This window comes from Dendropsophus ebraccatus, chromosome 3, assembly GCF_027789765.1.
Source record: "Dendropsophus ebraccatus isolate aDenEbr1 chromosome 3, aDenEbr1.pat, whole genome shotgun sequence".
In the NCBI taxonomy this organism is placed as follows: domain Eukaryota; kingdom Metazoa; phylum Chordata; class Amphibia; order Anura; family Hylidae; genus Dendropsophus; species Dendropsophus ebraccatus.
The window spans coordinates 114,785,098-114,857,186 of record NC_091456.1 but is presented as its reverse complement, the minus strand read 5'-3'; the positions used below and the strand labels follow the sequence as shown (position 1 = coordinate 114,857,186).

The following is a 72,089-nucleotide window of genomic DNA, read 5'->3' as shown; positions in this document are numbered from 1 at the left end:
CAACAGCAGCTGCAGCAGCACCGCCCTATACGTCCATCAGTCAGAGCAGGAAGGGGCGGGGGCAGAAGGTGCTGCTGTGGCTCCACCTCTGTGACACTTCAGCTGGTAATGAAAAGGAATGATTATGAAGATTTACACAGGATTAAAGGTCCAGTCCCTAACCTGTACGCTGGAATCTACAGCTGTGTACCTGGTATAGACCTGACAGGTTCTCTTTAAGAGCATGTTCATACCTAATCCATTGCGCATTTGATGCTTCTGATTTAATCAGTTGAAATGAATGCATAAATATGCCACATCGAATCCACAGCAGATCATGTTATAGCATTATTTTTAAGTGCTGATGGTGGGCTTCACATGTTTAAGGGAGTAGTGGGGGACACGGCTAAATGAAGCAGAATTAGCTACAGGGTGTATTTTACCATGTTATCCATGTTGCATGTTATCCATGTTGTATGTATGTGGGCTGCTGGGGTTTGATTGCCAGGGCTGACTTTAAGTCCCAGTCCGGCCCTGGACGTTACAGGCTTGCAGTGGGGAGAAGAGGAGCTGTGCTGGGGCCAGCCAGGTCACTAGGTGAGTAAAGGAAATCTTTTATTTTTTATTTTTTCAGCAATCATGTAATTATACAACAATCATATAATGGAGGGGGAGTACCACCTACTGGGGTCTTACCTAATGTATGGATGCTTGGAGGGGGCCTAATTACCATGTGATTACACACAGGGTCCATTTACAATATATGGATTCTATAGTTGTTATATGGGGTAACAGAGGGGGCACTACATACAGTACTAATACTGTATGGGAGCACAGAAGGGCCTAATAACTATTGTGGATGCCTAGTTGGGGGCCTAACTAGTCTACTGGGACATATTGGGGACCCAGCTACTCTGTTGGGAGCACAGAGGGTCCTGATGTCTATATGGATGCACATAGAGCATGTAGCACAGAGGGGGCCCAACTACTAAATGGATGCACAGAGGGGGCCCAACTACTATATGGATGCACAGAGCGGGACTAACTACTATATGGGAGCACAAAGGATGTCTATACTGTATGAGCAAGAACCCTAAAATGTATGTCTCACAGATTCTGTGGTGACGAGTTGTGTCTGGGAAAAGATGGCCGTGCCATGTGGAGAAGAAAGCGAAAAGTGAGTGACTGCAATCAGAGAAGACGTGACCTGTGAGTCATTATTAACTGCACTGTAATCACTTAGATGGTGTGCAGACCCTGTATACCAGGGGTGGGGAACCTCCGGCCCGCGGGCCGCATCCGGCCCCTGAGACCTCCCGATGCGGCCCGCGGCTCCCCTGTGACACGCGCTGCTCTGGAGGAAGGAAGGAGCCGGCGCACACAGCATCCTCTGTGACAGCTGCCGTGCTGTCTGTGTCGGCTCCTTCCTCCTCCAAAGCGGCGCGTGTCTTCAGTCTCCTGCGGGCCGCGCGCGATGACGTCATTTCATCGCACGCCGCCTGCAGGAGAAGACCGGCACAGAGGACCTGGGAGAGAAGAGGACCTGGGCGGAGGTAAGGTGAGTGGGATGTTTATTTTTTTTTATTTGGGGGTTAAATAGGCTACCAGGGACATGACTGATGGGGGGGGGGATAACTAGGCTACCAGGGACATGACTGATGGGGGGGGATAACTAGGCTACCAGGGACATGACTGATGGGGGTTAACTAGTCCACCAGGGACATGAGTGATGGGGGGGGGGGATAACTAGGCTACTAGGGACATGACTGTTGGGGGTTAACTGGTCCACCAGGGACATGACTGTTGGGTGTTTACTGGTCCACCAGGCATATGACTGTTGGGGGTTAACTGGTCCACCAGGGACATGACTGTTGGGGGGGGGGGGGATAACTAGGCCACCAGGGACAAGACTGTTGGGGGTTAACTGGTCCACCAGGGACATGACTGTTAGGGGTTAACTGGTCCACCAGGGACATGACTGTTGGGTGTTTACTGGTCCACCAGGCATATGACTGTTGGGGGTTAACTGGTCCACCAGGGACATGACTGTTGGGGGTTAACTAGGCTACCAGGGACATGACTGTTGGGGGTTAACTAGGCTACCAGGGACATGACTGTTGGGGGTTAACTAGTCCACCAGGGACATGCCTGATGGGGGGGATAACTAGGCCACCAGGGACATGCCTGATGGGGGTTAACTAGGCTACCCGGGACATGACTGTTGGGGGTTAACTGGTCCACCAGGGACATGCCTGATGGGGGTTAACTAGGCTACCAGGGACATGACTGGGGGGGGTTAACTAGGCTACCAGGGACAGGCCTGATGGGGGTTAACTAGGCCACCAGGGACATGCCTGTTGGGGGTTAACTAGGCCACCAGGGACATGACTGTTGGGGGTTAACTAGGCCACCAGGGACATGACTAATGGGGGTTAACTAGGCCACCAGGGACAGGCCTGATGGGGGGTTAACTAGGCTACCAGGGACATGCCTGATGGGGGTTAACTAGGCTACCAGGGACATGACTGAGGGATTAACTAGGCTACCAGGGACATGACTGATGCGGGTTAACTAGGCTATCAGGGATATGCCTGATGGGGGTTAAATAGGCCACCAGGGACATGCCTGATGAGGGTTAACTAGGCTACCAGGGACATGACTGATGTGGGTTAACTAGGCTACCAGGGACATGCCTGATGGGGTTAACTGGTCCACCAGGGACAGGCCTGATGGGGGTTAGCTAGGCCACCAGGGACATGACTGTTGGGGGTTAACTAGGCCACCAGGGACATGACTAATGGGGGTTAACTAGGCTACCAGGGACAGGCCTGATGGGGGGTTAACTAGGCTACCAGGGACATGACTGATGTGGGTTAATTAGGCTACCAGGGACATGCCTGATGGGGGTTAACTAGGCTACCAGGGACATGCCTGATGGGGGTTAACTAGGCTACCAGGGACAGGCCTGATGGGGGTTAACTAGGCCACCAGGGACATGCCTGATGGGGGTTAACTAGGCTACCAGGGACATGCCTGATGGGGGGTAACTAGGCTACCAGGGACATGCCTGATGGGGGGTAACTAGGCTACCAGGGACAAGACTGATGGGGGTTAACTAGGCTACCAGGGACATGCCTGATGGGGGTTAACTAGGCTACCAGGGAAATGCCTGATGGGGGTTAACTAGTCCACCAGGGACAAGACTGATGCGGGTTAACTAGGCTACCAGGGACATGACTGATGGGGGTTAACTAGTCCACCAGGGACATGACTGATGGGGGTTAACTAGGCTACCAGGGGCATGACTGATGGGGGTTAACTAGGCTACCAGGGGCATGACTGATGGGGGTTAACTAGGCTACCAGGGACATGCCTGATGGGGGTTAACTAGGCTACCAGGGACATGCCTGATGGGGGTTAACTAGGCTACCAGGGACATGGCTGGGGGGGTTAACTAGGCTACCAGGGACATGGCTGGGGGTTAACTACAATAGCAGGGGCACTAGGCGAACAATACCTTGCCTTGCCCTGGGTGCTGCAAACCCACGCTACTAACTGCCGCGCACGGTATGCGGCCCTCGAATGATTTTATTAATGCCCGACCGGCCCTCGACATGGAAAAGGTTCCCCACCCCTGCTGTATACCATTCTTGTCTACCTCTAAATGGGTCAGTATAGGGCTGGGCGATATTGGCCAAAATCCATATCTCAGTTTATCGTACATGTAGTCGTGGTAACGATAACTGAACGATAATTATGACACACCCCATTTTGTAAACTACGCCCCATTTTGTAAGCCACACCCTCTTGGTTGTGCCACAATGGTAATGTTGCAGTCAATTTCTTTTATAGATTAATTTAATTAAAGGCAAGCTAGGATGCTGCTTCTAATAGACTACCTGCATAAATCTCTAATTTTAAGAAGAATTACACACAGACATTAAAGGAGAAGTCCGGCCAAAATTAATTTTTGATATGTTGTTACTTATGAAAAGTTATACAAATTTCTAATGTACATTAATTATGGGAAATGCACATATACTGCTATTTCCCTTAATTTAGTAGATCAGGAAGTGTTAGAAATATCTCTGAAGAAGTGACGTCACGACCCAGGGTGTAATTCCTATGGAGTGTCCAGCAGGGGGCGCTCTCTATATAGAAGTCTATGGGACTTTATTGTTTCTATGGGTTTCTATGTAATGTAATGTAATGTAATGTAGTGTACAGTGCTTTATTGAATGAATACACCTATGGAATACTTTGGGGAGCAAGTGTCCTTGCTCCCCAAAGTATTGCATAAATGTATTCATTCAATACATTCAATACACAGTAAGCCCGCCGATCCGCCGCATTTCCGCCGCATTCCCGCCGATCCGGACCATATACATTGAACTACAGCTCCCATCATCTGCTTCTAGTATGAACCGGTGATGGGAGCTGTAGTTGGGTAATGGATATGACATGCCGCCGGGCGCAGGGGGGAGCCGCTCAGTACACAGGAGCTCTCCCCCCTCCTCCTCCTCCTTCCGGGATAACTTCCGCCTATACCAATGCTGACTCCCTGCCTGGCCGCCGCTCTCCGCTCTCCCCCCCATACATACCGGCTCCCGATGCATCCTGGTGTCCGCGCTGATGCCGGGAGCCGGTATATGTGAGCGGAGAGGGGCGGCCAGGCAGGGAGTCAGCATTGGTATAGGCGGAAGTTATCCCGGAAGGAGGAGGAGGAGGGGGGAGAGCTGCTGTGTACTGCGCGGCTCCCCCCTGCGCCCGGCGGCATGTCATATCCATTACCCAACTACAGCTCCCATCACCTGTTCATACTAGAAGCAGATGATGGGAGCTGTAGTTCAATGTATATGGTCCGGATCGGCGGGAATGCGGCGGATCAGCGTGTGGCGGATCGGCGGAAATGCGGCGGATTGGCGGGCTTACTGTGTAGTGAATGTATTGAATGAATACATTTATGCAATACTTTGGGGAGCAAGGACACTTGCTCCCCAAAGTATTCCATAGATGTATTCATTCAATAAAGCACTGTACACTACATTACATTACATAGAAACCCATAGAAACAATAAAGTCCCATAGACTTCTATATAGAGAGCGCCCCCTGCTGGACACTCCATAGGAATTACACCCTGGGTCGTGACGTCACTTCTTCAGAGATATTTCTAACACTTCCTGATCTACTAAATTAAGGGAAATAGCAGTATATGTGCATTTCCCATAATTAATGTACATTAGAAATTTGTATAACTTTTCATAAGTAACAACATATCAAAAATTAATTTTGGCCGGACTTCTCCTTTAACTATTTCTTATTTATTCAATAAATAACAGAACAGACATCCAATTAAAAATAACATGATGTCATCAGACATCTCATACATCACCTTATATTCCTTGTAAACAAATTGTAAAGTGTATTTGTCCTTAACATTAAGGTTACAAACCCACTTGGCGGGTCTGCAGCGAGTCTCCATGCTGCGTTTTTGCAGCGAGACTCGCTGCAGATCCCGGCCCTATACTTTTAATGGCAGACAAACACGCAGCAGGGATGTACATCCCTGCTGCGAGTTTGTCTGCAGCCCACCCCATTAACCCCCCGGCCGCCGGAGCTGATACTTCACCTGATCCCGGCTCCGGCGGTTCCCGATGTCTTCAGCAAGCCGGAGCGGGGACCAGGTGAAGTATATGCTCCAGCCAGCCGCCCGCAGCCCCTGCCGCTCGATCGCCCCCCCCGCAGCCCCGGCCGCCCGATCGCCCCCCCGCAGCCCCGGCCGCCCGATCGCCCCCCCGCAGCCCCGGCCGCCCGATCGCCCCCCCCGCCCGATCGCCCCCCCCGCAGCACCGATCGCACGCCCCCCCACAGCACCGATCGCACGCCCCCCCGCAGCACCGATCGCACGCCCCCCCCGCAGCACCGATCGTACGCCCCCCCGATCGAGCGGCCGGGGCTGCAGGGGGGCGTGTAAGCGATCGGTGCTGCGGGGGGGGCGTGCGATCGTTGCTGCAGTGGGGCGTGCGATCGTGGCTGCGGTGGGGCGTGCGATCGGTGCTACGGGGGGGCGATCGGGCGGCCGGGGCTGCGGGGGGGGGGGGGGGGCGGCGATCGGGCGGCCGGGGCTGCGGGGGGGGGCGATCGGGGCGGCGGGCGGCTGGCTGGAGCATATACTTCACCTGGTCCCCGCTCCGGCTTGCTGAAGACATCGGGAACCGCCGGAGCCGGGATCAGGTGAAGTATCAGCTCCAGCGGCCGGGGGGTTAATGGGGTGGGCTGCAGACAAACTCGCAGCAGGGATGTACATCCCTGCTGCGTGTTTGTCTGCCATTAAAAGTATAGGGCCGGGATCTGCAGCGAGTCTCGCTGCAAAAACGCAGCATGGAGACTCGCTGCAGACCCGCCAAGTGGGTTTGTAACCTAAAGGAAAACAATCAGCATGATTGAGATGCTATGGTGCTCACCAGAATTACAGCGTAGCTACTGTGCAGCTGGCAGGGCAGACCAGCCGCGGCTGCAGTATTGGCCTTTAGTAAGAAGAAAGATGTTTAATCAAGCTGGGCAAGGCCGGGAAAGGGCGGCAACGACAACTAGTCATCTGGGTGAGGAGCTGCCTGTATTTGTCACCGAGGCTGGTATGCTGTGTGAGCTTCACAGTAGCTGTATAATGTGATTCGGGGAACCATCAGCACAATGGTGCTGATTGTATGACTATGACATGTCAAAAGGGAACTGGACATTCTAGAAAGAGAAGGGTCCTGCAACACCAGTACATGGGTATTTTCAAGTACATCATAGTGGGATGCACATTAGAGGTTCACAATCCCATTTAAGTAAACCAGATCAAGGAAATCCACACAACAGAAGTGAAATGGTTCTCAATTAGGGCCGGTTCACAATGAGCAAACACGGCACAATCCCGCTGTGCTCAGTGTCTTGCTGTTAAGTGAATGGAGAGGGCGTGCGCTCGTCCGCTGCCACCGCTCTCCGCTCGGAGAATGAACATGTTCATTCTTTGAGCGGAGAGGAGAGGGAGCGGACAGGCGTACGCTCTCCCATTCGCTCAAAGCAGGACACCGAGAGCTCCGCCGCGGAATTGCGCCGCGTTTGCTCAGTGTGAACCGGCCCTAATAGTAACTCAAGTGTTCACAAAAATGCAGTCTGAGAGAGTTTAACTACCATACGCTTACCTAGTGCATGTCAAACAAACTCATCAGAAGCCAATTAATCAGTTAGTGATCGCTTCTGAGGAAGTGATCTCAGGCAGGAACTACAGAAATGCAGACCAGTCACTGTACAGTATGTGATGTACTAGTCTGGTCTCACTGTCAGCAGCACTGGGAGATTGTTGTGGAAACTGAGACTACCTCCCTGCTGTGTGCTGTCAGCAGAGAGATAGTTTCATGCTCTGCACCACAGCTATAAGTTAACACTATCTTGTGATGGTACTTCCTTGGAGACAGAAAGCAGTTAGTGCCAGTGAGCAATGACAGAGTGGGAAGTCAGGGGGACTAACCAACACAAACTACAGAGTTGAACACAGTTGTAAACTTCCTAATGACCTTCCTGGCTTCTTTCCTTCAAATGAACACGTAAATGGGTCCATCTTTCTGTGGTACTTACTCTGTGGACTGTTGGGGCACACTATTATATACAGTGTGATGATGAGAGTGCAGTCACCTAACTACTTATGTCGAGCCCTTTTTGTGTCCAACTCTGTACTTTGTGTTGGTCAGTCCCTATGAAAACACTGCCTGGACTTGACACTCTGTATAAGGATTTCTGTGTCCTACAGACAGGTTTAAAATTTAGATCAGACTAGGTAGGCGGGTCTCAACAGTAGCACAGGTCTGAACAGTGTCTCTAAATATGTCTTTATGATGTCAAAAGTTAAAATTATTGACATGATGAAGTTATGCCACCACCATGTGCAAAATAAAACAGAACTAGACCTTTAAACAGGTTATCCAGTGCTACAAAAACATGGACACTTTCTTCCAAAGACATCACCACTCTTGTCTCCTGGTCAGGTGTGGTTTGTAATTAAGCTGCATTCGCTTCAAAGTAAATGAGTTTCAAAACCTGCACCCAAACTGGAGACAAGAGTGGGGCTGTCTCTGTAATAAAATGGCCATGTCGTTGTAGCTCTGGATGACCCATTTAAAAGGGAACCATATCAGCACAATCATGCTGACTGGTTTCCTTTAAGAGTAAGAAAAAGGGAATCTAATGGATTATCATCCTGAGTAGGAGATGGGCAAATTTCAGTAGGAATGAAGCAACGTGCTTGGTTAGGATCGGAAGTCAGCTTGTCAGTCTGCTGGCCTTGAAGTCCGTGCTGTTCCTCCCCGATGCCAGGAAAAGCTGGATCCAGTCCTGGGAAACTGTAAAGTTTCTCAGGACTGGATCCAGCTTTTCCTAGCACCCGGGGAGGAGCAACACAGACTTATAGGCCAGCAGACTGACAAGCTGATATCCGATCCTAACCAAGCACTTTTCTTAACCCTTTGAGGACCAGGCCCAAAATGACCCAGTGGACCGCGCAAATTTTGATCTTTGCGCTTTCTTTTTTCTCTCCTCCCCTTCTAAGAGCTCTAGCACTTTCAGTTTTCTATCTACAGGGCCATGTAAGGGCTTGTTTTTTACAGTAATAGTTGTACTTTGTAATGGCGTCTTTCATTTTACCATAACATGTATGATGGAATCCCAAATATATTATTTATGAAGATATAAATAGGTGAAATCGTAAAAAAAAGAATGCAATATGGTAACGTTTGGGGGGTTCCTGTGTCTACGTAATGCACTATATGGTAAAAACGACGTGATACTATTACTCTATAGGTCAGTCCGAACACAACCATATGCAGGTTTGCACAGATTCTCTAATGTTATATATATTTTTTTAATGAAATCCTTTTTTTTTTGGCAATTAAATATTAATAAAATGAGCCTATTGTGACGCTTATAACGGTTTTATTTTTTTACCTATGGGGCTGTGTGGGGTGTCATTTTTTCCGCCTTGATCTCTAGTTTTTATTTATACCATATTTGTGAAGATCGGACGTTTTGATCACTTTTTATTAATTTTTTGTATATATAATGTAACATAAAATCGGTAATCCGCGCACTTTTCCCCCTCTTTTCGTGTACGCCGTTCGCAATGACGCTTGTTATATTTTAATAGATCGGACAATTACGCTCGCTACGGTATATTATATGTTTATTTTTATATGTTTTATTTATATAATGGCAAATGGGGGTGATTTCAACTTTTATTGGGGAAGGGGTTTTGGAGTAGTGTGTTAGTGATTTTAACTTTTTTTTAAAATGCATTTTAAGTCCCTTTGGCACTACTTTCATTTTACACACTGATCATTGCTATGCCATAGTGTTATCGGCGCTCTGCTCATTGAGCCTGCCTGTGCAGGCTCAGTGACCAGAGCGACGATCGGACCGCACGGAGGCAGGTGAGAGACCTCCGGCGGTCCGTTTTAACGATCGGGACCCCTGCAGTCACACTGTGGGGGTCCCGATCGGTAAGTGACAGGGGACTCCCCCTGTCACTTACACTTAAATGCCGCTGCCGCAGCACAGCCGCACCACGATTGTGGTGTTTAAGGAGTTAATGTCACGCTGCAGCGTGTCATTAACGGTGAGATGCCGGCTGCTGATTGCAGCCGGCCCCCACCTGCTATGCAGTGCGCTCTGCTCTGCAGCGCACTTCATAGCTTAGGACGTACCTGTACGTCCAGGGTCGTCTGGGGACAGACCTTCCTAGGTCGTCTAGGGGTTAAAGGGGTTATCCAGTACTACAAAAACATGGCCACTTTCTTTCAGAGACAACATGACTCCAGCTCAGGTGCGGTCTGCAATTAAGCTCCATTCACTTCAAGGAACTGAGCAGCAAAACCCCGCCTAATGGTGCGTTTACACAGACAGATTTATCTGACAGATCTTTGAAGCCAAAACAAGGAGCAGACTATAAACAGGGATCAGGTGATAAAGGAAAGACTGGGATCTATCCTCTTTTTAAATCCATTCCTGGCTTTGGCTTCCAAAATCTGTCAGATAAATCTTTCTGTGTAAACGCACACTAAGCTGGAGACAAGAGTGGGGCAGTCTCTGGAAGAAAAAGTGGCCATGTTTTTGCAATGCTGGATAACCCCTTTAATACCTACTGAAAATTTGCTCATCCTAAATGATCATATTCTATTCTAGATTCTTGCTAAGGAACACTAGCATATTAACATTTTCTGGTTTTAGGTAGGATCCGAGGCATGTGACAATATTTCCTCCAGAGCTGAAAACATGCTCAGGAACTAGTGGCTGGTATACAAAGGTACTTTTTTGCCACTTTACTTAGCAGAGGAAAATTTACAGAATGCCTTCTCTACCATTCTAGAGGATTTTTCTCACTTTCCAGCACAGGAGACACTAAGTAGCTGCTCAGCTCTGCTTCTACTGTTTGGTGGAGTGGCACAGTGGTTGACGGTGGGGCTGCTTCACTTCCTTTAAAAAAAACTTCTAGACCTTCTAGGCTTTTTTTCCTTCAAATGAAGATGCAGATGGCTCCAAGCTCTCCCTGTTGGCTGTTGCGGCGGACTCCATCTCTGATTTCACTTTTTCCTGAATGACGGCAACATGTTTTTCAGAAATGTATGTCACTTTAAACCTAGGATCAACAAAACTAGCTGTTTCAAGTAGCTCCTCTGTTTTGGGGTCTGAAAACTTCAGGTTTAGGTATTGAAGGATCTTTGTTTTGATTGTTTTAGTCAGCTCCACGTCCTCCTCTGTCTCAGCCAGCACTCTTGTATTGAGTATATGTAAAATAGGCTTTACGAATGAATTGGTCACATATTCTTCTCCTGATATGGCATCTGTAAACTCCATCAGTGGGGAGAGAGCATTGTTGACCGCCTCTAGGACATCAAGGTCAGCCCAAGATGGAACAAGGTGTCTTGATTTTCTGTTTTCAGCAAGGACCTGTGTGATGGCTTTCTTTTGCTCAAGATCCCTCGCAGTCATCATCTGCATTGATCCCCATCTGGTAGCACATGCGGTTTTCAGCTTGTGTTGTGGCATGTTCATCTCCTCTTGTGCCTTTACTAATGCCTTTTTTTTTTCCAACTATAGGAAAAAGCACTCACTATATTCTTGCACACCCTAATCGCCTTTTCCACACGCTGATCTTTCAGTGCATTTTCTGAAACAGACATAAAAAACTAATCATTGGTGTGCTTGACACTGCCACATAAAGATTTAGCTAACCGAAAAGCAACAGCAAGAGGACCACTGCCTCCTAGTCTATCCTAATCTCCTATAATTTCAATATTAACCCTTAGAGGACCAGGCCAATTTCAATTTTTGCTTTTTCGTTTTTTCCTCCTTGTGCTTAAAAGGCCATAGCACTTGCATTTTTTCACCTAGAAACCCACATGAACCCTTATTTTTTGCACCACTAATTTTACTTTGCAATGACAGTCTGAATTTTTTCATAAAGTACACTGCGAAACCAGAAAAAAATTCAATGTGTGGTAAAAAAAAAAAGCATTTCTTGTATTTGGAGGGGTTTTTTTTACGTCATTTGCCCTGGGGTGAAACTGACTTGTTATATATGTTCCTCAAGTCGTTACGATTACAATGATATGTAACATGTATAACGTTTATATTATGTGATGGCCTGTAAAAAATTCAAACCATTGTTAACAAATATATGTTCCTTAAAATCGCTCCATTCCCAGGCTTATAACGCTTTTATCCTTTGGTCTATGGGGCTGTGGGAGGTGTCACTTTTTGCGCCATGATGTTTACTTTCTATCGGTACCTTGATTGCGCATATGCCAATTTTTGATCGCTTTTTACAATTTTTCTGGATTTGATGCAACCAAAAATGCGCAATTTTGCACTTTGGGATTTTTTTGCGCTTACGCAGTTTACCATGCGAGATCAGGAATGTGATAATAGTTCGGGCGATTACACAAGCGGCGATACCAAACATGTTTATTTATTTATTTTTATTTATAACATGAGAAAAGGGGGGTAATTCACACGTTTATTAGGGGAGGGGGCTTTTTACTAATAATAACACTTTTATACTAGAAGTCCCTGGGGGACTTCTAGTATATGCACACTGATGTCTCATTGCGATCTATGCTGCATAGATATACAGCATAGATCGATGAGATAGGCACTCGATTCCGGCCGGGACAAGACATGGGGATCGCTCCTCCGGGACAACTTCCCGGGGGCGCGATCTCCGCCACTAGACACCAGGGAACGGCTGCATCAGGTAATCGGTCCGGCGTTCGGACCAAGCCCGCTAATAGCCGCGGTCCCGGGCTACATGCAGCATCCTGGACCACGGCGGTTCAGAGCGCGGCCGCGCGGCCCCACTCTGAGCACCTGTGGGCGGCCCTGGACGTACGGGTAGGTCCAGGGTTGCCTAAGGGTTAATGGCCTTGGGGCAAAAATTTTTGTATTTTACACTTAGAGTTTTTATAGGCAAAAAAATTCTTATCCATTGGATAGGGGATAAGAAGTCTTTGCCCAGGCAACTACTTTAATAATCTTTTTCCCTCTTAGTATAAGATGAAATAAGAAGAAAAGTGCAAGTGACAAGTCTAATGGTGTGTTTACACAGAAAGATTTATCTGACCGATTTTTGAAGCCAAAGCCAGGAATGAACTATAAGCAGAGAACAGGTCCTAAAGGAAAGACTGTGATTTCTCCTCTTTTCAAATCCATTCCTGGCTTTGGCTTCCAAAATCTGTCAGATAAATCTCTGTGTAAGCGCACCATAAGATGCACTTACCAATTGCTAGGTGCAGTCTGTGTCCAAAACATTGCTGCCGTCTCCATCAATTGAGCTCTACAGCTTTGACAATATTGGCTCCATTGTCTGTCGTAATGGCCACCAGGTTCTCTTCTGTGAAGTTCCAAGCAGAAATCATATTTCTAATGCCCTGTGCAATCATCTCAGATGTGTGATTTACGGGAAAATATGCTGTTTCGAAGCATCTGTTTTGTAGCTTCCATTCATCAATGTAGTGCACAGTAAAGCTCAAGTAGGGTTCCATCTTCCTACTTGACCAGAGATCAGATGTTGCTGCAAAATAATGCACAGTTTTCAGTTCATCACATACTTTTTTACAAAATTTTTGATACATGTTGAATTGCAGTTGAGAAAAATATTTTCATGATGGCACAATGTATCTTCTATCTAAGGTTTTCATGAGGCGTTTAAATCCCTTGTGCTCCACCGTAGCTATGGGAGCCATGTCCTTTGCGATGTAATAAGAAATAGCTTCTGTTATTATCTTCTATCTTTTGCAATCTTTTTCATAATTTGTAATGTTGGTAAAAGCTTCTTTAAAGGATTGCTGCTTTGTGGGTTTACTTGTAGTTGGGCGCTGCTGCTGGTCACTGACAGTCTCTATTTTTCTGAGCCATGCACTGTTCATATTGGATAATGTGATTGTGTTTCAAGTGATGAAATAGATTGGAGGTGTTACCTCTGCTGGCAATAACTGGTTTTCTGCAGTCTTTACAAATGACAACTTTTTGTACAATGTCATCTTTACTATAGCCAAAATGTGTCCAAACGACTGACATAGAATTTTTCTTGGGTACAAGCAGCTCTTCCTCATTATCTCTGATAACGACAACTTCCTCAGCTGCCTTATTTTCTTCCATGTTCGCACTACTACCACTACCACTACCTTCCATGCTGTTTTGTCCTACTTCAGGCTTCACTAGAGAGCTCTACGTTCTGTGCCTACGAGTTTGAGGACAGACAGAGGACTGACATTAGTTATAGAACATTCTATATACAAGAGTCAATGTGGGAGATTTATCAAACTGGTGTAAAGTACAATTGTCTTAGTTGCCCCTAGCAACCAATCAGATTCCACCTTTCATTTTTATAAGAATCTGTTAGGAATAAAAGGTGGAATCTGATTGGTTGCTAGGGGCAACTGAGCCAGTTTCACTTTACACCAGTTTGATAAATCTCCCCCAATGCGTTTCAACTTTTCATGTGATGGTGATCTTATTAACCCCTTAAGGACAGGGCCAATTGTCACTTTTGCGTTTTCGTTTTTTCCTCCTTGCCTTCTAAGACCCATAACTCTTTCATTTTTCCACCTACAGGGCCATGTGAGGGCTTTTTTTTTCAGGAGCAGGTGTACTTTGTAATGGCATCTTTCAATCTGCCATAAAATGAATGACGTAACCCCCAAAATATCATTTATGGGGTGAACTTGGGTCAAAGAATGTGATTCCGCAAATTTTTGGGGGGCTCCATGTTTACGTAATGCACTTTACAGTAAAACTGCCATTTTTCTTTATTCTATACGTCGGTCTGAACACAGCGATATGCAGGTTTACTAGGTTTTCTAACGTTTTACTATTTTCATTAGCAGTAAAACATTTTTTTTTTGCAAATAGGCATATTTAAAACGGCCGTATTGTGACTCCTATAGCGCTTTTATTTTTTCACCTACCGGGTCGTATAGGGTGTCAATTTTTTGCGTCATGATCTCTAGTTTTTATTAATACATTTATTTCTAGATCAAATGTTTTGATCGCTTTTTATTAATTTTTTATCCAAAAATGGCATTAAAAAAGGCAATCTCTGCGGTTTTTTAGTTTGTTTTTTTTTTCACGTCATTCACCGTGCAGGAATAGTATTGTTTTATTTTAATAGATCGGACAATTATGCACGCTACGGTATATAATATGTTAATTAACTTTATTACTTTTATGTGTTTTATGTATGAAATAGGAAGAGGGGGTGGTTTACACTTTTATTGGGGGAGTGGTTTTGGGGCATTTTGTAAAACTTTTATTGATTTATTTTTTTACACTTTTATAGTTCCCTTAGGGAACTATCACTTACATATATTAGATCAGTAACAGTGTCAGTATCAGTGTTATCTGTGATCTTCTGATTCAGCCTGCCTGTGGCCAAGGACTGCATGGAGGAAGGTAAGAGACCTTTGGCAGTCAGGAAATGCGATCGGGACCCCCGCAGACACGCTGTGGGGGTCACGAACGCTAAGTTACCGGAGATGCTCCGGTCACTTATACTTTAATGCCGCTGTCATGGCGCAATTGCAGCATTTAAGGGGTTAATGCGATTGTGCGCTCGCCCGCCATTGAGGGTGAGGGCCTGGCTGCAGATAGCAGCCGGTCCTCACCCGCTATGGGGTGGGCTCAGCTCGTGAGCCCGCTCCATAGCCCGGGACCGCGCCAGGGCGTACATTTACTTCCTCTTGCGTTAAGGCCCAGGCAGTGAGGGCGTAAATGTTTGCCCTGTGTCGGTAAGGGGTTAATGGTCATCAATCATACTACTACACTACTAGAGTTATACCTTATGTCCCATTTAAAGGGGTAGTGTGATTACTTCAGTTTGAAGCATATAACAGCAGTTGCAAAGTGTTCATTTGCAGATCATGGGGTCAATAAGATAAGTGGTGTATAGCAGACAGACAGTAGGATTTTATTGCCACTTATTGAAACATGCCACCCCCTGGTGGCAGTGGGTACGGTAGTAATAAATTGGGGGGGGGGGGGGTAGCGTTAGCCATTCATTCTGTGGGGTAGCGCTAAGCCCTGGCTTAGTAATGGATGCCATGTATTAAATGTCTTCCACTACTAAGCTGAAAATAAGAAACCAAAAAACACAATACAATTTTAAAAATTGTGTCTTTATTGAAATAAAATGCCCCAGAGAACCCTCTTTGACCATTTTATTAATACCCCCCCTAATAAAGTCAGCAGGTTAAATGCTGTAGCTCCACCCCCTCCCCTCTGTTATAATACTTACCACTGCAACACAGGACAGGACAAGAGAGATGGAGTCCGCCGGGAGTGCCGGGAGTATGGGGGTAGCTGCTGCACTGAAGCAGTATTGTCAGCGTGCACCCAGGCCCCCTGTGTGGTGATAACAGCCTAGGGGTCCGTGGGTGCAGTAGCGTTTAGTGCCAGTGGTATGTGGGTTGGGGGGGGGGGGGGGGGCTGTGCAGGGCCGGCCGGCGCTGTACTGTACATTATCGATCTGGATGGAAGCTGCTGCTGCACTGTCAGCGTGCACCCAGGCTCCCTGTGTGGTGGTAACAGCCTGGGGGTGCAGCATTTTTGGTGCCAGTGGTATGTGGCTGGGGGGACCTGGGTGCACGCTAACAGTGCAGCAGCAGCTTCCATCTCGATAATGTATAGTACAGTGCCAGCCGGCCACGCCCCCTCACCTGCATACCACCAGCACCAATTGCTACTGCACCCATGGACCCCCAGGCTGTTATCACCACACAGGGGGCCTGGGTGCACTGCACGCCGACAATCTTCCATCCAGATCAAGGTTGTACAGTACAGCGCCGGCCGGCCCCGGATGATTACGCCGCTCCCACCCCCATACCAACGGCACCACACACCGCTTAACAACCCCTATACCACCCACACCAAACACCCCAACACGCCGCACCCACGGACCCCCAAGCAGTTACCACCACACAAGGGGCCTGGGTGCACGCTGACAATGCTGCTTCAGTGCATCAGCTGCCAGCTCAATGTTGCAAACAGACTGTCACTGCCACCCCCATACTCCCGGCACGCCGCATCTACGGACCTCCGACTGGTACCACCACAAGGAAGGGAATACATTCACAGCCAGGGCCTGAGTGAGCAGCGGCTGCCATCTTACCGCCTGTGATTCAGGTAAGTGCAGAGAGGACTTTGTGGCGCACATCCAACTGCCAGCCCGCGTGACCACACGCAGCCAATAAAAAGGAGGGCTGCCGACGCAGAGGCGGTACGTGGGTGACGCAATACGGGTGTAGGGGGGGATTGGCTGGCCAAGCACCTTATTCATTAGAGACTGCTTCCAGGTCGCCCCTCCCCCAGCAGTAGTGATGAGCGAACATGCTCGTCTGATACTCAAGAAAATCTCATCATCCGTTTCCTGTAAGTTTGGGCGCTATTTCTCAGCCAATAAACATGCAGGGGACTCTTTGGTACATCCTGCGATCACGTGGGACCCATACATGTCAATAGCAGCGATTGGTTGGCCAGACCTGATGACCCTGCCATATAAAAATCGCAGCCGGCAGTACTCGCTTCAGACGTATGCTGAAACAGATTAGGGACAGAGCTGCTGCTGGTCAGGGAGAACGTTAGGGAGGGAATTAGCGTTCCAGTAGGCAGGGAATACTAGCAAAACAACCAAACAGCCCTTGTAAGGGCTTCAAATTGTTTTAAAATTGTATTACTACAGACTGCTGGCTGGGACTTGCAGTGCATCTACCACGATTTTAGCAGCACACTGTCGTGATCGGCTGCTGGCAGAAAGGGGACATTAGGTGTTGCACACAGACCCCTAAGAAGTGGTCAGTACTATTTTATTCTATTCTATTTTACTCTACTATATTTTCTGATTTCTGTATTTCTTACACAAGGCATATCTAAGTTCACTACTGCTTGGCTTGCAGAGTGTAAAGGGGGTGTCACAGAGTGTATTGGTGCAGCCACTACCAGATTGTATCTCACAGCCCCCTAAAAACTATTGGGACCACTAGTATATTATCAGATTTCTGTCTTTCTTACTCAAGCCATATTAAAGGTCACTACTGCTTGCAGAGTGTAAAGAGGGTGTCACAGAGTGTATTGGTGCAGCCACCACTAGATTGTATGCCACAGTCCCCCAAAAACTAGTAGGACCACTAGTATATTTTTTTATTTCTGTATTTCTTACTCAAGGCATATCTAAGCGCCATACTGTGCAATGTCCATAAAATGGTGAACCCCAGGGGTAAGGGTCGAGGACAAGGGCGTGGGGTTCCAAGCGATGCAGTTGGCAGAGGCCGTGGTTCAGGGCAGGGTGACACAGCAGCACCCATTGAGGAGGGAGCAGTGGCACAAGACAGACGTTCACTCCCTAGCTTCTTCGCGCAACTTTCGGGGTCTTATGGCAGATCGATATTGAAACCGCTGCAGTGTGAACAGGTGATGATGTGGATAGCGGACAATGTGTCCAGTATCTTATCCACCACCCAGTCTTCCACACAGTCCACCCACGCTACCCAAGGGAGTGGAACCCTTGCTCCAGCAGCTCAGCCTCCTTCCATACAGCCTGGCCCCTCCAGGGAAAGAAGGGATTCAGATCCACCACCACCACCATGCTCCCAGGAGCTCTTTTCTGAACCCTTCCCTTAGTCGGAGCAGTCGATCTGTCCCGATTCCCAAACTATGCAGCTCACGCATTCAGTGGCAAAGCGCAAAAACACTGCCACTCACCCTCATGCACAAGCCCTTAATCTGCACATAGGCAAACTGCTGAGCTTGGAGATGCTGCCCTATCTGCTGGTAGAGACAGAGGCTTTTAGGAACCTCATGGCTGTGGCTGTCCCTCGGTACTCTGTCCCCAGCCGCCACTACTTTTCACGGTGTGCCGTCACAGCCCTACACCAGCACGTGTTGGATAACATCATCTGTGCCCTGACCAACGTGGTCAGTGACAAGGTCCACCTAACCATGGACACGTGGACAAGTTCTGGCGAGCAGGGAAACTATATCTCCCTGACGGCACATTGTCCCAGCCTCCACCAAGTTGACCCAGAGTCTGACCCTGGTTCCGCTCATGTGCTGCCAACACAGAGGATTGCGGGGCCTACCTTGGTCGCGGTCTCTCATGTATACCTCTATCTCCTCCTCTTCTTCCTCCTCCTCTCTATTACCCTCTACGAGCACGTCGCCTCCATTTCATAGAGCTAGCTCATCACCACTGCGGTGGGTAAGCGCCAACAGGCGGTGTAGAAACTGCTGAACTTAGGCGACAAGAGGCACACGGCCCAGGAGCTGTTGGCATCACGGTGCAGACAAATTTTCGGCTCGCGACACAGAGCCTCAAACCAGGAATGGTTGTGTGTGACAACGAGCGGAACCTGGTGGCGGCTATGCCTGGCCCACGTGTTCAACCTAGTGGTGCAGCGGTTCCTTAAGACCTAACCCAATTTGGCTGACTTGCTCACCAAGGTGCGGCGCATCTGTGCGCATTTACGCAAGTCAACCATGGATGTAGCCACCCTTAGGGCAGTGCAAAGGCCCTTGCAACTGCCGGCTCACAGACTTCTGTGCGACGTGCCCGCGTGGTGGAATTCCACCTTCCAGATGGTAGCCAGGGTTTACCAGCAACGCAGAGCCATTGTGGAATTCCAGATGTCAACCTCTGTAAGAGAAGTGGCCGAAAGCTTAAATAAATGCATTTAATATAGTGAAAAATATATTTAATATAGCACAAATATGACGCGTTTCGAAGACATACGTCCTCTTCATCAGATAAAACAAAGTGCATCTTTGTTTTATCTGATGAAGAGGAAGTATGTCTTCGAAACACGTCATATTTGTGCTATATTAAATATATTTTTCACTATATTAAATGCATTTATTTAAGCTTTCGGCCACTTCTCTATGTGGACAGCGCTGACCGTGAGTACCTCAATTCCTTTTTATTTTATTCACTTATTCTCTCCACGGGCCCCATTATTTTGGGAGTATCCTGTGTTTTTGGTACAGTCAGCTTAGCAGTCCCTAGAGGTAGTAGGCCCCTATACAGTGGACTGTCACCCAACAAGACCCTGGATTTGGAGTTGTACCCTGTTGAGGGGTGATATGCACAAAGCCCATGTGGCATCCAGGTGAGCACCTTCTCACATAATCCTTATCCTTGGTGTATTGAGGTATCACACGAGGTGCCGATGCCCGCTTTTTTCTTTTTCTCTCCCTTGTTAACCTCTGTAAGAAGCGGTTGTCAGGTCAGTCAGCTACCTCAAATCTACAATGAGGAGTGGACTTGGATGTATGCTATCTTTAAGGTACTGCGCCCCTATGAGGAGTCAACACAGATGGTCAGCGGCGATGCCGCCATCATCAGCCTCACCATCCCGCTGCTGTGTCTGCTTCAAACCTTCCTGCTCAGCCTGAATCCAAGGGTGAGGAGAGCGCTCATCTAGATATGTATATAGAAGTATATAAAACAACTCACCCCGTGTATGTGGGTATGGGAAATTGTCCCTTCCCCCACTACACCAAAATCCAAGAAGACATAGATATACACAAAGGCATCAAACTCTGTTCCCCCGGAACATCCTCATGGAGAGTGCTCAGCAAAGCCCGAGAGGAAGGGTCCACAGCGGTAATAAATATATAAAATGTGCCAAAGAAAAAAAGGTACAGCACTCAGAGTAGATACTTTTGGACAGATGAAGAGGATCAGACGGAATTGCAGCTTCCTTTGCCCGTGATCCTCTCCGCACCTCCTCCTCTTCTCTGCCGCTGTTTTCCTATCGGGCCAGAGAGAGCTGCAATTCCGTCTGATCCTCTTCATCTGTCCAAAAGTATCTACTCTGAGCGCGTCACCTTTTTTTCTTTGGCACATTTTATATGCTCAGCCTGAAGTCTGAGACTTTGCCTTCGTCTCAGGAGACGGGTGAAGAACATCCGCTGCAAGATAGCCAGACCACCCTGACGTCAGTTTCTCCCAACAGAGTAGAGGATGAAGAAGTGGAGGAAGAGGAGCAGACTGCTGCCGCGACTGAAGAGGGTACCCATGCTCAATCTTTAGTTGTTGAGCGTGTATGGCCTGAAGAGGAGGAATTGGTAACGGAGGAGGAAATTGAACCTGTTGAGGAGAGGGAGTTCTTGCATGTTGGTACCCTGCCGCACATGGCTGACTTTATGTTAGGCTGTCTTTCCCGTGACCATCGGGTTAAGAAAACACCGATTACTGGGTGTTTACCCTCCTGGACCCTCGGTACAAACAGAAGTTTGCCACTCTTATTCCTGCCGAGGAACGCAGTATGAGAGTGAATCAATATCAACAGGCCCTGGTGCAGAAGCTAAAAATGTACTTCCCATCTGACACCACTAGCGCCAGAGGACGTAGTTCTGTGGTCCAAAAAGCGGGGGAGAGAAGGGGTGGAGCAGGCAGCTTGTCAAGGGGCAGGGGAACACTCTCTAAGGCCTTTGACATTTTTATGGCACCCCAGCAAAACTATGTCAACCGTCCCCAGTCTAGACAGAGTAGGGGGGAGGCCTTCAGAAAGATGGTGAGGGAGTACCTTGCTGACCATACCAACGTCCTTCCCGATCACTCTGCTACATACAGTGGGGAAAAAAAGTATTTAGTCAGTCACCAATAGTGCAAGTTCTCCCACTTAAAAAGATGAGAGGCGTCTGTAATTTACATCATAGGTAGACCTCAACTATGAGAGACAAAATGAGAAAACAAATCCCGAAAATCACATTGTCTGATTTTGTAAGAATTTATTTGCAAATTATGGTGGAAAATAAGTATTTGGTCACCTACAAACCATCAAGATTTCTGGCTCTCACAGACCTGTAACTTCTTCTTTAGGAGTCTCCTCTTTCCTCCACTCATTACCTGTAGTAATGGCACCTGTTTAACCCCTTCACGTCAGCCATCTGTATATATACGTTCCTATTGCACATGCCCCGTGCAGTAGGAATGTATATATACGTTCCTGACTTGAGGGGGCTTTGTGATGAGAACGGGATCGCTGTCCCTGCTCTCATCTGTGTACAGCACCGGAGATAATGAGGATCAGCTGCGATTCCGCAGCTGACCCCCATTAACCCCTTAGTGACCGCCGAAACGGCGGTCACTAATGGGCCGATGCCGCCGCTGTATTTCATCTCCCCCCACCGTGAATCCACGGTGGGGGGAGATGAAATAAGTAAAAATCAGACCCCAGATCAGCCCCCTAGTGCCCCAGTCACTAACCCCCCCTCCCGGGGCGGCCATCGGATCCAAGATGGCCGCCGCGATCACTGTGAACAGACTAATGTCTGTTCACAGTGATCAAAAAAGAAAAATGAATGAAAGCCCCATGCTCTCCGCCACCGGAGGTAGCGGAGAACATGGGGCAGTCATCGGGACCCCCCCTGTGGGGTCCCGGTACAAGCGATCAGCGGTATATACTATATACCGCTGATCGCTTGTGCCATGTGCCGCCGGCAGTTTTTATTCCCTGTCACCATGAATGATTGGTGACAGGGGATAAAAAGTGATGTCCCCCCCACCCACCAAGTCGCCCCCCACCCCCCCAGTCACCCCCGTCCCAGAGTAACCCTCCCCTACCCCATATACTCACCTGCTCCTGGAGCTCCTTCCTCTTCCGTGTCCTGGCTGGTTATGAAGTGCGCATGCGCTCCACAACCAGCCAAGCTCTGAAAATTTTAAGTGACAGAGACCAATTTGGTCTCTGTCACTGAACTATGATTACTGTGATAGAAAATATCACAGTAATCACAGGTTGCCCGTAACCACCGCACGTTGCCCATAACCACCCCAGGTTGTCCGTAATCACGTCAGATTGCACGTAACCCCCCAGATTACCCGTAACCACCGCACGTTGCCCATAACCACCGCACGTTGCCCGTAACCACCGCACGTTGCCCGTAACCACCGCACGTTGCCAGTGACCCCCTCCAGATTGTCCGTAATCACCCCAGATTGCCTGTAACCACCCCAAATTACATGTAACCACCCCAGATTAGCTATAAGCACTTCACTCTATCCGTAACAATTCTAGATTGTCTGTAACCCCCCCAGGTTGCCCGTAACCACCCCAAGTTGCCCGTAATCATGCCAGATTACATGTAACCCCCCAGATTGCACGCAACCACCGCAGGTTGCCTCTGACCACCGCACGTCGCCTCTGACCACCGCACGTCGCCTCTGACCACCGCACGTCGCCTATGACCACCGCACGTCGCCTATGACCACCGCACGTCGCCTATGACCACCGCACCTTGCATCTGACCATCGCACCTTGCATCTGACCACCGCACCTTGCCTCTGAACACTGCACCTTGCCTTTAACCACCCCAAATTGCCAGTGACCCCCTCCAGATTGCCCGTAACCCCCGTACCCACCTCAGATTACCTATTAGCACTTCAGTTTATCCGTAACCACAGCAGGTTGCCTGTAACCACCCCAGATTGTCCGTAACCACCCCAGATTGTCCGTAACCACCCCAGATTGTCTGTAACCACCCCAGATTGTCCGTAACCACAGCAGGTTGCCTGTAACCATACCAGATTGTCTGTAACCACAGCAGGTTGTCCGTATTCACCCCACGTTGCCCGTAACCACCCCAGGTTGCCTCTAACCACCCCAGGTTGCCTCTAACCACACCAGGTTGCCTGTAACCACCCCAGGTTGTCGTAACCACAGCAGGTTGCCTGTGACCACCCCATGTTGACCGTATCCGCCCCAGATTATCCGTAACCACCTCAGACTGCCCGTAACCACCCCAGATTACCCGTAACCACCCCAGACTGCCCGTAACCACCTCAGACTGCCCGTAACCACCTCAGACTGCCCGTAACCACCTCAGACTGCCCGTAACCACCTCTAGATTACCCGGAACCACCCCAGACTGTCCGTAACCACCCCACATTACCTGTAATCTAATTTTTTTAATTGTATATTAGTAACTGCGCTATTCTAATAACTGTTACTAGCTGCGGTTTTGCTCCAGCAAATTGGCGCTCCTTCCCTTCTGAGCCCTGCTGTGTGCCCATACAGTGGTTTATGCCCACATATGGGGTACCGTTGTACTCAGGAGAACCTGCGTTACAGATTTTGGGGTACATTTTTTCTCCTGTTCCTTGTGAAATTTAGAAATTTCAAACTAAACCAACATATTTTTGGAAAAATTCAAGTTTTTCATTTTTACTGTCTACTTTTGAATACTTTCCTCTAATACCTGTGGGGTCAAAATGCTCACCACACCCCAAAATGAATTCTTTGAGGGGTGCACTTTCCAAAATGGGGTGACTTATGGCGAGATTTTACTCCGCTGGCACTACAGGGGCTCTGCAAACCCACCTGGCGCTCAGAAACTTCTTCAGCAAAATCTGCATTGAAAAAGCTAATTGGCGCTCCTTTCCTTCTGAGCCCTGCTGTGTGCCCATGCAGTGGTTTATGCTCACATATGAGGTACCTTTTTACTCAGGAGAACCTGCGTTACAAATTTTGGGGTACTTTTTTTCTCTTTTTCCTCGTGAAATTGAAAAATTTCAAACTAAACGAACATATTATTGGAAAAAATTTGTTTTTCATTTTTACTGTCTAATTTTGAAACTTTCCTCTAACACCTGTGGGGTCAAATTGCTCATCCTACCCGAAGATTAATTCTTTGAGGGGTGTACTTTCCAAAATGGGGTGACTTATGGTTTTTTTTCTCTCTGCTGACACTACAGGGGCTCTGCAAATGCACCTGGCGCTCGGAAACTTCTTCAGCAAAATCTGCAATGGAAAAGCTAATTGGCGCTCCTTCCCTTCTGAGCCCCGCTGTGTGCCCATGCAGTAGTTTACGCCCACATATGGGGTACCGTAGTACTTAAGAGAACCCGTGTTACAAATTTTGGGGTGCTTTTTCTCTCATGTTCCTTTTGAAAATGAGAAACTTTAATCTAAATGTATATATAATTGGAAAATTTTAATTTTTCATTTTTTTACGGCCTAATGGTGAATACTTTCCTCCAGCCCCTGTAGGGTTAAAATGCTCATTATACCCCTAGATTAATTCTTTAAGGTGTCTAGTTTCCAAAATGGGGTCACTTATGGGGGTTTCCAGTATACAAACCTCCTAAATAAACTTAAAATAAGAACTGGTCCCTAAAAAAATCAGTTTTGGAAACTTTCACGAAAATGTGGTAATTTGCTGATAAATTTCTAAGCCCCGTAACACCCTAAAAAAGTAAAATATGTTTATGAAATGAAGCCAGAATAAAGAGGACATATTGGTAATGTGACTTAGTAACTAATTTATGTAATACAACTTTCTTTTTTTAGAAGCAGAGAATTTCAAAGTTCATAAAATGCAAATTTTTTCAATTTTTCATGATATTTTGATGTTTTTCACAAAAAACACACAAAGTAGTGACCAAATTTTGCCACTAATATAAAGTGCCATATGTGACGAAAAAACAATCTCAGAATCGCTAGCATACGTTAAAGCATCACTGAGCTATAAGCGCATAAAGTGAGACAGGTCAGATTTTGAAAAATGAGCCTGGTCTTTTAGGTGCAAATAGGCTTGGTCTTGAAGGGGTTAAACTTGTTATCAGTATAAAAAGACACCTGTGCACACCCTCAAACAGTCAGACTCCAAACTCCACTATGGTGAAGACCTAAGAGCTGTCAAAGGACACCATAAACAAAATTCACCCCGTGGGGTCAAAATGATCACAAGAACGGTGAGCAAAAATCCCAGAACCACGCAGGGGGACCTAGTGAATGAACTGCAGAGAGCTGGGACCAATGTAACAAGGCCTACCATCAGTAACACACTACACCGCTAGGGACTCAGATTCTGCACTGCCAGACATGTCCCACTGTTTAGGCCAGTATATGTCCAGGCCCGTCTGAAGTTTGCTAGAGAGCATTTGGATGATCCAGAAGAGTATTGGGAGAATGTCAAATGGTCTGATGAAACCAAAGTGGAACTGCTTGGTAGAAACACAACTTGTCGTGTTTGGAGGAAAAAGAATGCTGAGTTGCATCCATCAAACACCATACCTACTATAAAGCATGGGGGTGGAAACATTGTGCTTTGGGGCTGTTTCTCTGCCAAGGGGCCAGGAAGAGTGATCTGGGTACATGAAAGAATGAATGGGGTCATGTATCGTGAGATTTTGAGTGCAAACCTCCTTCCATCAGCAAGGGCATTGAAGATGAAATAGGCTGGGTCTTTTTGGCTGGGTCTTTCAACATGACAATGATCCAAAGCACACCGCTAGGGCAACAAAGAAGTGGCTTCATAAGAAGCAGTTCAAGGTCCTGGAGTGGCCTAGCCAGTCTCCAGATCTCAACCCTATAGAAAACCTTTGGAGGGAGTTGAAAGTCTGTGTTGCCAAGCGACAGCCCAAAAACATCACTGCTCTAGAGGAGATCTGCATGGAGGAATGGGCCAACATACCAACAACAGTGTGTGCCCACAGAAAACGTTTGACCTCTGTCATTGCCAACAAAGGATATATAACAAAGTATTGAGATGAAATTTTGTTACTGACCAAATACTTATTTTCCACCATAATTTGCAAATAAATTCTTACAAAATCAGACAATGTGATTTTCTGGATTTGTTTTCTCATTTTGTCTCCCATAGTTAAGGTCTACATATGGTGTCAATTACAGGCCACTCTCATCTTTTTAAGTGGTGGAACTTGCACTATTGGTGACTGACTAAATATTTTTTTCCCCACTGTACAACTACTGGGTTGCAAAACTGGATACGTGGCCCAAACTGGCGCTTTATCCCTTTGGAGGTGCTGGGTTGCCCTGCCGCTAGCGTGTTGTCAGAGCGGGTCTTCAGTGCAGCTGGTGCCATCATCACTGATAAGCGCACCCGCCTGTCAACTGACAGCGCTGACAGGCTGACGTTTATAAAAATGAAAAAAGCCTGGATTTCACCTGAATTCAACTGTCCACCCGGGGAAAGCAGCTCAACATGAAGATTCTTGGTATCTCCTCTCCTTCTTCAATTAACAGCCAAGTCTTCTTCCGCCATGCTGTGTCTGGCCTAATTTTTTGGAGGTTCACTAGCTACTTCACTCACTTTTAATAGTTCTCTGTGTCCTGACTGCCATGCTCAGACGTCACTACATCTGCGGAGGAGTGGGACTGGTTGCTGGGGGCCCGCCGGTCGCGTCCCCGGCAACCAGCCAGTTGTGTTACTTTTTTTTTTTTGTATAGCCGCAGCCAGGGCCTCACCACCCCGTCGATCGGCATCAGGTGTACCCTTGATGGTGACTGACAGCTGGCCTAGTAGTTAGTTGTAAAGCACCTAGGTTCGTGTCCACTATAAATCCCTGCCCTCACTACAATTTTTTGGGAGGCTCACTTTCTTCCTCACTCACTTTTAATGGTTCTCTGTGTCCTCAATGCCATGCTGTGTCTGGCCTAATTTTTGGGAGGCTTACTTGCTTCCTCACTCACTTTTAATGGTTCTCTGTGTGCTCACTGCCATGCTGTGTCTAGCCTAATTTTTGGAAGGCTTACTTGCTTTCTCACTTCCTAATTATTGGAAGGCTCAATTGCTTCCTCACTCACTTCTAATGGTTCTATGTGTCCTGACTGCCATGCTCTGACATCACTATGTCTGCGGAGGAGCGGGACTCGTTGCTGGGGGCCCGCCAATCGCGTACCCGGCAACCAGCCAGCTGTGTTATCTTTTTTTTTGTGTAGCCTCATCACCCCCGGTCGATCAGCATCAGGTGTTCCCTTGATGGTGACTGACAGCTGGCCTAGCCAGTTAGCTGTCAGCACCTAGGTTCGTGTCCACTATAAATCCCAGCCCCTGGTCTCACTCCAATTTTTTGGGAGGCTCACTTGCTTCCTCACTCACTTTTAATGGTTCTCTGTGTGCTCACTGCCATGCTGTGTCTGGCCTAATTTTTGGGAGGCTCACTGGCTACCGCTTTTACCTTGGTCACTCTGTCCTCACCCCCATGCTGTGTCAGGCAAAATTTTGGGGTGGTTCATATGCTACCTCTGTTTTAACCAGGCTGTTGCCCAGAATTTGGCATAATGGTGCGATTAGGCAGCCTCAGAGGCATCCATACATGCTGCCCATGCTGTTTCCTGTACATTTCTGTTGGGTTTCCATCATTTTCTGAGGTTGATAGGTTTTCGCACGACCTTCCCTCTACCGAACTTGGGTCCCCTGCAAAAATGCTCGAGTTTCCCATTGACTTCAATGGGGTTCGTTACTCGAAACAAGCACTCGAGCAACGAGCACCCAAGCATTTTAGTACTCGCTCATCACTACCCAGCAGCACAATAGTTTATTCCAAATTCCTCCGGCATGGTTCGGGCAGCCATTAGGTGGCGCCAGGAAGACGGGGGATACAGAAAATACTGCACATACTGACCTGGCCAAGTTCAGGTCAGTTAACCGACGCCAGTGTTATCAGTATATTCGCGGTATACCGCCCAGCCCTTGGTCAGTTTATGGGGATGATACTGGTATTTGTACAGTGGATGCTATTTAGTAATGGCGGTGGTGAAGGGGTTGTGATATTTGTTTCTTTTATACTGGTATTATTGGTCTTGGTATACTGGATTTCACTTATGGTGTTGTGGTATTAGTTATTATAAAGTGGTAATGGTCTTGGTCATAGTGATATGTTTCCTATATACTGGTGTATTTGATTTGGTCAGTAGTTCTGTTCTGGGGTCACATCCACACAAGAGATGAGCGAATAATGTAATATTCGATTGGATTCAAATCGAATAGCTCCCGATATTCGACTATTCGAACAAATATCGAATCCCATTATAGTCTACTTATTTACAGTATAGTTAATTAAAAAAGCATGTATTTGTTTTAATTATGCTATTGTACAATGAAAAAAAGCTTTATTAGAATGAAAATTTGCTTTATTAATTAAATATTAACTATTATAGGAGGCTGTATTAATGCCGGCAATTACTATTGCCGGTAATACAGCTCAATGTAATAATTAATACTTCAATTAAAACAACAAATGTTTCTTCTAATGATGCTATATTTTTTTTATCACAATAGCAACATTAGAAAAAATCATTCTCATTTATATGTCCGCCCAGCTGATTGGCTGGGCAGACATATAAGGAGCCGGCACACTGAGCTCAGTGTGCCGGGGACCGGCGAAGAGAGAAGACAGAAAAGAGAAGACCTGGGAGGGTGAGTAGAAAGCTCTCCCCTGCACCACACCCATCCCAGCAAGAAAGGGGGTCACTTAACCCCTTCTTACTGGTATGGGTGCAGTCTTACATCAGTCTAGCCCCCAAGGGGTTAAGTGGGGACCCTTACTTAACCCTCTGGGGGCCAGATTGTTCAGTATGGCACCCAAAGGGTTAAGGGGGATGCAATGCATCCTTCTTTAACCCCTTGGGTGCTACACTGTAAGCAGCGATCTGTTAAGATGCTGCATACTGTAAGGTGCACAACACCGCTCACAATGATGGGTGTTGTGCTCCTGCTTGTGTGTTTCTCCCTTTTTGTTTTTTAGATATCGGTATCCTGTGGATTACAGCGGATTCGGTGGACTACGTCGATGACCAGTGGTTGGGTTTTGTTTTTTTATAAAATGGTCAACAAGGGGTGTGGGGGTGTTTTTATTTGAATAAAAAATATTTTTCACTTGTGTCTTGTCTTTACTTCTTTTCTATATAGACTTAGTAGTGGAAGCCATCTAATAGATGGAATCCATTACTAAGTAAGGGCTTAATGTTAGCTGGTATAACATGGCTAACACTAACCCCCCCATTATTACTCCAGTACTCAATGCCTCCAGGGGTACTGGAAAGAGCTGGGTGCCAGTGGTCCCGGAGCATCAAAATTGGCGCTATTTTCCCACTATTTTCATGACCAGCCGGATTATAAAACAAACAGCCAGCAGCCTAGTAAACACCAGGGTGGGAAGGGCCCTCCCCAGCCTAATATTACCAGCCTGCTGTCGCCCAGTCCAGGAGCGCCAATGACGCTCCAGGACCACTTCCACTCGGCTCTTCCCAGTACCCCTGGTGGCATTGGGTACTGGGGTAATAATGGGGGGGGGGGGGGGTGTTAGTGTCAGTAATGAATTCCGTCTATTAGACGGCTTCCACTATATAGTAAACACTATATCTATATAGTAAAGAAATAAAGACAAGACACAAGTGAAAAATGTTTTTTATTCAAATGAAAACACCCCCACACCCCATGTTGACCATTTTATAAAAAAAAATTCCCAACAACCGCTGGTCATCGACATAGTCCACCTAATCTGCCATAATACACAGGATACCGATATCTGAAAAACAAAAAGGGAGAAACACACATTAAAACACACAAACAGGAGCACAACACCCATAATTGTGAGCGGTTGTGCACCTTACAGTATAGAGCATCTTTACAGATGGGTGCCACACTGTGAGAAGCCAAGGGGTTATAGGAGGATGCATTGCATCCCTCCTAACCCTTTGGGTGCCATACTAAACAATCTGGCCCCCAGCAGGTAAAGTAAGGGTCTCCACTTAACCCCTTAAGGGCCAGACTGATGTCAGACTTCACCCCTACCAGCAAGGAAGGGGTTAAGTTACCCCATTTCCTTGCTGGGATGGGTGCAGTGCAGGGGGGAGAGCTTTCTACTCACCCTCCCAGGTCTTCTCTATTCGCCGGTCCCCAGCACACTAAGCTCAGTGTGCCAGCTCCGGCTCCTTATATGTCCGCGCCCAGCCAATCAGCTGGGCGGACATAAAAATCAAAATGTTTTTTTCTAATGTTGCTATTGTGATAAAAAAAAAATAGCATCATTAGAAGAAACATTTGCTGTTTTAATTAAAGTAAAGTATTATTACATTGAGCTGTATTAACGGCAATAGTAATTGCCGGCATTAATACAGCCTCCTGTAATAATTAATATTTAATTAATAAAGCACATTTTAGTTCTAATAAAGCTATTTTTGTTGTACAATAGCATAATTAAAAGGAATACATGCTTTTTCAATTAAATATACTGTAAATAATTGATTCGATCGAATACTATTCGCTCATCTCTAAACCACACACTGAGCCCCCACAGAACTATGTATTTTGATCTCCCTCAAAGCCTCCAGTATACAATACACCAATAATCCTCCAGGTACAACAGCTACAAACACTACAACTCAAAGCATTTACTTACAGTCTGCAGCCCTCGGGATATGCTGGGAGTTGTAGTACATATGAACAAAAATCCTCTGATACCAGCTGGTGCTGTAGAGATTTAGTGCTGGACCTTTAGGGTTGATGGTTGTACCAGGATAAGAGAACCAGAAGGGCAATTTAAATTATTACAGCACTGATATCAGGGTCACCGGGTACACAGCATGGTACCTTAAAGGGGTAGTGCGCGCTAAAAAAATTATTCACAGAATAACACACATTACAAAGTTATACAACTTTGTAATGTATGTAATGTCTGTGAATCGCCCCCTTTCCAGTGTCCCACCACCCCTGCCCGTGTACCCGGAAGTGTGTGGTACATTATACATTACCTGATCTGTGTCAAGCCCGTCCTCCATCTTGTGCCAAACGCCATCTTCGGACGGACTGAATCCCTGTCCGAGGCGGGCTGTGGCTGCTGGAGAGGATGATGGCAGAGGGACACAGGGCACTGGAGGGACACTGAGCACCCCCTGCAATCATCCTCTCCAGCAGCCACAGCCCGCAGAGCTCTGGGCGTCGGGTCGTGACATCACATGTTATCCAGGAAGTGAAGCCTTGATGCAGTAGTAAGTGCAGTGAAAAAAAAGCACTTTATAAGCATTTCCCGTAATAAGTGTATATTGAGGATTTGTATAACTTGTGGGGGAAAATACAATACTTTAATAAAAAAATTCACCGGACATCTCCTTAATGGTGCAATCACACAGATTTATCTGACAGATACCAGGTGTACCTGAGACCGTCGCAGCATCTGAGTTAACTCATTCTTAACGCTTTGATAAGGAGCTACTACCAGACTGTTCCACTAGAGAGTTAGTTATTGACTGGGCTCGCAGAGTACCGAGACCCAGACACGTGTCACCTGATATTTCTAGAGCTGTTCTCATACATGTTCATTTTCTTCATGTTAAGGTGGCCTTTCACAAAGCAACCAAGAAGGACAGTGTTCCAGATAAATGTCTAACTGTTTTAGTATTTTCTAACTTGGCCTCAACCACCTTACAATAGCGCCAATCACCATGGCATTACGGGAGAACATCTCATATAAATGGGCATACCCAATGCGCTTGATGGTTTCCAAAGACGACACTACGTATGTGATCTCTCACCGGGATGGAGAGAAGCTACTTCGTTCCTGGAATATCAACGTGGGCCTATGTTAATTTGATTCTGGCAGGAGGACTTTTCACAAGACTATATGTCCTACGCTATATATACAAACATGATCCCTTGGCGAACGCCGAACTTTCGTGCCCCGATCTTTCCATGGCTAACTTTACGTTAGCAGAATGTATTGAGCATCGTGAAGAGGCACACGTTAGCATCATTACTTCACAATACTACACGTGTCACTGATTTATATTTATGCTAGTGAGCGTGAGTGATTTGTGTGATATTATGTTGCTCCACCAATTTTAGATTTATGCTTCTACTGGTGTGCTTGAGCGACCCAGCTTTCCAGCTACCTAGCAGCGAGCAGTTTGTATGGAGCGCCGTGCCCCGGCGTATGGTTGTATTCTTATTTCAGCAAGGTGGTACGGATGGTCTTGCGCTCCAGTCTGACACCCTGTAATCCCTTCTGGCTGTCACAGCGCTCTAGGACTCCCCTGGCTTCTCTTTGGTCCTCTGTTTCTTTTTCCCGCACTACTATACAGCCCCACATCATGGCGTTGACGTTTAATCAACCCGGCATTACTAAGCAACATTTTTTTTTTTGAGAAGGGTGTAAATCCAACAATACACTAAACCCTGCAGACATGGTAATGTTGTAAATACATATAAATTAATTTACCATGCAGTGTTTGCTGCAAATCCAGCGCTGCCCACTGCCTCACACACGTGGAGTGAAGTGCTTAGCAGATAGAGCGTCACAGAGGGGTTCTCTACCCTACAGGTGTAGCAGTGATGGAGGAGTCTCACTATAGCACCACATCCTGTTCCTCACTGTTTACAGCGTTGGGCACTGGCCACCACCTGTGCTTCTGAACATTGTTCCAGCTCTACCAGTTTTGTAAATTGCAAACCCCAGCCATGTCCTGCATATACCAGTGCCCTCTCTGGTTGGAGGAGGGCACCACACCTGGCTGCCTAAGCACAAACACAGCGCTGTGAGTTGGGAGGAACGGAATGTGGTACTATACTGAGTTCATAGTGGCCATATTTTTCAAAAGCAGGATAACCCCTTTATTATGCAGTCTCTGCAATTTTCTCTAAATTGACTGTGTGACTCTGATGTGTGAAAAACATTTCCAGGCTTAATAGTAGGCTTTTATGTTCATTTGCCATAAACTAATGGATTAAGCCTGTTGATGCTGATCACATGGCAAAGCCAAAGCAGTCAATTTAGAAATAAAAAAAAAAATTGCAGAGCCCATAAACGATTAGGCGCTAATTATTTAAACTAATGTTAAGATTTATCTGGCACATTTTTAAAGCCAGGAATGGATTTGAAAAGGAGAAATCTCAGTCTTTCCTTTATGACCTGTCCTCTGAAGCCAAAGCCAGGAACAGGCTATAAACAAAAATCTGTCAGATAAATCTGTGTAAGGCTTCTCACTATAAGGCTTCATTCACACGTCATTTTTGCCACAATTTGGCAGAATCACAGAAGTAAAAAACAGCACCCTTTTACTGTTTGAGTAATTTACAGCAAAATAGTAAGAAAACCTGTTTTTTTGTTTTGTTTTTATGTGGTCAATAAACAATTGTTTTTCATTCCTTAGATGAACACTAGGGGGGAGATTTATCAAACTGGTGTAAAGCAGAATTGTCTTAGTTTCCCCTAGCAACCAGATTCCACTTTTCATTCTTCAGATTCTTTGAAAAATATAAGGTGGAATCTGATTGGTTGCTAGGGGAAACTAAGAAAAGTCTACTTTACACCAGTTTAATAAATCTCCTAGGTCTGCTGCACAGGGCAATATTGACCCCTTTGACTTATAATTGCTTGTCAAGACCATCCTATTACAGCTTATGGTCTAACCTGGTGTCGTCCTTGTTTTCTGACAAGCTTCTTTTCTTATTACATCTGTTTCTGTGGACCTTGCTAAAGCTCAAATTTTAATCTATAGAGCTTCACATAGGTGTACAAAATACCTGCGTATTTCAAAAACACAGTATGCTACCTAATCCATTCTGCAAGTGCAATACCCAATTAAGGCCTTCATTATAGTATTTTATCTGCATTGCATTTGATTTTCTAGGGGGATTATTGGGCCACGCTCATACTATGTATTTTTACAATGAACGTCCATTATTGCAAGTTGCAACAACGGCCGATTGCATTGTAGCCTATGGAACCACTGTCGTAGTATATACATACTGTACACACTACGGCCAGGTTTCTCTGTGGCTGCACAAAATAACTGACCGGTCCATTTTGTGCGGCTGCTGTTCAATGTACAGCGGCCCCACAAAATAGCCTGGGCACACAATGTAAAGTATGGCTCCCAGCTGTACTTTACATTGTGCTCTATGGCTAATTGGAGTGTGGGCACACCCAAATGTGCCTGCATTCCAATTAACATGATGTGACGTTCACCTGGCCAATACTGCAGTATTGGCTGGGTGAACGTCCGAGACATCGGCCGTTTTTTGACACATCAAACCCTGGCCACGACAAACAGCAGCCAATGCTCACACACACTGTGGGGGATATTTATCAAAGGGTTTAAAACTAATTGTTTAGACTGGTGCAAACTGCCCACAGCAACCAATCACAGCTCAGCTTCCAGCTCTGGTGAAAGGAAAGAGGAGTTGTGATTGGTTGCTGTGGGCAGTTGCACCAGTCTAAATTTACACCCTTTAATAATTCTCCCCGTGTGTGAACATGGTCTTATAGTGTAATACTATAATATATTCAAACACAGAAAGGATTTGTACAAATGTTTAATATTTAGGCATACAGAAAGAAACAATGCAGTGAACACAACAAAAATATAAGCAAGGGAAAAAAAAAACAACTGAATACTAAACTGCATTATACAATAAAATTGTACAATGGCAAAATTACAAGCTATAAATCATTAACATCTTTCTACATATTTACTTGAAACACTAAGAACAATGTGCATGGCTCAAACATGCATATTTTATCTTCCTTGTTCCCCAGCACGGTCCTGCTTGTGAAGCACTTTCTTGTGTCTGCGTCATTGTCTGAGCACCCCTGTGGTCACTAAGCAGACAGGTTCATGTGTCAACATGCTACACAGTGGGGCCGAGCTCTGCTAGAACGGTGTTGACAGGGGAACGAGAAAGGTAAGTATGGAATTTTTTTTTCTATTCTCTAATATACCCCTAATCAGCAGTGTCTTTGTAGTCCTTGGCTCGCCAATTTACTTTTGACTTCTGGCAACATCAGTTACAGTAAAAACATCTGTGGCAAGACTGTAGTGATTAATGTTTAGGAGGAAAATGGCTTCAACTCTATGAGCCTGCAATACTGCCCCCCTCCCCTGGTATATGTATTGTAGAGTTTGTGTAGTTATAATTAGAAATGGTCCTGGGCTTAGTGTCCAATTGGGGTAATATGCCACAAATCTCTACATACTGCAAGGAGACAGTATACTTAATACCTAAAACTTATACATCTTCTGCTTCCTGCTCTCGAATATCTTCCTCCTCTTCATCCTCCTCAAGATCTTTATCAAGTGGGGCACCACCATCCTTCGATATTTCCTCTACATGGGCTAGCATGTCCGCCATAAGAGCTTCTTCCAACTTTTTCCTCACCTGCTGTACAAGTTCCTCCTGTTTCCTAAAAAGTGGTATTAAACATTATAAATGAGCATATTTGGGCTTCAACAACATGGTTGACCCACCCAGGAGAAACCAGCATGGAAAGATGCTAGCTTTTTTTAAAAAAAACAATATTTATTACGAAACACACTGGGAAACAGACTGCAGGCAAGACATAGGTAAGAAGAATAATGCTTACAATATAGTATTTTGCAATAACTTTTCAGACTAAGGGTAGAGAATTCCGCCGTGCTCAGTGTCCCGCTGTGAGTGAATGAGTAGGTGTGCGCTCCTCCACTGCTACTTCTTTGAGCGGAGAGCAGCGGCGGCAGCGGAGCGCACGCTCTCCCATTGAGATATGACACACCGAGGCATGCGTAATTCCACGGCGGAGAGTTTACTCAGTGTGAACATACCCTTAGTGTTGGTACATTTGTCTGTGGGCCAATTACGTTGTGGACGCACATGGTAGTTTAACACAGTACAGTCATATGATTAGGTCTGGCAGCTTAATGAGCAAATCACTGCTGGTCTGAGGTTAATTTAGTGAGTAACGGCAGCAAAGGGAGAAGTATGGAGACAAAGGACATGTGATCCACTAACATAGTTGTGGGATGTGAGTGTGCTGTTACCTTACCACTACCACTAGATTCATACATAACGTATCCGCAGTGGATTTTACATTGCAAGTGTCATCCTGCTGCGAATTTGTAAATGCAGGTCCCCTTAAATTGCCACCTGGACTATACTTTACTTGGTCCACGCTATGGCAGCATCTGAGGCTCCCGTAGGTCCCGCAAAGCCAATCAGTGCACAGCCCCGCCGCAGTCACTGATTGCCTGCATGGGACCTACGGGAGCCGCACATGCAGCTGAAGCGCGGACAAAGTAATTATTGTCTGGGCAGTGGTGGGTTAAGGTGGGGCATTTACATACTCACAGCGGGACAATCCCGCTGAGAGTATGGAATCACATTGAAAATGACACTTTGGTATACGCAGCAGATTTCGTTGCAAACGCAGTGTGAAATCTGCCACAGATACGGTGGGTGAATCAAGCCTAACAGTCAATCAACCCTGCAGAGCGTCAAGACTAGGTACACACCGCCCAGATTACTAGTTCCCACTCCTCTCTGTGCCAGTTTTCTCCAAACTCCACTCAAGACACCACATACGGTAGTAAGCTGTGCACAAGCTGTTTTTGGTGCAGCTGGGAGCTATATCAGCACAATTGTGCTGACCAGTTCCCTTTAAGGTTACAAACCCACTTGGCGGGTCTGCAGCGAGTCTCCATGCTGCGTTTTTGCAGCGAGACTCGCTGCAGATCCCGGCCCTATGCTTTTAATGGCAGACAAACACGCAGCAGGGATGTACATCCCTGCTGCGAGTTTGTCTGCAGCCCACCCCATTAACCCCCCGGCCGCCGGAGCTGATAATTCACCTGATCCCGGCTCCAGCGGTTCCCGATGTCTTCAGCAAGCCGGAGCGGGGACCAGGTGAAGTATATGCTCCAGCCAGCCGCCCGCAGTCCCGGCCGCCCGATCGCCCCCCCGCAGCCCCGGCCGCCCGATGTACATCCCTGCTGCGTGTTTGTCTGCCATTAAAAGCATAGGGCCGGGATCTGCAGCGAGTCTCGCTGCAAAAACGCAGCATGGAGACTCGCTGCAGACCCGCCAAGTGGGTTTGTAACCCAAGAGCTTTTTTTTTTTTTTTTTTTATCTATTTAGCAGATTGCACACAGACAGCTAATTAAAGATAATCTGTGTATCTTTTCTCCAAAACCTATGTAACACTATCAGCACTTTTGGTACTCAATTTTCAGATGGCAAATTCCCTTTAACTAGAAATTTCTGATGCAGCTGATTAATTGTGGCAAGGCGACCTGGGCCTATGCGGAGGATTACCCTTTAAGGACCAAGGCAAATTTTATGACTATGACCTGTGTCACTTTATTCACCAATAACTTGGGAATGCTTTTACCAATCCTTCTGATTCCAAGATTGGTTTTTTTTTGTGACAGATTCTATTTTACGTTAGTGGTAAATTTGAGTTGATAGCTTTAGAAATTTTTTGTGAATAACTCCAAAATGTTGTTAAGGGTGCCTTCACACCTACCGACTCGCAGCATTAACAACGCTGCGAGTCGGCTAGGTCCTGGCAGATCACTGTCAGTACATACACGCAGCGGTCTGAACGACCGCTGCGTGTATGTAAATCTGCCGGCTGCTTAACCCCTTCTGATGCCGACCGGCCGCCTCCCGCTCAGCTCTGTATACATACCTCCTCGTTGCACGGGGTCCCGGCGTCCTGCTCTCCCGCCCGGCCAATCAGTGGCTGCGGCAGGGCAAAACACTGATTGGCCAGGCGCGGGAGCAGGACGCCGGGACCCCGTGGAGCGAGGATGTAATGTATACAGAGCTGAGCGGGAGGCGGCCGGCCGGCATCAGAAGGGGTTAAGCGGCCGGCAGATTTACATACAAGCAGGGGTCGTTCAGACCACTGCGTGTATGTACTGACAGTGCTCTGCCAGGACCTAGCCGACTCGCAGCGTTATTAATGCTGCAAGTCGGTAGGTGTGAAGGCACCCTATAAATGTAAAAAAAAAAAAAAAAAAAAAAAAAAAAAAAAGTGCATTTCTCTACATTTGAAAAACTCTGCTAATAAGGAAAATAGTAATACTGCATTCATTATGTATTAATTCATATCTATAACATGTCTACTTTATTTTAAAAGCATTTGGTGAACATGCTTTTACTTATTTAGGATGTTAGAGGCCGTAAATGTTTAGTAGCAATTTTAAAAATGTTCGGGAAAATTTCAAACTCAGAAATTCTTTAGGCACCAGTTCAGTTTTGGAGTATATTTTAGTGGCCTGTATACTAAAACCCCCCACAATTCAACACATTTTGAAATCTTCACCCTTTCAAGTACTTAAATTTACACTCCTACACCTATTTAACCCTTTGGGCATTTCACAGGAATAACTGCAAAGTAAGAGTGAAAAGTTAAAATTAGCATTTTCTTTCCAGAGATTCCAATGTAATCCTATGTGTTTTTTACAACACCAATTACCGTTACTGATCCACCAATGCTAGCAATTGCCGATGATGGACCCCCTTTGGGGGTCCAGTGGCAATTACAATAAACTGTCAGCTATCAGCTGAAAGTTTAGTTGCAGCTCCCGGTCACTGTTTGCGTAAACAGTGAGCATCTGAAGCAGGTCAATACATTTACTGACTTTTGAGGGAAGGGTTAAAATATTTTGAGCCCTTTGAAAAATCAACTCTTAAAAAATATGTTTTAACATAAAACTTGATAAAACAATTAATTTTCTAATGACATATTTCCCTTAACAGCCCTTGTCTGCTGGCTCGTGCAAAGATATACAGTATTCATGGAGCAATGATTAGGGTATGTGAAAGCCCTTGTATTTCCTACTTCTGGTAACTTGTTGGGAGGGGTAAGAAGGTCCTTGAAATAGGTAAAGTCAAGAACAGACAGGAAACTAGTTTGCAGAGCCTTCAAAATACTCAATTACAAATAGCTGGATTGTTCGTGCAACCATTTAAATACATCATACATTTAAATACATACACTGAATAGACATTAACCCCTTCATGCATAAGGACATACCGATCCTTCGAGTGGGGGAGTTAAAAGAGGGGTCACGCAGTGACCGCGTTCTAAAGCACGGGTATTACTCGATCGCCGAGTCCAGCTAATTAGCCCAACTGCATTTATATGGCTATAAACAAGCCATCCCTGGTGTCTAGTGGCAGGATTGCGCTCCAGCAGCACATTGTAATCAAACACTGATCTCTCTGATCAATTCTCTCTCTATGGATATTAGATATTTATATATGTTAGAGATAGATCTATATTAGAGATAGATAGATAATGCATTGATCTTTATGAGAGATCAGTGTAACAATAAAAGTACTGAATAAAAAGGACTAAATATGACAGAAAAAAAGTTTCTTCATTAAAGGGAACCAATCACCGGAAAAACGCATATAGAGCTTTTGAAATGTGCTGTTAGAGCACACAGCACACTTGCCACACGTGTTTCCATAGCCTCCGTGCCTTCCCCGTGTAAGCTGCAAAGTAACTTTATAAAACTGGCGCCCTGTATGCTAATTACCTGAGGTAGTCACCTGGGCGGTGTTCGGCTAGCAGGTAGTCACTGTCCCCTGGGCGTGCTACCGCTGTAATCACGCCCCTCTGGGCGTGATTCAAATGGCCGAGTAGCTGTGACATTCTGATGCCGGCCGCCGCCGCACATGCGCAGTGCAGCCGCTTCCATTCCGGCGGTACTGCGCCTGTGCAGAATAGCCTCGAATAGCCTGTTAGCCGGAGTTCGAGGCTATTCTGCACAGGCGCAGTCCAACCGGAATGGAAGCGGCTGCACTGCGCATGTGCGGCGGCGTCCGGCATCAGTACGTAAGCGCGCCGACGTTGGGCATGGCGCGCTCCCGAGTGACGCCACAGCCACTCTGACATTTGAATCACGCCCAGAGGGGCGTGATTACAGCGGAAGAACGCCCAGGGGACCGTGACTACCTGCTAGCCGAACACCGCCCAGGTGACTACCTCAGGTAATTAGCATACAGGGCGCCAGTTTTATAAAGTTACTTTGCGGCTTACACGGGGAAGGCACGGAGGCTATGTAAACACGTGTGGCAAGTGTGCTGTGTGCTCTAACAGCACATTTCAAAACTCTATATGCTTTTTTCCAGTGATTGGTTCTCTTTAATAAAAAAATCCCCCCCCCACAAAAAAAAAAATACATATATAATATAATAATATTATATATATATATATATATATATATATATATATATATATATATATATATATATATATATATATATATATATATATATATATTATTCATATAAGATGCTCTAGCCAATCACCCCCAAGGATGCGATCGGTAATAAACATTGTCTTAGGGTTGATATACAGTTACATTTCACAGTGAAATCCAATGCAATACTTTGTACTGTTATGGACTACTGTATGGCTCCGAATTCTCGCAGTGGATTTTCATTCCGATGCAAGAATGTAGCCACTGCCTAGTAACTAGTTAGCTGCCAGGCCTTAAACAGATTATAGGCAGTCGCTATATTTTCACAGCGAAATGAAAATCCACTGCAAGAATTCAGAGCCATACAGTAGTCCACCACAGTACAGAGTATTACAGTGGATTTTGCTATGAACTCTATGGGTGAATCTAACCTTAGGGCCAGTTCAAACTGAGCAAGATCGTCGGGATTTCCGCCACGGAATCCCGCTGTGCTCAGTGTGCTGCTGTAAGTGAATGGAGAGGGCGCATGCTCCTCCACTGCTGCCGCTCTCCGTTCAAAGAACTAACATGTTCATTCTTTGAGAGGAGAGGAAGCGGACAAGCGTGCGCTCTCCCATTCGCTCAAATCAGGACACTGAGCGCGGCGGGAATCGCAGCTGAGCATCTGATGACATGGCAGAGGGGGCCCGGCACGAAGGACGGCTAGAGCGGTTCGGCCGGCCTCCCGAAGATGTCTTTATTGTCCCAAGATGGCGGCGGGGGTCGACAGTAATGCGGCGAGTATAATGCACCACACTTCCGTGGTGGAGGGGGGTGGGGTTTGGGGGAACACAGGAAAGGGGGCCATTCACTTACATAACACACTTACATTACAAAGTTGTATAGCTTTGTAATGTGTGTTATTTTGTGAATAAATGTTTAGCGCACTACCCCTTTAATTAGCAGGAGCGGCGATCGGCCTAGAGCAGTCAGGATTGCGGCAGTTCAGAGTGGGGTCGTTGCACGGCCCCCCCTGAACTTCCCTAGCAGCTCGAAGGCATAAATATACGTCATCCATCGTTAAGGGGTTAAATGCATAACACCTTGTGTATAGGCAACAACTTAATACGTTTTGCACAAGTGAAACTGACTATAGGACAAAGTGCAAGCTTTAAATAAAAAAAAATATATATAAAATATTCGCAGGAATTGGCTGGAAGGAGGTGCTGCATGACTTTTTAGATAAGGTGGGAAGAGCCATACCAATATACTTTACTTTTTTTTTTTAAACAATTTTTACGGTCATAAAGGTATAGATCTACCTGATGTCCTCATCCGTTACCATAAATGCTTTGCACAGTGGCTGAGAAGTATTAAGCCAGACTCCTGGGTTCTTTTCCACAGCAGCAGACAACTGACCAGTGATTGGCATGGTGCTTGTATGTAGGGCACTGGCAATAGCAGAAAGAAGTGTTTCATCAGTACATCCAGGGCCTACACCTAGAAATGAAAGCAGGAACACCATAGTTAAAGGTTAAAAGAATTTTTCTTATTTATTTAAGTACCACAAAATATGAGAACTGTTTGTTCATGGGTTTCAAGCACAAAACAATTGATATCCTATTGACAGGCTAGAAATAGTTGATCTGACAGTCTCCCTTGCATATCAGCTATTTTGTGCCCGTGCTACAGCAAAAACAGATGGAAGCAGTTGGCTTCCTTCCCTTGTAGTGGCAGAACTGGTACAAAGCACCCATATTTTTCTAAGCTTGGACAAGCCTTTTTTTGTTTAACCCCTTCAAGACCAAGACCAAAATTACCCATATGACCGCGCCAATTTAATTTTTTTTCCTCTACTTCTAACAGCTCGGCGCTTTATAGCACATTAGACACACAGGGCGTACATCCTGTACGTCCTAGGTTGTATAGGGGTTAAACATATACCGTATTTTCTTCCCCAAGATACAATAACACAATAACAAAACAACCAATTACAAAGCTTACAGTACACAATAGGCAGCTCTTGTAGATTAAAACATTTCCCTTTAAAATGAAATCACAGAATGTTTCAAGTGTACATAGGCATGAAGTATGTCAAGTTTTAAGGTATCAATTGTTCAAAAATAATAAAAGCATTTGTGTATGTTCTGGAAGCACAGCTGGATATAGGAAAAAGTTATTGTATGTCTCCTTCTCCTTACATCTATATAACAGCTATCACTGCAATAAAGCAAATTTTTCTTCATCCTAAGGAGTCGTAATAAAATAACTTAAATGGTATGGAAGAGAAAAAGTCGCAATATTTTTCGCAAATCAATGTGAAAAAAAAATATACACACAACAAAGTGTAACTACAATGATAAATTTCCTCTATGGGCCAGTTCATACGGAGTAAAACTGGTGGAATTCCATAGTGGAACTCTCCGCCACGGAATCCCACCAACCTCTGTGTCATACGGGCAGTCTATGGGAGGCTCGCACGCCTACTTTCTCCGTGTAGAAGAATTGACATGTCAATTCTTCTGAGCAGAGAAATGAGGAGTGTGAGCCTCCCATAGACTGCCAGTATGACACGGAGGCTGGCTGCCAGTTTTACTCCGTGTGAACTGGCCCTATGACTGTAAAATGAGTAAGGAGTAGCAGAAAATTGAGCCATGACCTCTATAAACATATATACTGAAAATACTTAGTGTGGAAATAAAAAAAAAAAATCTAAATTATTAAAATTAAATATTGGATTTTTGGCAGTATTTTTTTTATGTCTATTTGTTTTAAACATACAATATTCCAGCTTTTATTTGAGGTTGTAAATTAAAAACAAAAATAAAGAGCGCTGATACGGTCTCTTTCTCTCTTCCTCCATGGGGTGGCTGGGTTGGGTGATTTTAGTTTTTTTTTTTTTTTATGTGCAATGCAAAAATGGTAGGAAAAATTTTAGTCTTGACCTAAATCTTGTTGTAAAATATATATTAAAAAAAAAAAAATTATAGTTTACAGCTGAATGTATCAGTTGAATGAACTGTAGGTTCATCTACAATGTTGTGTTGTGCAGATAAAAATTGGGATGGATGCAAATATTGTTGGCGCCCGTGTTTGTATGTACTTTATTTGTAAATTTATAATAAAGAGAAACAAAATAAAAAAAATGCTAATAGGTTAAGATACTGTAAAATCTATGGTGGAAAGAATTTACCTTGTAGCCCTTTTGGTAATTCCATTGTTTTCACAAGCTCCTCTGCTATGTCAAAAGCATTTAAGCCACTCAGTTTCTTTTCCCAAAAAAGCTGTTCAGGACGATAAACAAGTAGAAGATTACTACTGGGAAGTATTACTGCCAAAATGTATTATACACAATTTGCAAGGAATTACCTGACGCGGCTGGTCTACAGCTTTCTGGGGATCACTCTTCACTTTATTGGTAGGATGGTTTGTCACTTTGGTGACTGGCTGCTTGAAGATGGAGGCAGTCTGTCTTACTGGAAGTGCTGTATTCAGATCAGGCTTTCCCTACAAGATGACACAGTACAGTACAGTGAAACCCCTCTAAAAGAACACTAGTGACATTTTCTTTTCTTCTGTGTATACTAAACCGCTCTTTGAAATGGGCAACCAGGGGTTTTAAGGGGTGCTCTAGAGACTAAACAAACATCAAACGCCTAGTGTGAATGGTGTTATAAGAGAGCTGACCAAATTTGTCTTTTTTTTCTGTGTTTCAGAGGGGAAGTGGCTGCCTCTACTTGGTCGTGCACTCCACCTATCCCACCCAGGTGGTGTAATTACTCGTGCCAGTATAATGCTGCGTTTACACAGAGCGATAATTCGCCCGATTCTATATCTATAATGGGGGGGAGAGGGGGCATCTATAATGGGGGGGAGGAGGGGGCATCTATAATGGGGGGGAGGAGGGGGCATCTATAATGGGGGGTAGAGGGGGTCATCTATAAGGGGAGGGGGTATCTATAAGGGGGGGAGAAGAGGGGGCATCTATAATGGGGGGGGAGAGGGGGCATCTATAATGGGGGGGAGGAGGGGGCATCTATAATGGGGGTAGAGGGGGTCATCTATAAGGGGAGGGGGCCATCTATAAGTGTAGGGCAAACTGGCTGCAGACACTGGGAGATAGATATATGCACAATTATTATTATCAGGGCCCCTCAGGTGTCTGTATTGTAGGGGGTCACTTGCATTAGTCACTAGGTGAGAGATATATCTATCTATATACACATCTTGTGGGGGGTCACTATGGCTGCAGTCATAAGTCCAGCTCAGTATGTATAGACTGTTGCAAGCTTTTAAAGGGAACCTGTCACCCCCGGTGACGGGGTGACAGGCTCCCAACCCCCGTTAGAACCCCCTATACTCACCTCATCGCGCCGGGTCCCGCTTCTGAAGATGGTCGGGTCACGGATATCTCAGCCGCTGCAGCCTGACGCGCACACTGAGAGATGAGTCCAACGCTCATAGAGAATGACGGAGCGCTGGACTCTCCCGTCATTCTCTATGAGCGTTGGACTCATCTCTCAGCGCACGCCGGGCTGCAGCGGCTGAGATCTCCGTGACCCGACCATCTTCAGAAGCGGGGTGAAGATGAGGTGAGTATAGGGGGTTCTAACGGGGGGTTGGGAGCCTGTCACCCCGGTACGGGGGTCGACAGGTTCCCTTTAAGTTCAAGTTCAGAAGAGTAAGCCTCATTAAAAGGCTAGCCAAGTGAAGCTGAAGTACTGAGTCAGACTGGATATGGTTGTCAAGTTGCAAGTTTCCATGTTGAACGTTTTCAAACTAAGAAAAGAAAGGATCTAAAGGAGGAGGAGGAGGAGGAGGAGAAGGATGCTGCCGTGGCCTCTGCACACAGTAAGTCCCATTTAACATAACATTAATTTTACATGGTTTAAAATGTTGGCGACCAAATATTCTATTTGGCGCCTACATTTTTCAGGTTAGGAGCCAATGGCTCCCAGGTAAATTTTTTAGTCTGGAGCCCTGCATAGTACAGTGTAGGACTGCCCCGTTTATGAGGCCACCGTAACGTGGTGGGGTAGTTTACATCATTTTCAAATAACCAAGAGCCTCATTATTCACCCTTTACTTCTCCAAGTAGATAGAAGTACTTTTGTAAGTCTATGCATTTAATTTAATAAAAACTTAACTAAACATATTCTCAACATATTTAAAGCGTAACTATAAAATATTTTGACCATTTAGTTTTAGTTAGTTAAGGCCATTTTAAGAATTTTTGCAATATACAATAATAATCTAAAATGAAGTTTTTCTAATACATGTGGCTGAATGTGCTCTCAGCCCTCTGTCTGCCTGTGCATTACTTGTCCATTCCTGCTGGCCACGCCCCTCTGGAGATCCGTACTGTATGTACGGGTTCTCAGCCAGCAAGGACATGACAGGCAGCTCACACTGTAATCCCCCCACTGCTATATGTAGTGTAGGGCAGGGCTGGTATATGTTGTGAAGGGCAGTGATAGCAGATAATGTGCACATGGATTATACATGTTATTCCCATAAGTCTCTGGTAGGCTCTGCTATGTTAGGGAGGCAGCAGGTGCAGTGTACCCACAGACCCCCAGCTTCCCACTCCTACCTCAGTGTGGAGCCGGCAGCACTGCATCCCCACTGAGCAGGAAGTAGTGGAGGCTGAGGGGGTGATGGCCCCAATATTACTGATTGATGTACAGCCCAGAGTACACCACCCGCAGCTGGAGCAGGGGGCGGGGCTTGCCATCCGGGGGTGGGGCTTATCGGGACATTAATTTGCCCCACACAAACAAATGAATATCCTGCTAGCCCTGCCCTACGCTACACATACCGTCCCTGCCCTACGCTACACATACCGGCCCGGCCCTACGCTACACATACCGGCCCGGCCCTACGCTACACATACCGGCCCGGCCCTACGCTACACATACCGGCCCGGCCCTACGCTACACATACCGGCCCGGCCCTACGCTACACATACCGGCCCGGCCCTACGCTACACATACCGGCCCGGCCCTACGCTACACATACCACCCCGGCCCTACGCTACACATACCGGCCCGGCCCTACGCTACACATACCGGCCTGGCCCTACCATTCACATACCGGCCCGGCCCTGCCCTACCCTACACATACCCGCCCTACCCTACCCTACACATACCAGCCCTGCCCTACACTACATATAACAGTGGGTTAGGGGGATGAATTACATGGGTGGGTATTTTGGCAGAATGCAAATGGTCTGTACATCATGTGTAGTATTAACTCTTTCTGCCAGTTAGAGGTCACCCAGCTTTCCCAGATCACCCATCTTCCATCACCTGATACTCCACCAGCAACCCGCTGATTCATAGTAGAGCTAGCTGTGTGCACTGAGGGAGATGAGGGAGAGGCCACGCCCACTTTGTCAGCCAGAAGAAAAATTCTTTTAAAGGGTATCACATGGGCTTTTTATTTGAGGAGTTTCATTTTTTGGTCACTTAAATTATAGTTGCGTTTTAAATCTCCTGAGTACCCCTTTAATTGGCCAGACACTTCATGTGGAACTCATACCAAGGAAAAACACCTGATATGTTAACCTACTTTAAAGGCTGAGGCCACAGCTCTAGGCTTTTCTGCACCAAAGAGTGCACTTGTTCTCTTTTTTTCTTTTGAACCAGCACAAGACTAAAAGCTGCATTCAGGAGACTGAACCTGGATACAAGTTAGGTTGGGTTCACACTACATTTTTCCTATCCAAATCTTTTAAAAAAAAATTGATGGAAAAAAAAAACCTGATGGAATTTGTGTGCATCCGTTATTCCATTGATTTCCATTATATGAAAAAAAAAAAAAAATCAAAAAGGATCTTTTTATTTTTAAAGGGGAACTCCAGATAAGAAAAACTTGTTTTCTATTAAAAGTTTATATATAATATATATATATATATATATATATATATATATATATATATATATATATATATATATATATATATATATATATATATTTATATATATATATATATATATATCTATACAATGTATTACTGTATCTGTACGGTTCTGTCATACTGGTAGCTGATAGAAATCCAGGTGTGATGATCCAGGAGGCTTGGCTGGATCCCCCAATCCCCTGAGTGATTCAACATCTCTGACCAGCCAGAAGCAGCTGCTGCACTGATTTCTCAAATTGTGCAGAAGTCTGCAGTGAAATTAGGGCTGTGTTCACACATGTTGGAGTGTCATTGCAGTACTGCAGCGTATTTACAAAAATGATGCAGTAACACAAGTAAATGATGCTAAATGGCAAAGAGTATCAGAGCCTTATTGTGGGGCTCAACTTCAAAGATAACAGATGCTTGATTATAATATGTGTGTGAAAATGAAAAGAAAAAAAAAAAAAAAATCAAAAAGTTCTTTACTTTTTTCCAATATCAGCGTTACAGGTAGAGAATACAGGTTGCTGTGTGGTGTTACAGGTAGAGAATACAGGGTGCTGTGTGGTGTTACAGGTAGAGAATACAGAGTGCTGTGTGGTGTTACAGGTAGAGAATACAGTGTGGTGTTACAGGTAGAGAATACAGTGTGCTGTGCGGTGTTACAGGTAGAGAATACAGGGTGCTGTGTGGTGTTACAGGTAGAAAATACAGGAAGTGCATAAACACAAAACAGAACAAAACCCCGCAAAACAAATGGATTTTTGTTAGTTTCAAAAATGGAATAGATAGGTAAGTAATGCTTCTTCAGAAGTTTCATTTTTTTAAACCTCTACCTGGAATTCCCCTTTAACGGACGCAAAAACAAGGTTGTTAACGTTTGTGTGTCTGTTAAAAAAAACTGATCCGTTTTGATACTTTTACACACAATGAAAGTCAATTGATAAACGGATGCTCACAAATACATCCATTTTTCATCTTTTTTTGCAAAAACAAAAGAAAAAAAAAACTGATTGCAAAAATGTAGTAGTGTGAACCCAGCCTAAGTCTGTTTTACAGCATGATAACTAAAAATAATGAATGTAAATTGCAAACAGGCTTTATATCACATCTACTGTTGATTTAGAAAGTTGTTAACAGTGACATTTGAAGAGGCAATGTGTTGCTGATGGGTGGGACATGCGAGTCCCAGATAACATTTTAAAAGGGGTAGTGCGGCGCTAAGAAATTATTCACAAAATAACACACATTACAAAGTTATACAACTATGTTATGTATGTGAATCGCCCCCTTCCCCGTGGTTCCCCCAACCACCGCATGTGGACCCGAAAAGTGTAGTGTACCATACATACCTGACGCACATCGTCCCCGATCTTCTGTCAACGACGTAATCTTCGGGAGGCCGGCCGAATCGCGTCATCAGCTGCTCAGCCGCGATTGGCTGAGCACAGTTATGTTCAGCCAATCGCGGCTGAGTAGCCGATGACTCGGCAGAGATTACGTAGTTGACAGAAGATTGGGGACGATGCGCGTCAGGTATGTATGGTACACTACACTTCCGGGTCCACGTGCAGGGGTGGGGGAACACAGGGAAGGGGGCGATTCACATACATAACATACATTACAAAGTTGTATAACTTTGTAATGTGTGTTATTTTGTGAATAATTTCTTAGCGCTGCACTACCCCTTTAGGCACCCACTCTATTCACTACAAGAGTGAAGAGGTATTCCATCCACCTGACCTCCAAGATCCTTGATAACAGTTCTAGGGTTGAAGGTGAGGTTTGGCTTTTCCAATGTGTAGATATAAGGCATCTGACAGCTGTAACAATGTGTAGAAGAAACTGCAGTCAGGGGGAAGCAGGTTCGGCAGGACAGAATAAATTGAGGCCTAATCGAGGTAGTGAAACAACGTAGACTTTCAAACATAGTAGGGAGACAGTGTTGTCCTGGAAAAGTAAGTGAGCATAGTGCTTAAAGGAAATTTGTCAGCACCTTGGCCCTCCCTGAGATGTTGACAGTGTGCTGTAGTTGGCAGTCACCTTGTGAGCATGTTACCTTCTGGTAATTTGTCCGTGGAGGGGATTTTGTGCCATAACGGGTGTTCCGCTGTAATGAGTCAAAGACGAGTTGTGGCTCGGAGTTTGTGCCACCCTCTGGTACGCCTCAACCCTGTTTTCTCCTCCTTCCTCTTGATGAATAATCAATGCTGCCCGACCTCCTGCTCGCTCATGCTGTCAGCCAGGGTCTGAGTGTTTATTTCAGACACAAACTGCCTACGGAGGACTGAGCTGTAATGAGTCTGTGTTAGAGCTGTGGTGTAGGGATAATTCACCTCTCGTCTCCAGATTGGGTGGGGTTTCAAACTCTGTTCCATTGAAGTAAATGGAAGTTCATTGCAAACCACACCTGAACTGGAGAGAACAGTAGGGAAAAAAAATGGCCATATATTTGTAGCGCTAGATAACCCCTTTAATGTAGAAGAGGGAGGAGAAAGCATTGGTGACCCATCATGCTCACTAGGGGACTGCCAACTACCGCACACTGTCAGCACTGGGACCAGGTTCTGACAGATTCCTTTAACTTGCAAGTAGAAATCAATATGGCTCTTTTAAATTCTGTTCTTAAAAACCACTTAAAAGGATTAACAGCCAAAGTTATAAGTAGCAGCTATAAGCTGTCCGACTGTGTGAGATGTAAAATCATCCCTGTACACCATTTGTTTCTTGTGGCACTGCTTATATTTAACTATATACCTTGGCCTGGTTCAGTCCATCATATCGCATACGTTGGCGGTTCTTGTTGATCTTGCTCATCAACATTTTTCCTGTACGAAAATCAAACGTGCTTAGGTCCATGGAGTTACCAAGATATCTTGCCAGCTGCGGCTTACTACGGAACTTCTTACCACTTGGGCTAAAAGAAAAGAAGACAAAATAAAGTCAACCTAAAGACTACTTAACAATTTTACTCATGTGATTTAGGTCTCTGGTAAGTGAACATAAAATAAAGACATGCACGGTAAAGACACTTCCCCACCCAAAAAAAAAATGTAAAAAGAATTTAAAGTCTAAGAAAAGTAAATATACATTAATAGAAAACTAATATAGCATGGATTCAACTGATAAACGCAATTCCATAGCATTGCTTAAACTGCCAACGTTTAAAAACAGACCAAATAAAATTAAAAAACAACAACATATTTGGTACTTTTAAAAGCGATGCTGTCTGCCCCCCCCCCCCAATCCACTCTGAGCTGCTGGTACTGTTCTAGATATTTTGGTAAAACAGGCTCTGTCACACCTCACAGAAGGTCCGCAAAATTTACAGACGTGTGAATAAAGCCTTAGGATTCTTTTACACACATGGATTTGTCGGACAGATTATTAAAGCCAAAGCCTGGAATGGTCCCAGCAAAAAGTGCCCGCCCAGCTGGAGTACCCCTTTAAAAAAGATCCCAGGAGGGGATTGAAGCGCTCACAATGCAATAAAGATTGTTTTCATCTGTTTCCAAGTCCTGGAGTGCAGCAATAACAATTTTTTGTGAACTGCTCCTTTTAATGGACTTCTGTTGTCAAAATAACTTAATTATATATCAAACTATTTAAAAAATTTTGATAGGGAAACTAACATCAAGTTATACACAAACCTGCTGTAATGTACCTGTGGGAGAATTGGAGATTTAGTTGGATCCCCTATTGATTGTGTGCATATAGATCGATATTTGTATCCCTGACTCCCTTGTTTCTTTTCCTCAGTACACCAGACACCTGGTTGAAAAGTACATCAGAGTGGGACAGTGTGGTCAATACTGAATTTATGATTAGGGGTAGAGCCGAAAGCGTATTTCGGGGGCTATTTAGGGCGGGCGCCCCAGGTACCCTGTGCGAGTAGAGTTATGGTGTGTTTACACAGAGATTTATCTGACAGATCTTTGAAGTCAAAGCCAGGAACACACTTTAAACAGAGAATGGGTCATAAAGGAAAGCCTGAGATTTCTCCTCTTTTCAAATCCATTCCTGGCTTTGGCTTCCAAAATAAATCTGTCTGTGTAAACGCAGCATTAGCCGGAATTATTTCAACTTTGCTTCATACATGATCTACTTAGACCCAAGGCTGTGGAGTCGGAGTCGGAGCTAGTTTTGGCTGGAGTCGGAATCGGAAAAAAAATGTACAGACTCAGACTCCCAGCTTTAAAAAAAAAAAAAAAAGTCTTGTAAAATTCATATCAAAATATCATTTTTTTTTAAAAGGTTTTGCTCATGAACATATATTATGAGCAACATTCTAATAGGACACTGTCCCTATTACATAAGGGTGGTCATGGAAAAGTTGTCGGTCACTATTTGGCAGCTTGTTTCTTAGCTGGAAGAGTCCATTGTGAGGGGGGAGATCTATGCTGTTCTCTCCCTGGATGCTGGATGACTGTATATGAGCAGCAGTGTAATATGAAGATTTCCTGTGTAATCTAGAGGAGGAGGAGAATACATAAGTAGTGTAGCTGTAACCTCTGTCCTCAGTGTGGTGTTTTCTCTCTGGGAGAAGATTGTGTGTTTTTCTTCAGTGTTCTATGGCTGCAGGTGTGTGTGTGTATGCTATGGCTGCAGCAGGTTGTGCGTGTGTGTGTGCGCATGTGTGTGTGTGTGTGCACTATGGCTGCAGCAAGCTGTCTGTGTATGCTATGGCTGCAGCAGGCTGTGTGGTGTGTGGGTGGGTGTGTGTGTCCTAACAGTGACCTTCTATATCACTGTGTGACCTCTATATCACTATGTGTGACCCCTCTCTATATCACTATGGCTAACCTCTATATTACAGGTATCTGGCATTGTTAGCAGTGTGATGAATGTTTAGTTAGAAACATAGAAAACTGTCAGCAGGAAAAGACCACCTGCTCCATCTGGTCTAGTTGTGAGTAGTTCAGGACATGGAGGCTGGAGACTGGCTGCATCCACTGCACACACAGGAGAAGCTGCTTTATATACAGTATTCCTTTATTCCCTCAGAAGTCGCCCCAGGATCATACAGGACATTAGGGAGAAACTGCTGAGCCAGTGTGATAAATAACTCCCCTGGTATATGACTGGCCATTTATGAAGGAGCAGGAGTGGGTGTCGGTCCTGATAAAATTCAGGAGTCGGAGTCAGTGTTGGAACTGCGGCTTACCGACTCCACAGCCCTGCTTAGACCTATTGAGTGTTTTTGTTGTGGGGAGTAATTTTATTGATATCAGATTAAAAGGTTACGTTTAAATTGTATACCCCCTTCTGGAAATACTATTGACTATTGGTCCTGATTGAGAATAAATATTTTACATGTGATTGGCTATAGTGATTGTCTGTCAATCATCCCCCAGTTTATTGTAGTCCACAATCCAATAAATTTAGGGTCCATTTAAACAGAGAGATTATCTGACAGATTATCTGCCAAAGATTACAAGCGAAAGCCAGAAACAGACTATAAACAGAGATCAGGTCATAAAGGAAAGCCTGAGAGTTCTCTTTTTTCAAATCCATTCCTGGCTTTGGCTTCAAATCTTTGTCAGATATTCTCCACCAATGCTGGAGATGGGGAGGTGAGAGCATGGTATTTCTTTCAGCCTTCCCAGCACTTTTAAGGACAACTCCAGGCAGAATGTTTTTTTTTTTGCTTAAGTCATACCAGGCTCTTTTTGACAGTATAAACTAGCAAAAGAACAGATGGCTCTTAAAACTTATAAGGACAAATACTAACTAAGGACTGAGGACAAATTCAAAAATGAGTCCTGAAGAGGGGAGAGAATGGGTGTCAATTTACACAGGTACAAATAATAAAAATGGACCATATTATGCACTACTAGTAACTACGGGTAACCTGGTAATGATTACTGGTAATGTGTGTAATCTGGTTTTAATCCACAGCTAGTAACTGCAATTAGAATTGCGAAATTACTAGGGGGGAAAAAAAGTGATACATGGTGCAGGGCTTTGAAGTCGGTAAGCTGCAGCTTACCTAAGGGAAAAGTAGGAGATTGCACGAGGGCCGACCTAAGTACCCCCTGCCGATCTCCTTATCGGGCCCAGCCGGCTCTGTTATGGAGAAAAGTGAACTTCCTTAAATACCTCTTTAACCCCTTCATGACCAAGGTTATTGATGCCCAGATCAAATTAATGCTATGTTCCTCCTCACCTTTTATTTTTCCACCTACAGGGCTGGTTGGGGTGTGGGGTGTCATTTTTTTGCACCATGATCTCTAGTTTTTATTGGTATATTGGTGTGAAAGAAAATTTTTGATCGCTTTTTTACTACTTTTTTTTCTGATATATAATTTTTAAAAAAATCAGCAATCTTTTTTTTTTTTTTTTTTTTTATTTACGCCCTTTACCGTGCAGGAACAATATTGTTATATTTTAATAGATCGGACAATTCTGCATGCTGCGATATATAACGGTGGTGATTTAATAAACTGGTGTAAAGTGAAACTGGCTCAGTTGCCCCTAGCAACCAGATTCCACCTTTCATTTTCCAAAGTGTCTGAGGAATGAAAAGTGGAATCTGATTGGTTGCTAGGGGCAACTGAGTCAGTTTCACTTTACACCATGTTTGATAAATCTCCCCCCAAATGTTTATTTATTTTACATATTTTTAGAATGGTCAAGGAGTGGTACCTCAGTTTAAGAATAAGTTGGATTAAGAGCATTTTGCAAGAAGAGCTTGGTTTGAGTAACTTGATTTAAAAGGGGTAGTGCGGCGCTAAACACTTAATTCACAAAATAACACACATTACAAAGTTATACAACTTTGTAATGTGTGTTATGTATGTAAACGGCCTCCTCCCTGTGTTTCCCCCCACCCACGCTAGACCCGGAAGTGTTGGTGCATTATACTTACCGCATTCATGTCCCATCAGTCCCTCATGCCGGCCGCCCTTTGCCGCGTCATCAGCTGCTCAGTCGCGGCTGAGCAGCTGGTTGACACGAATGCGGCGAGTATACTGCAACAACACTTCCGGGTCTAGCGTGGGTGTGGGGGGGGGGAAACATGGGGAAGGGGGCCATTCACATACATAACACACATTACAAAGTTGTATAACTTTGTAATGTGTGTTATTTTGTGAATAAATGTTTAGCGCCGCACTACCCCTTTAGGAGCTCCTTGTACTGGGTGGGAAGGGGAGCAGGTCTGCATAATGTGATCTACAGCACTAGGAAGTCTTTCTTCACCTTCCAAATCAAAGCAGATCCACACGCTGGGGCTTCAATCAAGGGACAGGACTGTGGAGGTAATCTCTTTAAAGCTGTAACCCCTCTATGTGCCTGATCATTCCTTCATGCTCCCTGCAGTCTGTCAGCCTTTGTGTTTCATATCCTCTCCATTCCTGCTATAATGTGCTTGCACTCACACTCAGCTATACACACTGCTGCTATAATGTGCCTGCCATTCACACTGCTGTATAGAAACATTTCTGTCACTGTCCTACTTACTATACATTATACTCCACATGCTGTTTGGCTGTACTGTGCAGTAACTTATAATCAGGGCTGTGGTCCCAGCTCCGACTCAAACTCCTGCTCCTGAATTTTATCAGGACCGACTCCTTCATAAATGGCCAGTCAGATACCAGGGCAGTTATTTATCACACTGGCTCAGCAGCTTCTCCCTAATATCCTACATGATCCTGGGGCGACTTCTGATGGAATAAGGAAAGATAAAGCAGCTTCTCCTGTGTGTGCAGTGGATGCAGCCAGTCTCCAGCCTCCATGTCCTGAACAACTCAGAACTAAACTAGATGGAGCAGGTGGTCTTTTCCTGCTGACAATCTTCTATGTTTCTAACTAAATATTCACTTTACACAAAGAAACACTGCTAACAATGCCAGATACCTGTGATAGAAAGGGGGTCACACATAGTGATAGAGAGGGGTCACTGTGGCAGCACAGGGATGGGTAAATAGGACTTCTTTATTATGAACCACCAAGCCCTGTCCCTTAGACTTTTCCACTGTTGCCCAGAATACCCCTTGAATTACTGCCTCTCTCATACACAGCCCGCTGCAGCCATATCATACACACTGCTGCAGCCACTGCACACATACACACACAATCTTCTCCCAGAGACAAAACACCACATTGAGGACAAAGGCTACTGCTGCATTACTTCTCTATATTACACAGGATTTCTCCCTATTACACTGCTGCTCATATACAGCAGAACAGCACAGATCTCCCCCCAAACAATGGACTCTTCCAGATACAAAACAAGCTGCCAAATAGGGACCGACTACTTTTCCCCGACCACCCTTATTTAATACGGCCAGTGTCCTATTAAAATACTGCTCATAAAATATATTGATGAGCAAAACTTAATATTCATATCAAAACTCCATTCTACATTTTTTAAAGATTTTTTTTTTAAGCTGGAGTCGGTACATTTTTTCTGCCTATAATATAACATATTCAGCTGTTTCTGAATGTTTGTTTCATTAGTTTTACATGTTATTCAGAATAAAAAAAATATATTTTTGGGGTGTGGAACCAATTGTCTGCTTTTCAAGGATTTCTTATGGGAAAATTTGCTTTGGTTTAAGAGTGGATTTGGATTACAAGCGCGGTCCTGGAACGAATTATGCTCGTAATCCAAGGCACCACTGTTTCTTAAACTTTTACCTGGGGGTGGGGTGGAGGGGTTATAAAGTGTTTTCAAAGTACTTAAAAAAATAAATAAATAAAAAGGTTTTTAAACATTTATTTTACTGTTTAACATGTAATCATTAGATTGCATAGATCAGTACTATCAGCGATCTGTACATAGAGTCTGCCTGAGAGCAGACTATGTACAGATCGCCCATCAGACAGGACTGAGGTATGCGTCTTACCCCTGCCTGTCGGTACAAGTGATCGGGATCAGTAAGTGACAGGTACTTAACCTGTCATTGACTTCCTTAAACGCCACGATTGCTATGCATTGCAGCATTCAAGGGGTTAATGACAGGCAGCTGTGCAATCGCAGCTGTCTGTCATTATCCTCAGCTCCGGGGACACTAATATGTTCAGGGCTGCTCACACACATCAAAGCCCTCTGACAGTCACGAGCATATATATATCTATATATGTATTGCTGACTCGGAAGGGGTTAATGAACTCACAAAATGTTACTTTGAATGGTGCAGATTTTACAGGAGTAAGTAACATACAGGCCTCACAAATCCACTTCAAATTCTGATTTATTTAGGGACCAGAGCTTTTATGGCTTAAAAAAATTAAACCTTTTTAAAAAACAAAACTAAATGTTCTTTAAAACATAAAAAAAAAAACATTTAAAACACTTAAAATAACTTCTGACATGTCATTTGGCATGTCAAAAGATATTCATCAAAACAGGTCTAGCTGATGAGGCCCACTGTGATTAGGAGATATAACCAGGGAAAGAGCTCAGCACCTGTGTGAATTCACTCCCTGGCTGTACCTGCTGATTAATTCCAACACTAAGGGCCCTTTTACACAGAAAGATTATTTGACAGATTATGTGCCAAAGATTTGAAGCCAAAGCCAGGACTGGATTTGAATAGAAGAGAAATCTCAGGCATTCCTTTATGACCTGATCTCTGTTTATAGCCTGTTCCTGGTTTTGGCTTCAAATCTTTGGCAGATAATGTTTCTGTGTAAATGGACCCTAAGGGGTCATCCGGACGTCCTCCGATGCTCAGCCGCGATTGGCTGAGCATAACGGTACACGGGTGGGGGTGGTGGGACATGGGGAAGGGGGCCATTCACAGACATAAAATACATTACAAAAGTTGTATAACTTTGTAATGTGTTATTCTGTGAATAATTATTTACCGCCGCACTACCCCTTTAAGGCTCTGTTCACAGCTGACGGCTTTCTGCTCTCTCTCTCAGGGGCCAGCAGGACTGCACATGCCTGATGGATCTGTGACTACAGGATCTCGCATGATGCTAGGGGGCCGCACATGGGGGTCTTCCTCTGTACCTGGGATAATTCCACAGCACACAGGCGGTAACAGAGGACAAAGAGCAGCGTGTGGTGCAGCCTGGTGCTCAGGGCCGGCATTCCTCCACATCCAGCTCCTTTACCGACAGTCCCTCGGTGCCCGCGTGCAGCGCCGCACATCAGGGGAGGAAGGTTCCTGCACGGTACCCGTAGCGCGCGACATTAGGACGCCTGGGGGGGGGGGGGCTGCTATCTATCAGCCCCCACTGCCTACCGTGGCGTTTACCCCCACTAATTCAAATCAAACCAACCTATAATAGTAGACATCGCTCTTGCCAGCGGACAAGCCTGACCTGCGGGTCACCTCCTCCTTTTTCCAGCCCTGGGGCAGCGCCGAACACTCCCAACGTTTTCTCTCCATCCCGCTGCCGGTCGCTCTCACGAGATCCACACCGCGTATCCCTCCGCCGACAGGCACAGTCACCGATTGGTTGACAACCGCAAGTGAGAGTACACGTTGATTGGTGGACATGCTGCGTGGGCGGGGCTTCCAACTACGCCGCTATTGTTTTAGCAGAAAGTCGTAGAAGTAGCGCGCAGATCTCGCGACACTTGCCGCCATGTTAGGAGGCCGTGGTGAGGGTTTTGTGGGTCACGTGAAAGTGCGCGCTCATTTCATTGTTAGGGCTGCTCCAATGCAACTACGGGGTAACCGAGCCTAGGTGCAATGCAGAAAACAAAACCTTCACATGTAGCAGAGAGGTGGAAAGCTTTGATCTGAGTGTTCAGACCCCGATCAATCCATAGAAGGGGCTAGAAGCACATTTTCTCTGAATTATGTGCAGTGTGACCGAGCCAGAATGCTAGTGTAAGCTACAGGGAGAGGGGTGCTCAGCCCTGCTCTTCTCTCTGCTCCTACTAGTCATTGCTTTACTCCACTCATCAAATATGGACGTGTCAAAAATGTTTGACCCACCTCCATATTTGATGGGTGGAGTAAAGCAATGACCAGATTTGAGTGACAAGTACTCAAATCTGTAGTAAAGTATAAGGTTTGGTTCACACATGGCATTTTACACTACAAACATCATGGCTGACGTTTGGCTAAAATGTTCCAGCCACATTCAATAGGCGAATGTGAAAATTTGTACCGTTTTGGTGCTTTTTATGCCAATTTTCATTTTTGCACTTTTGTTTTTACCTCCTTGCATTTAAAAGGCCCTAGTACTAATTGTACTGTGCAATGACAGACTTAATTTTTGCATAAAATACGTTGCCAAACCAGAAAGATATATGCGGGGTGAAACATTTTTTTTTCTTTTTAATTAAGGGTTCTGTGTTTACGCCATTCACCCTTTGGTACAACATGTTATATTCCTCAAGTTGGTACGATTACAATATGTAACTTGTACAACTTTTATTTTATTTGACAGCTTTTAAAAACTTACAATCTTTAAAAAAAACTAAATGTTATAATTATAACCCTTTTATCCTTTGGTCTATGGGGCTTTGTGAGGTGTCATTTTTTGCACCATGATCTTTACTTTCAATCAGTACCTTACAACTTTTTATTGCAATTTTTCTAGATTTGATGCAAACAAAAATGCACAATTTTGACCCCAGTGGGTCTTTGAATGGATTCTTCCTGTCAAGCTTCCGGGTGCCTGTCTCCTGCCGAGGTCCTCACTCCCCCTTGCCCCTCCCCCTCACTGAGGAGAGGACTGCGTGGGACCTTAGCAAGGAAACCTGATGTCTCCACCAGGGATGTGACATCATGGAGCATGCTGGAGCATCTGTTACAGTGGCTGACAGGCTGAAGGAACAGAGAAGAGCCAGAAGAGAGAAGACCTGTCATCTGCCCATATCAGGTGAGTATGAGGTTTTGTTTTGTATTGGCACATCAGAGCAGTGGTATATACTATAGAGGCATATATCAGAGCAGGGATATATACTATAGTAGGGGTATATACTATAGGGGCATATATCAGATCAGGGGGCATATATCAGAGCCGAGGGCATATACTATGGGGGCATATATCAGAGCAGGGGTATATACTATAGGGGCATATATATATGGCCTGTGTGCAGCATATGACATGTAGCCTGTGTGCAGTGTATGATATATAGCCTGTGTGCAGCCTATGATATATTGCCTGTGTGCAGCCTATGATATATTGCCTGTGTGCAGCATATGATATATTGCATGTGTGCAGTGTATGGTATATAGCCTGTGTGCAGTTTATGGTGTATAGCCTGTGTGCAGCATATGACATATAGCCTGTGTGCAGTGTATGGTATATAGCCTGTGTGCAGCATATGACATGTAACCTGTGTGCAGTGTATGATATATATCCTGTGTGCAGCCTATGATATATTGCCTGTGTGCAGTGTATGGTATATAGCCTTTGTGCAGCATATGACATATAGCCTGTGTGCAGTGTATGATATATAGCCTGTGTGCAGCATATGATATATAGCTTGTGTGCAGTGTATGGTATATAGCCTGTGTGCAGTGTATGGTATATAGCCTGTGTGCAGTGTATGGTATATAGCCTGTGTGCAGTGTATGGTATATAGCCTGTGTGCAGTGTATGGTATATAGCCTGTGTGCAATGTATAATATATAGCCTTTGTGCAGCATATGGTGTATATATAGCCTGTGTGCAGCATATGACATGTAGCCTGTGTGCAGCTATATATGCCATGATCCTTAGGGTATATTCACATGTAGCATATCCGCTATAGATTATACACAGCCTTTAAGTACTTTCTGCTCTTTACTGCTTCAGGTAGTTTATATGGTTGGGAACTGAAGATGGGACCTAGACTTGCAAGTCCAGGTCTGCCTGCGATTCACTACTGCACATGCTAGCTGTGGTGGCTAACACAGTGGGCAAGAGAGCACAGAAAGTGCTAAAGTGCTGTGTTCTCGAATTGAATTAAGTGGGAACACACTGCGATGCTCACCCCTCCCCCATCCTGTCTCTAGGGCCTGGCATCTTCCTCTGGACTGCAGCCTCTAGGGACCATCATATGCAGAACAGAGGAGGATGCTGAGCCACACAGCCAGGAGTGAGGAGGGGTAGGTGCTAAGTCCCCTACAGTAATCAGCCACCTGTATAGATCACTGTATGGTTTATTTGTGGGGGAAGAAAATGGGGGGGGCCCCCAACCAAATTATTGCCCAGGGCCTCCACCAACCTTAATCCGGCCCTGCTCCCGAGTACTGATGACATCTAGATTTGGGAGGCAAGTACTTCAAAATCAGGCAACTCTTCCTCCTCCGCGGCCACTTCCGGGTACCACGCATCCAGTCACCTACGTCATGGTATTGGATGAGGCTTTATCTCTGAAGACCAACCTGCTGTGCCCATACCCAAAGAGAGGACTGAATTCCCAGAAGAAAGTCTTCAACATGAGGCTGAGCTGGGCATGATGCTTCGTGGAGTGCACCTTCAGGATCATGGCTGGTAAGTGTAGGGTCTTCACCAGTGCAATGCAGTTGGATGTGGCTACAGTTGACAGCGTCATCAAAGCTGCATGTGTGCTTCACAACTTTATCTGTGACTATGAAAAAATCCGGACTTAGGAGTGGAGACATGTAGCTTTGGATGACTCATCTGGGGCTTAGGACAGCCATCCAACCGTGCTATACCGGTGAGAGAAACCTTCACAAACTACTTCATGTCCCCCGAAGGTGCTTTGCCTAGGCAGTTTGGACAGCCTCAGTGAACAGCACTCGGCCTTTGGGAGTTATAGCTTGTCCCCCAGCTTATAAAAGAATTCCATTGGCATCTCTTCTTCTGGCAAGGGAATGCTGGACCCTCCATCCTCCCTCCAACCGGACCTCACGGATTGCCACATGATGCTGACACACGGCCAAACCACATGTGAGTAGTGTTCTGTGCTTGCATTCTATCCCCCCTCTCTTTCTCTCTTGCATTTTTCTCAAAATTTTGTCTTTTCTTATCAGGCTTTGGTCTTTGATTTTGGTCCTCCATCCTCCCTCCATCTTGACCTCCAGGTTTTCCACTATGATGCCCACATACTGCCAAATCACATGTGAGTAGTGTTCTGTGCTTGCCTTCTATTTGTTATTTCAGATGATATATTATAATGTTTTGGGTTTTTTTTGGTCTTTCTTAGGCTTTGGTCTTCTCTTGGGTTCTCCATTTGCTCCCGCCTTATACACCACTGCTCACAGTATTCAGACTCCTCTGCAGCTCACTCTTAAGTAGCAACCTAGGCCCAGCAACTGGAAAACAGTTAAAAGTTGCGATGCTTTTTCCAAAATGAATACATTTTTTATGAAAATGTGAAAAATAAATATTTTAAGTTTAAAATGGTATCTCCTTGTCTTGTGCTGAAATGTCTGCTAATCTGTATGGGTTGTGATCTTGTTGATCATGGCTTGTTGGGTGTGCGCACCTAGGGCCCTACATGGATCGATGATCGGCTGAATCTGATTATTGCTTGTAATCTAAATCCACTCTTAAACCAACGCACATTTTCCCATAAGAAATCATAGAAATGCAGACGATTGGTTCCACACCCCAAAAATAATGATTTATTATTCTGAATAACATGTAAAACAGATGAAACAAACATTCAGAAACAGCAGAATATGTGATAAGTTACTGTCACATCAAACAGGAACAGAAATAAATCAGCTCACCATATTTGCTCATGTGATACGTAAGGCTCTCCAGGTTTAGAGCACGAGAGACTGAGTATTGCGGGCCGTATCCCGTATAGTCCAATATGTACAAAAAAGAATCCGTCTCCAGCTCTTCAGTAAAAAGTATATCCATACTAGCCAAGTCGGTTGGTGGTCTAAATAAATCAATTTCGGAGCTTAGAGAGTCTCTGCAAAAACAGTAAGTAAAGTGAGTGCATCTCACAAAACACTGTAAGTGGTACATTACCCTAATTGGTCTGTATTTTCTAGGAAAAGACCTAGGAGAAGTTGCTCCCCGATGCGTATTTCACTGCCTGGGCAGGAGTACAGGGTTCTGGACGAAGTAGGATCTTCCTCAGATGATGATGATGACGATGAACCTGACCTGGGAAGATGTTATTTTCCTACGGAGAAATTTAATAAGTTAACCAGGGCAGTTAGAAATCAGAACCATCCGTATGTGGATGAGGAAAGACCATCCACATCTAGGAAATCCTTTGAGATTGATGACACTGTCCTCAACATGATGAAGGTAGAATGGTTAAAGCCAGAGAAAGCAACAGTCCTTAGGCTGCATTCCCACGTTCTGTGATCCTGACGGATCACGGACGTGAAATGCATGTACCGGAGTCCCCCGCGCCCAGACAGCATCTGTAATGAGATGCTGGGAGCGGGGGAGACTGTATTCATAAGTCTATGCTTATGAATACAGTCTCCCCCGCTCCCAGCATCTAATTACAGATGCTGTCCGGGCGTGGGGGGACTCCGGTACATGCATTCCACGTGGGAATGCAGCCTTAGTCGTAGGTTTAAGACCATTTACACCCTCGTTGAAGATAGATCTAAGGAATGGAGGCCACCTCCGAAAGTGGATGTGGCAGTGGCCATGCTCTCCAAAAGAACCCTTGTACCCTCAGATGATGGGTCCAGCTTAAGGGACCCTATGGACAGGCGTATGGAGGTCTCCTTAAAGAGAATTTACTCCGCGGCCTCAGCTCAGGCTGCAGTTGCTATTTCCTCGGTGGAGGTTACTCTTGCCCTCAGGAAATAGCTGATGAGGCTTCAAGAGGATATAGACACTGGGGTAAGTAGAAATAAACTGCTATCTGGCTTTAAGCAGATAAATATGGGGATAGATTTTTTGGCGAATGCTTCCCATGAGCAGGTACGTCTCGCTGCCAGGTCTATGTCCCTTGCGACTGCTAGTCCCAGGGTGTTATGGCTGAGACCGTGGTCTGGAGACACCAACTCAAAGTATTTTCTGTGCAACTTGGAGTATATTCCAGGTCGCTTGTTTGGCAAGGAGCTAGATAAATTAATGTTGGATCTATCTGATAAAAAGGGAAATCTTTGCCCAATAATCAGAGGTCCTTTCGGAGGCCCTTTCGTAGGGAGAGAACTCCACAGAGAACACGTCAGTTCCGCTACTCCTCCAGAGGCAGAGGGTCGTACTCAGCCAGAAGAGGTAATACCAGACAGCAGCCTAAGGCCCCATATAAGAAGCCAGACTTCTGACTATGCAAGTCTACCTGTGGGGGGCCGCCTAACCTTTTTTGTAGATGCCTGGGATTCCGAGACCAGAGATCCTTGGGTAAAGAATGTAGTTCGGGAGGGGTACTCCCTATCTCTGGAACCATTGCCTCCGGAGAGATATTTAATTTCCAGTCCACCCAGACCTCCCAAAGACGGGATTCTAGAATCAGAGATTCAAACTTTAATTTTGAAGGGTGCCTTGGAGGAAGTTGCACCCCAGGAGAGGGGAAGAGGAGTTTATTCCCGTTTTTCTTGTACCGAAGCCGTCAGGAAGGTGGAGGCTCATCATAGATTTAAGGTTTCTCAATCTGTTTATAATAAAGAAAAGGTTTCGGATGGACACTATACGTTCTGTTTAGTTTTGTTAAAAAACGATTTCCTTGCAGCACTGGATCTACAAGATGCGTATTTCCACGTTCCTATTTGGCCCCCCCACAGGAAATATCTAAGGATTGCAGTATGGATAGAAGGTTGCCTACGCCATCTTCAGTTCAAGGTCCTTCCATTCGGGATCAGTACGGTGCCCTATGTTTTCACCAAGGTGGTAGCCTCTGTAGTAGCAGAACTGAGACTCCAGGGAATCCGGGTCATTCCTTATCTGGACGATTGGCTGATCATAGCAGCCACAGAAGACCTCCTTCATACACATGTTCAGATTATTCTGCAGTTCTTTCAGCGTTTAGGATGGATTGTCAATATGGACAAATCAGATCTCCCCCGTCCAGATGCAAACCTTTTCTGGGATTCCTAGTAGACACTGTTCAGATGCAGCTGTTCCTCTCTCCTCACAGGAAACTCAGGATCAGACAAGCATGCCAGTTTCTGTCCAGACCCAGACAAGTCCCCATAAGAACAGTGATGAAATTTCTGGGTCTCCTTTCATCCACAGCAGACGCGGTACAATGGACACTATGGCATATGCGTACTCTCCAATTGGAAATGTTGCAGGCTTGGGACAGGTCCCTTCTGTCGATCGATGCCAAGATGATGTTGTCTCCCAACAGCAGAAGATCTCTAATCTGGTGGAAGGATCTCAAGGACGGGGAAGGTTTAGAAGAACCGGATTGGATATTCCTGACCACGGACACCTCAGGGACAGGCTGGGGAGCGCATGTACAGGACCTACAGGTTTCAGGTCAGTGGACGCTAGAAGAATCACAACTGTCCTCCAACAGTCGAGAACTCAGAGCAATAGCCTACGCCCTCCATCACTTTACTCCTTTTCTTCTCCAGAAGGCGGTGAGAGTCCAGACCGACAATACAGCATGTGTATGGAACATAAACAAACAAGGAGGTACAAGATCCAAATCCCTTCTGAAAAAAGTGGAAAGGATCTTCCACTGGGCAGAGGGGAAGATAACGAGGTTATCTGCAACCCATATCAAGGGAGACTTGAATACCCTGGCGGAACGCCTGAGTCGTGGCCTAACAGTACCGGGGGAGTGGTGTCTGAACGATGCTCTTTTCAACATGTTGGTACAGAAGTGGGGTCTTCCCCAAATAGATCTAATGGCAACTCGAGCAAACACAAGACTCAGCAGGTTTTGCTCCCAATACACATCAGACAGCCCAGTGGCAGTGGATGCCATGACAATTCCATGGAGGTTCAAGTGGGCCTACATTTTTCCGCCTGTAGCCATGATACTGCAAGTATTAATGAAGATCCGGCAGGACCAAGCTTCGGTTATAGCCATTATCCCATTCTGGCCAAAGAGAGCTTGGTTCCCGGTACTCATGGCAATGAGTCAAGGGAATTATTGGAGACTACCGTCATGGCCGGACCTGATAACTCAGGGGACACATCGCTGCCAGAATCTGAAGTCATTCAACTTGACAGCCTGGAAACTAGTAGGCCCTTACTAAGAACCTCATAACTCTTGCAGAGAGTTCTACATACACTCTCTCACTCGAGAAGTGAAACAACAAATAAATCCTATTCGAGAATTCACAAAGTCTTCCAGAACTGGACAGCATCTAAGAAGATTGATGCATCATCTCCTTCAATAGCCCAAATACTTGAATTTCTTCAAGATGGATTTGCTAAAGGCTTAAGACCAAGCTCAATTAGAGTTCAGATTGCCGGCTTGTCCAGTTTTTGGGGGGAGAAAATTACTTCAAGATCAACAAGTAAAGGGGGCGTGGCCTGGTTATAGCGCCGAGCAGCAGCACCGTGTAGAGGCTCAGGTCTCCTCCGCGACCGACAGCCAGCATAAGCAGCCGTCAGAGTCCTTGATGCCGGGTAACGCTCCCCGACAGTCCTCTCCACCGGCAGAGTCGACCTAGGGATGTACCAGAAGCGGTATCGATGGCGGTGACGATATAGCAGAGCTGAGTTGGGGATGACGGTGTAGCAGAGCTGAAATGGGGGTGACGGTGTAGCAGAGCTGAGTTGGCGGTAACGGTGTAGCAGAGCTGAGTTGGGGGGACAGTGTAGCAGAGCTGAGTTTGGGGAGACGGTGTACCAGAGTTGAGTTGGGGGGAAGGTGTAGCAGAGCTGAGTTGAGGATGACAATGTAGCAGAGCTGAGTTGGCGGTGATGGTGTAGCAGAGCTGAGTTAGCGGTGACGATGTAGCACAGCTGAGTTGGCGATGACTGTGTAGCAGAGCTGAGTTGGCGGTGACGGTGTAGCAGAGCTGAGTTGGCGGTGACGGTGTAGCAGAGCTGATTTGGGGATGACGGTGTAGTAGAGCTGAGTTGGGGATGACGGTGTAGCAGAGCTGAGTTGGGGGTGACGGTATAGCAGAGCTTAGTTGGGGGGACAGTGTAGCAGAGCTGATTTGGGGATGACCTTGTAGCAGAGCTGAGTTGGCGGTGACGGTGTAGCAGAGCTGAGTTGGGGATGACAATGTAGTAGAGCTGAGTTAGCGGTGACGGTGTAACATAGCTGAGTTGGCGGTGACGGTGTAGCAGAGCTGAGTTGGCGGTGACGGTGTAGCAGAGCTGAGTTGGCGGTGACGGTGTAGCAGAGCTGAGTTGGCGGTGACGGTGTAGCAGAGCTGAGTTGGCGGTGACGGTGTAGCAGAGCTGAGTTGGGGACGACGGTGTAGCAAAGCTGAGTTGGCGGTGACGGCGTAGCGGAGCTGAGTTGGGGATGTCGGTGTAGCAGAGCTGAGTTGGCGGTGACGGTGCAGCAGAGCTGAGTTGGGGGTGACGGAGTAGGAGGGCTGAGTTGTAGATGACAGTGTAGCAGAGCTGAGTTGGGAGGGAAGGTGTAGCAGAGCTGAGTTAGGGATGACGGTGTAGCAGAGCTGAGTTGGGGGGGGCGGTGTAGCAGAGCTGAGTTGGGGATGACGGTGTAGCAGGGCTGAGTTGGGGGTGACGGTGTAGCAAAGCTGAGTTGGGGGTAACGGTGTAGCAAAGCTGAGTTGGGGATGACGGTGTAGCAGAGCTGAGTTGGCGGTGACTGTGTAGCAGAGCTGAGTTGGCGGTGACGGTGTAGCAGAACTGAGTTTGGGGGACGGTGTAGCAGAGCTGAGTTGGGGGGCTGGTGTAGCAGAGCTGAGATGGCACTGACCGAGTAGCAGAACTGAGTTGGGGAGAAGGTTTAGCAGAGCTGAGTTGGTGGGAACGGTGTAGCAGAGCTGAGTTGGGGATGACGGTGTAGCAGAGCTGAGTTGGGAGGGACGGTGTAGCAGAGCTGAGTTGGGGGTGACGATATAGCAGAGCTGAGTTGGGGAGGACGGTGTAGCAGAACTGAATTGGGGGGGACGGTCTAACAGAGCTGAGATGGCACTGACCGAGTAGCAGAGCTGAGTTGGGGGAAAGGTTAGCAGAGCTGAGTTGGCGGTGACGGTGTAGCAGAGCTGAGTTGACGGTGACGGTGTAGCAGAGCTGAGTTGACGGTGACTGTGTAGCAGAGCTGAGTTGGCGGTGACGGTGTAGCAGAGCTGAGTTGGGGTGACGGTGTAGCAGAGCTGAGTTGGGGATGACGGTGTAGCAAAGCTGAGTTGGCAATGACGGTATAGCAGAGCTGAGTTGGGCGGGACGGTGCAGCAGAGCTGAGTTGGGGGGAAGGTGTAGCAGAGCTGAGATGGCACTGACCGAGTAGTAGAGCTGAGTTGGGGGAAGGTGTAGCAGAGCTGAGTTGTCGGTGACGGTGTAGCAGAGCTGAGTTGGCGGTGATGGTGTAGCAGAGCTGAGGTGTGGATGACGGTGTAGCAGAGCTGAGTTGGCAGTGACGGTGTAGCAGAGCTGAGTTGGCGGTGACAGTGTAGCAGAGCTGAGTTGGGAATGACGGTGTAGCAGAGCTGAGTTGGGAATGACGGTGTAGCAGAGCTGAGTTGGGGGTGACGGTATAGCAGAGATGAGTTGGAGGGACAGTGTAGCAGATCTGAGTTTGGGGGAAGGTGTAGCAGAGCTGAGATGGCACTGACCGAGTAGCAGAGCTGAGTTGGGGAGAAGATGTAGCAGAGCTGAGTTGGCGGTGACTGTAGTAGAGCTGAGTTGGGGATGACGGAGTAGCAGAGCTGAGTTGGCGGTGACGGTGTAGGAGAGTTGAGTTGGCCTTTGACAATGTAGCAGAGCTCAGTTGGCGGTGACAGTGTAGCAGAGCTGAGTTGGGGATGACGGTGTAGCAGAGCTGAGTTGGGGTGACGGTGTAGCAGAGCTGAGTTGGCGGTGACGGTGTAGCAGAGCTGAGTTGGCAGTGACGGTGTAGCAGAGCTGAGTTAAGGTGACGGTGTAGCAGAGCTGAGTTGGGGATGACGGTGTAGCAGAGCTGAGTTGGCAATGACGGTATAGCAGAGCTGAGTTGGGGGGACGGTGTAGCAGAGCTGAGTTGGGCGGGACGGTGCAGCAGAGCTGAGTTGGGGGGAAGGTGTAGCAGAGCTGAGATGGCACTGACCGAGTAGTAGAGCTGAGTTGGGGGAAGGTGTAGCAGAGCTGAGTTGGGGATGACGGTGTAGCAAAGCTGAGTTGGCAATGACGGTATAGCAGAGCTGAGTTGGGCGGCACGGTGCAGCAGAGCTGAGTTGGGGGGAAGGTGTAGCAGAGCTGAGTTGAGGATTACAATGTAGCAGAGCTGAGTTGGCGGTGATGGTGTAGCAGAGCTGAGTTAGCGGTGACGATGTAGCACAGCTGAGTTGGCGATGACTGTGTAGCAGAGCTGAGTTGGCGGTGACGGTGTAGCAGAGCTGAGTTGGCGGTGACGGTGTAGCAGAGCTGATTTGGGGATGACGGTGTAGTAGAGCTGAGTTGGGGATGACGGTGTAGCAGAGCTGAGTTGGGGGTGACGGTATAGCAGAGCTTAGTTGGGGGGACAGTGTAGCAGAGCTGATTTGGGGATGACCTTGTAGCAGAGCTGAGTTGGCGGTGACGGTGTAGCAGAGCTGAGTTGGGGATGACAATGTAGTAGAGCTGAGTTAGCGGTGACGGTGTAACATAGCTGAGTTGGCGGTGACGGTGTAGCAGAGCTGAGTTGGCGGTGACGGTGTAGCAGAGCTGAGTTGGCGGTGACGGTGTAGCAGAGCTGAGTTGGCGGTGACGGTGTAGCAGAGCTGAGTTGGCGGTGACGGTGTAGCAGAGCTGAGTTGGGGACGACGGTGTAGCAAAGCTGAGTTGGCGGTGACGGCGTAGCGGAGCTGAGTTGGGGATGACGGCGTAGCAGAGCTGAGTTGGCGGTGACGGTGCAGCAGAGCTGAGTTGGGGGTGACGGAGTAGGAGGGCTGAGTTGTAGATGACAGTGTAGCAGAGCTGAGTTGGGAGGGAAGGTGTAGCAGAGCTGAGTTAGGGATGACGGTGTAGCAGAGCTGAGTTGGGGGGGGCGGTGTAGCAGAGCTGAGTTGGGGGGGGCGGTGTAGCAGAGCTGAGTTGGGGATGACGGTGTAGCAGGGCTGAGTTGGGGGTGACGGTGTAGCAAAGCTGAGTTGGGGGTAACGGTGTAGCAAAGCTGAGTTGGGGATGACGGTGTAGCAGAGCTGAGTTGGCGGTGACGGTGTAGCAGAGCTGAGTTGGCGGTGACGGTGTAGCAGAACTGAGTTTGGGGGACGGTGTAGCAGAGCTGAGTTGGGGGGATGGTGTAGCAGAGCTGAGATGGCACTGACCGAGTAGCAGAACTGAGTTGGGGAGAAGGTTTAGCAGAGCTGAGTTGGTGGGAACGGTGTAGCAGAGCTGAGTTGGGGATGACGGTGTAGCAGAGCTGAGTTGGGAGGGACGGTGTAGCAGAGCTGAGTTGGGGGTGACGATATAGCAGAGCTGAGTTGGGGAGGACGGTGTAGCAGAACTGAATTGGGGGGGACGGTCTAACAGAGCTGAGATGGCACTGACCGAGTAGCAGAGCTGAGTTGGGGGAAAGGTTAGCAGAGCTGAGTTGGCGGTGACGGTGTAGCAGAGCTGAGTTGACGGTGACGGTGTAGCAGAGCTGAGTTGACGGTGACTGTGTAGCAGAGCTGAGTTGGCGGTGACGGTGTAGCAGAGCTGAGTTGGGGTGACGGTGTAGCAGAGCTGAGTTGGGGATGACGGTGTAGCAAAGCTGAGTTGGCAATGACGGTATAGCAGAGCTGAGTTGGGCGGGACGGTGCAGCAGAGCTGAGTTGGGGGGAAGGTGTAGCAGAGCTGAGATGGCACTGACCGAGTAGTAGAGCTGAGTTGGGGGAAGGTGTAGCAGAGCTGAGTTGTCGGTGACGGTGTAGCAGAGCTGAGTTGGCGGTGATGGTGTAGCAGAGCTGAGGTGTGGATGACGGTGTAGCAGAGCTGAGTTGGCAGTGACGGTGTAGCAGAGCTGAGTTGGCGGTGACAGTGTAGCAGAGCTGAGTTGGGAATGACGGTGTAGCAGAGCTGAGTTGGGAATGACGGTGTAGCAGAGCTGAGTTGGGGGTGACGGTATAGCAGAGATGAGTTGGAGGGACAGTGTAGCAGATCTGAGTTTGGGGGAAGGTGTAGCAGAGCTGAGATGGCACTGACCGAGTAGCAGAGCTGAGTTGGGGAGAAGATGTAGCAGAGCTGAGTTGGCGGTGACTGTGTAGTAGAGCTGAGTTGGGGATGACGGAGTAGCAGAGCTGAGTTGGCGGTGACGGTGTAGGAGAGTTGAGTTGGCGGTGACAATGTAGCAGAGCTCAGTTGGCGGTGACAGTGTAGCAGAGCTGAGTTGGGCATGACGGTGTAGCAGAGCTGAGTTGGGGGGGGACGGTGTAGCAGAGCTGAGTTGGGGTGACGGTGTAGCAGAGCTGAGTTGGCGGTGACGGTGTAGCAGAGCTGAGTTGGCAGTGACGGTGTAGCAGAGCTGAGTTAAGGTGACTGTGTAGCAGAGCTGAGTTGGGGATGACGGTGTAGCAGAGCTGAGTTGGCAATGACGGTATAGCAGAGCTGAGTTGGGGGGACGGTGTAGCAGAGCTGAGTTGGGCGGGACGGTGCAGCAGAGCTGAGTTGGGGGGAAGGTGTAGCAGAGCTGAGATGGCACTGACCGAGTAGTAGAGCTGAGTTGGGGGGGAAGGTGTAGCAGAGCTGAGTTGGGGATGACGGTGTAGCAAAGCTGAGTTGGCAATGACGGTATAGCAGAGCTGAGTTGGGCGGCACGGTGCAGCAGAGCTGAGTTGGGGGGAAGGTGTAGCAGAGCTGAGATGGCACTGACCGAGTAGTAGAGCTGAGTTGGGGGAAGGTGTAGCAGAGCTGAGTTGTCGGTGACGGTGTAGCAGAGCTGAGTTGGCGGTGATGGTGTAGCAGAGCTGAGGTGTGGTTGACGGTGTAGTAGAGCTGAGTTGGCGGTGACGGTGTAGCAGAGCTGAGTTGGGGATGACGGTGTAGCAGAGCTGAGTTGGCGGTGACGGTACAGCAGAGCTGAGTTGGGGGTGACGGAGTAGGAGGGCTGAGTTGTAGATGACAGTGTAGCAGAGCTGAGTTGGGAGGGAAGGTGTAGCAGAGCTGAGTTAGGGATGACGGTGTAGCAGAGCTGAGTTGGGGGGGCGGTGTAGCAGAGCTGAGTTGGGGATGACGGTGTAGCAGGGCTGAGTTGGGGGTGACGGTGTAGCAAAGCTGAGTTGGGGGTAACGGTGTAGCAAAGCTGAGTTGGGGATGACGGTGTAGCAGAGCTGAGTTGGCGGTGACGGTGTAGCAGAGCTGAGTTGGCGGTGACGGTGTAGCAGAACTGAGTTTGGGGGACGGTGTAGCAGAGCTGAGTTGGGGGGATGGTGTAGCAGAGCTGAGATGGCACTGACCGAGTAGCAGAACTGAGTTGGGGAGAAGGTTTAGCAGAGCTGAGTTGGTGGGAACGGTGTAGCAGAGCTGAGTTGGGGATGACGGTGTAGCAGAGCTGAGTTGGGAGGGACGGTGTAGCAGAGCTGAGTTGGGGGTGACGCTATAGCAGAGCTGAGTTGGGGAGGACGGTGTAGCAGAACTGAATTGGGGGGGACGGTCTAACAGAGCTGAGATGGCACTGACCGAGTAGCAGAGCTGAGTTGGGGGAAAGGTTAGCAGAGCTGAGTTGGCGGTGACGGTGTAGCAGAGCTGAGTTGACGGTGACGGTGTAGCAGAGCTGAGTTGGCAGTGACGGTGTAGCAGAGCTGAGTTGGCGGTGACGGTGTAGCAGAGCTGAGTTGGGGTGACGGTGTAGCAGAGCTGAGTTGGGGATGACGGTGTAGCAAAGCTGAGTTGGCAATGACGGTATAGCAGAGCTGAGTTGGGCGGGACGGTGCAGCAGAGCTGAGTTGGGGGGAAGGTGTAGCAGAGCTGAGATGGCACTGACCGAGTAGTAGAGCTGAGTTGGGGGACGGTGTAGCAGAGCTGAGTTGGGGATGACGGTGTAGCAAAGCTGAGTTGGCAATGACGGTATAGCAGAGCTGAGTTGGGCGGCACG

General features: G+C 46.5%; 1 protein-coding gene and 1 long non-coding RNA gene across 3 annotated transcripts; one reads left to right on the top strand and one right to left on the bottom strand.

Annotated features, from left to right (window-relative positions):
* Positions 1 to 34,609: 34,609 nt before the first annotated feature.
* MBD3 (methyl-CpG binding domain protein 3) lies at positions 34,610 to 57,582 on the bottom strand. 2 transcript variants are annotated; one of them, XM_069964523.1, is made up of 6 exons: positions 57,443 to 57,582; positions 49,919 to 50,078; positions 43,627 to 43,764; positions 43,451 to 43,541; positions 41,580 to 41,757; positions 34,610 to 35,492 (listed from the first exon to the last, which is right to left on the bottom strand). In XM_069964523.1, exons 1-6 carry the CDS (start codon positions 57,508 to 57,510, stop codon positions 35,318 to 35,320), a joined length of 810 nt encoding a protein of 269 aa, XP_069820624.1. In that variant the 5' UTR covers positions 57,511 to 57,582; the 3' UTR covers positions 34,610 to 35,317. The 2 variants fall into 2 exon arrangements, with proteins under 2 accessions (XP_069820624.1, XP_069820623.1); XM_069964522.1 differs by having other exon boundaries at positions 57,401 to 57,581.
* Positions 57,583 to 59,761: 2,179 nt separating this feature from the next.
* Positions 59,762 to 61,377, top strand: LOC138787293 (uncharacterized). The gene is made up of 3 exons (XR_011362339.1): positions 59,762 to 60,979; positions 61,063 to 61,151; positions 61,236 to 61,377. It is a non-coding gene; the product is annotated as an uncharacterized lncRNA (long non-coding RNA).
* The last annotated feature ends 10,712 nt before the right edge of the window (positions 61,378 to 72,089 follow it).

Coding starts and splice junctions, on each gene's coding strand:
- MBD3 (XM_069964522.1), bottom strand. CDS start 57,510: ATGGAGAGAAAACGTTGGGAGTGTTCGGCGCTGCCCCAGGGCTGGAAA. Junction 43,542..43,626: donor CTGTAGACCAGCCGCGTCAG/GTAATTCCTTGC, acceptor CGTCCTGAACAG/CTTTTTTGGGAAAAGAAACT. Junction 35,493..41,579: donor GTAACGGATGAGGACATCAG/GTAGATCTATAC, acceptor ACCACTTTTTAG/GAAACAGGAGGAACTTGTAC.